This window comes from Gordionus sp. m RMFG-2023, chromosome 2 (genome assembly GCF_954871325.1).
Source record: "Gordionus sp. m RMFG-2023 chromosome 2, tfGorSpeb1-WG-v2, whole genome shotgun sequence".
Lineage (NCBI taxonomy): Eukaryota > Metazoa > Nematomorpha > Gordioida > Chordodea > Parachordodidae > Gordionus > Gordionus sp. m RMFG-2023.
In genome coordinates this window covers 5,714,450-5,780,821 of record NC_088776.1, presented here as the reverse complement: position 1 = coordinate 5,780,821, position 66,372 = coordinate 5,714,450, and the positions used below count along the sequence as shown (strand labels likewise).

The 66,372-nt window shown below is 26.0% G+C and overlaps 4 protein-coding genes across 5 annotated transcripts; 2 read left to right on the top strand and 2 right to left on the bottom strand.

The window, feature by feature from the left end:
- The first annotated feature begins 27,237 nt into the window (after positions 1-27,237).
- LOC135923712 (zinc finger CCCH domain-containing protein 3-like) lies at positions 27,238-33,637 on the top strand. The gene is made up of 6 exons (XM_065458618.1): positions 27,238-27,260; positions 27,320-27,441; positions 27,482-27,683; positions 32,592-32,794; positions 32,989-33,206; positions 33,518-33,637. The coding sequence occupies exons 3-6, from the start codon at positions 27,546-27,548 to the stop codon at positions 33,583-33,585; spliced, it is 627 nt and encodes a 208-aa protein (XP_065314690.1). The 5' UTR covers positions 27,238-27,260; positions 27,320-27,441; positions 27,482-27,545; the 3' UTR covers positions 33,586-33,637.
- A 76-nt stretch (positions 33,638-33,713) lies between these two features.
- Positions 33,714-42,001, bottom strand: LOC135923711 (MTOR-associated protein MEAK7-like). Its single transcript, XM_065458617.1, has 10 exons — positions 41,921-42,001; positions 41,727-41,870; positions 41,467-41,685; positions 41,282-41,426; positions 41,090-41,223; positions 38,673-38,859; positions 37,241-37,339; positions 36,457-36,575; positions 35,683-35,862; positions 33,714-34,605 (listed from the first exon to the last, which is right to left on the bottom strand). The coding sequence occupies exons 2-10, from the start codon at positions 41,865-41,867 to the stop codon at positions 34,468-34,470; spliced, it is 1,362 nt and encodes a 453-aa protein (XP_065314689.1). The 5' UTR covers positions 41,868-41,870; positions 41,921-42,001; the 3' UTR covers positions 33,714-34,467.
- A 7,561-nt stretch (positions 42,002-49,562) lies between these two features.
- LOC135923361 (tRNA-specific 2-thiouridylase MnmA-like) lies at positions 49,563-54,385 on the top strand. 2 transcript variants are annotated; one of them, XM_065458057.1, is made up of 7 exons: positions 49,563-49,691; positions 49,744-49,909; positions 49,961-50,166; positions 50,899-51,497; positions 52,530-52,694; positions 53,685-53,969; positions 54,088-54,385. In XM_065458057.1, the coding sequence occupies exons 1-7, from the start codon at positions 49,616-49,618 to the stop codon at positions 54,199-54,201; spliced, it is 1,611 nt and encodes a 536-aa protein (XP_065314129.1). In that variant the 5' UTR covers positions 49,563-49,615; the 3' UTR covers positions 54,202-54,385. The 2 variants fall into 2 exon arrangements, with proteins under 2 accessions (XP_065314129.1, XP_065314130.1); XM_065458058.1 differs by lacking the exon at positions 49,563-49,691 and having other exon boundaries at positions 49,788-49,901; positions 54,088-54,382.
- On the bottom strand, positions 54,288-58,953 carry LOC135924012 (probable serine/threonine-protein kinase DDB_G0283337). The gene is made up of 6 exons (XM_065459060.1): positions 57,906-58,953; positions 57,674-57,769; positions 56,607-56,890; positions 55,810-55,990; positions 54,555-55,215; positions 54,288-54,469 (listed from the first exon to the last, which is right to left on the bottom strand). Exons 1-6 carry the CDS (start codon positions 58,951-58,953, stop codon positions 54,406-54,408), a joined length of 2,334 nt encoding a protein of 777 aa, XP_065315132.1. The 3' UTR covers positions 54,288-54,405.
- Between the last annotated feature and the right edge of the window lie 7,419 nt (positions 58,954-66,372).

Below are 66,372 nucleotides of genomic sequence, written 5' to 3'. Positions count from 1 at the left end.
ATATAGCCCAAATTTTTGTATGTCGCATTCATTTAATTTACACAATTTATATTAACTTTACTTAATAGTTTCATTTAATTATTTAATAGTTTTTTTTTATATATAAAGAATAAATTTATTGTAGTTTTTCAGTTAAAATTTATTTTAAAAATATATTTTATTTAATAAAATTTTTAAATCTTTTTGTTTAATCTTGCTTTACTCCCTGCCAACCTTAACAAATATAAAAATCTGAGGCTATTTAAATTGATTAGATCTCAAATTAAAAAAATTATCAAATGAAAATATTGCTTAACAGTTATAACGGATTAATATTCTATATTTTATGTTGGCTAAATGTAGAATATAAGATATATTTTATTTAACCTAATAGAGTATGAAATATGTAAGTAATAAAATTTTAACTAATAACAATACAAATCACTGGAAATTGTTAATTTGTGAAATTGAATTACATAAATTAATAAATGAAGTGTGTTAAATGAAAAATGATATGTGATTCTTATTGACATTTTGATGAAAGGAAATGATTATTGAGGATATTTCTAATATTAATTTTCATGCTTCAATACCTCTCCACGAGGCTGGGAAAAAGCCTTCAATTTCCGAGCTTCGGACAGCCCGTAAATAATAATTGGGGATTTTTGTTTCAATATTTCCCTTTGTTACTTTTATTTCTTCCTTTTTCATTGTATACCACTCATCAGCACCATGAAGTTGCTGATTGTAACCACATTAAAAAATGTCAATATTTAATGCTTCATTAGTTCCAATTATTGTTCAAGAGTTTACTATAAAATCACAATATTTGGCAATTTCTCTATTAAAAAAAATGAAATAATCCTAAAAATTAATGTTTAGTAAGGGAGACTATGTTTATATTATTCATAAAAAATTAAAGGTAAAAAATGAACAACGCAAATTTTTCAAATAATTTAAATGTAATTTAAATCTTTGAAACTAATAATATAAAAAAAAATTAATTTTTCTATTAAAACGTGCATTGAATTTTCAGCATGATCCAACAGAAATGCTTTAATTAGGTCGGAAATCTCCAAAATAAATAAATATTCAGGCATCGCTAACGTAATTTTTATCCCACTTGGCAATTCTTGATGCTTTTGATAAGAAATTCCCTAAATTTATCACATTATTTAGGGAAAAAATTAAGCCAAATAAGTGGCCATTTTAATAAAGCCGTATATTTAAAACAAGCCACTACTATGGCTAATCATTAAAGTAATTGCATTTCTATTCATGGGATCTCATTTATGATCTTTGTTATTACCTAGTTTAATTTAGTGTTGTTAAACAGCGCCTTTTGAGCCGATATTTAGGAACGGCTATCTCAATATTTTGGCCAGAAAAATATTTTCTAAGCCTCGAGATTCAGCTAATAGATGTCCAAACCTTTGTTACTTCTAAAAACAAAATCTTCAGGCTTGCGTAATATTATTCTGGATGAAATATTGAGTTAGCCGTTTTTAAAAATCAGCTCAAAACGAGCCATTTAACAACACTAACTTTAATTGTGTTTCTTTAAAATTAATTCTTTTAAAATGTATACGCGTTATATCTTTATAATCGCTATATGTTTTATATATATATGACCTTTGATTTGAATTCGTTTTTTTAAATATAAAAATTAAAAAACTAAAAACTTAACATTTAAGATTTATGAAAAACACCATGGGCTTTTACCCTTTCGGGATGAGTGTTATTATGTTTTTTTTATATTTTATTAATTTTTCAAATGAGGAAATTACATAAATATCATGAAATTAATTGAAAATATATTGTAATATATATACATGTATATATTAAATGTATCCGATTCGTGCATATAAATCAGAGACCTGCAGAGGAATCATTTGCACGGCCCTGGCAGAATTTTTTTTCAAAAATTTTTTCGGCACAACCCGGCCCAGCTTTTTTTTAAACTAAAATTTTTAAACCCGGCCCGGACATATTTAAAAAAATTAAAATACGGCCCGATCCGTGTACCCGGGCCGGGCGGTGGGCCAATATCTGGCAAAACTTGTTGCATTTAAAACTTTCATATAATTTATATTTTTAAAAAAAGGGTGTACCATCTTCGTATTATCAATTCGTTTGATGAACTCGCGATTTTTGGTGTTCCTAGAAATATGGATTGATTTTTAAAAAAAGCTATCATTTGATGTGAAATAATTTTTTTTTACATGGTAATGTCCCTCCCTACCTCCTTCTCCTCCCTAGAGCCTTAAATTTAGCCCGAAGTAGAGCTTAGGTCTTGCTCGGACCTTAAAATTTTAAATTATTAAAGTGAAACGAGTTTGGACCCAATTAAGATAAATAAATTTGATCAGGCCGGGTTCGGGTTTAAAAAAAAATAAAAATTTCTAAGAAATAAGGATAGAAAATGATGTTTTCTCTGGTTTTTATCAAAATAAAATGACGAATTAATTAGTCTAAATGATAAAGCGATTAGTGCTAATTACTTTAGTTATTTTCATAAAAATGGTTTTAATCTATTTATTTTTTTTAATCAAAAAATTCGAACAGTGCTAGGGTCCTAATATTTAAAAGTATTTTTGCCTAGCAGGGCTTGAACCAAAAAATTGAATATGCAGGACACTACATCCCCCCGCCCCCATACCTAGACCCGGGGACCTAGATGAATAATTAATTTTAAATTCAATTGAAACACCTAATGGGTTTCATTTTAGGGAAAAGTGCTATCACAACCCTATCAAGCACTCAAAGAAATAAGAATACAAACAATAAAATAAATATTTCCGAGCTATCTATCGTATCTTCCAAGAAATTCAATATTTAAAAAAATGTAAGAAAATCAAAAAAAAAAATATCAAGAAAAATCGTCATAGATTTTAAGAGAAAAAAAAATATGAAGATCGGCAATAATTCTTAGCTTTCTGCTGAACATTTCAGTTTTTATTATTAATGAAAGAGAAATTGTAATAATTGAATTGAATAAATTGTGAGCGATTGTATTGAATAATTTAAGCAAGAATGATGATTTTTTTATCAACTAAGATCAAAAAAACTAAAGGTAAAAGTAATCATGATCATTTAAGTATATATACAAAATTAATATCAATTTAATATTAAAATAAAAATCATTGTATAATTTTCAAAACATCAATTTAGTATTAAATATAATATAATATATCGTTTTAAGCCTTAAGTCTTCTACAATACAAAATCCATTAATAAACATTGTTACTTGTATTTAACAATTATATGCGAAATAATATTCATAATTATAGGAAATTAATTTTATCATTTCTTTTATATTCGAGTTTAATAAATTCTGTTTATTTTGATCTTGGCAATTTTTACATTAAGAATATTTGAATATGCAATAAAGTGAAACGTTAATTTATTTAAATATATATGTTTCTCTCTACAAATAATTTTATTAAATTTGAATGGCAAAATGGTTAAAGTCTGATTCTAAATGTTTAAGCCGAATAGATATTATTGTATTCTGTGAAGGAATCTTGATTCGGAATCGTTATTTTTATCTGAAACATTAACCAATATATAGTTACAGTTTCAAATAACTGTTTCTGTCAACCTTTATTTTTTCAAGAATATACATTATTTATAGGAGATATAGTTATCAAATGATAGAGTTTTGCAATGTTTATAAATCTAAAAATATTCTTCAAAAATATACAACTTCATCTTAAAGAAGGGAAAATGAAAGATAACCTTGAATAAAAAAGCAATTTTTTTTTTCTTCTTTAAATATTTACGTTTACTCATAAAACAAACATGGAAAAATTCTTGGAATATGCTTTTGCCAATGCAAATATTTTCCTTTTTATTTTTAAATAATCACTATTTAAATTCATATAAACTCCTAATCATTCTTATATCAGAAGAAATAATTTAGATATTTATATAATTACCAATTTTTAAATCAATGTATTCGCTTAAAGGATTCAAATTGTTATTTTTCTTTTCGATCATTTTTTGCTATGTCACTTTGATATCAGGGGGGAAAAGTGAATGCAAACCAGGTGATAAAATAAATCTGATTAAAGATTACGGAAGAAATTACTCCATCAAATGGCAAGAGTATCCTAATGCCGAAAAGTATCTTGTGGAAGTTTATAGAATCAAAAAATCAAGCCCAAGAATAGTGCAAAATTATGTAATATTTATAAAAGTATTTTTTTTATTAGTAAGTTATGTTTTTGCAGACTGAGGCCAATGAAACTAAGATGAATATCAAAATACTTGGAAAAGGAAAATTTGAAGTGAACATTTTTCCATATAAAAAGGCTATAGGTTTATTGTTCCATGATTGCTATGGCAAAATATTTACTATAAGTATGTCCATTTAGATTTATATATAATCATTAAATTATGTATTTATATTATACGTCGAATATACAGAAAGGAAAAGAACAAGAAGCGAATAACTCAATTATTATTAGATGATATTAATTATTATTATAGAAGATTAAAATTATGTAGTTTTTTATTTTAATTATATAGTTTTAAATTATAATTATGTAGTTTTAAATTTTAATTATGTAGATTTAAATTTTAATTATATAGTTTTAAATTTTAATTATGTAGTTTTCAATTTTAAATAAATATATAGCATCAAATAAAATGTTGAATAAAAGCGTTTAAGTTATTATTGCCAAGTTAAAAAGAATATTTAGAAGAAAGTCATTTTTTTAGATAGAGGAATAACTTTTCTATATAAATTTAATTTAAATATTTCTTTAAGTCATGAAACAAATAGTTCACTCTTAGGATTTGTTTTAACTCAGATAGATATAAATGCTAAATCACTCAATACAAAAATAATTTAGGACGATGTAACGGAATTTTAAAAATCTATAAATAATATTGTTCTTTTTTTAGAGATATGCGTTACACTACAATATACTTGATTAATATTTCAAAATCCAAACATGAATTCCAGATCATTAGCTTTATACTTTTCTCCATTACCAATTTTTTATACCTTTTAAGAGCAATTGATATGTCATTTTATCTGACAATATTCTTAAAACACAATTCATTTATTATAACTAGCTTTAAAATTTAATGAGATAAAGGAGTTAAGCAGTAAAAAAAAGCATGAAATACGCATAATTATTGACATATTCCGAAATACTCCTACATGTTTGGCTCACTTTACGCTTAATGTGATATCATAGTTAGTTTTTGGTCCATAATTCGTTTTTTAATGACTGGCGAAATTAATTAAAGAATTTATTAAGGCACTAAATATTAATGTAAACCAGATAATTAAAACTTCTGTATTCTCTGTTATGTGATGATGCTAAATTTTGACAATTTTTTTAATTTTTACGCAATAATTCTTATCCTCCTCAAACCAAATACCAAAGAGAAATAAAGCAATAAAATTATTAATAAAGCCCTACATAATGATTTAGTATAAGTTTCAGAGTTAATATTACTTGGCTTACTTCGCACTTAGAGAGTGGCGTCATAGTTTCTTTCAGTTTTTTTTTATGGTTCTCATATTTGAGTTCCATTTCAGCACGATATCAAGTTTTTGGCAATTTTCTTTTTCATTATACTGTCTAACAAACGGAATAAATTAATATACAATTATGATCTGAACATTGATAAAATATACTGAGTAAATGCATTCAGTCACTTTATAATCTTAAGATTGAAAATCTTGTTACTAATATTTTTTCCTTTATAAAAGCTACTAAATTACTAGTTAAAGTCAGACATTAATAAAGCACAAAATATAGCCATATTTTAGAATTAGGGCCTTTTCAGCCAACTTTAACGGAGATCATATAAAAACACCGAAATTTTTCTTTATAAGAATCCCTATAGTAGGAACCCGGCAGAGGGCAGGACACAAAGGGGTTTGTCAATGTATTTTTTCCGGCCATATGTTAATTTTTCAACTTTAAATTATTTTTTTAAGGGCATTTCTTTAAATTTAAAAATTTGATTTTGCTGAAAATATATATCACCATATTTGGAATATCTACTCTATGAATTTCAGACAATTTTGCAATAAACTTTCGAACTTAATATAATTTATATTAAACACTCCTTAAGATTTTTACATTATAAATGATTCAAAAGTTAATGGCAAAATTGTCTACGATTCATAAGCTATTATTTCTAAACATACATGAATGCATTTTCCGGTAAAATTTTAAATTAAAAAAAAACGCGATAAAAATGATTGTTGAAAAAATAACACCTTGCAGGATGCATTGACGTATATACATAATTTTACTCGCGATTTTAAATGAATTAATAAAAATAAAAAAAATTATTCAAAATTGTTAAACATAATCTCACCTTTTTTTGCTAAACTATGAATATATCGGATGGTAAAAAAAAAATTTTTTTAGGACAACTGCCTAGATTTAACAAGAATCTGGTCCCAACGGCGACCAAATAAGATAAGTTTTAACTGTATTTAAAAAAATATTTAAAATTTCTGGGCTATTTAGTACATCTTTTGAGAAATTCAAATTAAAAAAAAAATTGTAATCAAAATTTTTATTAAGAAAAATCGTCTTATAAAAAATCAGCAAAAAATTCTTAGCTTTACACTTTATTGTGAAATAATTACTCATAATTTTTAGGAAATAATAATTTATTCATATCAGAGATAGTAAATTAAATATACTTTGTATTTTAAATTTGTAAATTAGATATATTTTTTGTATGTGTAAACATAAGTTTCTTTATTTATAGAACTTTGGTCATAAAATTTTTATTAAAAAAATATGTTTTTCTTCCCTTTACATAATAAATTCTGTTAAATTTGAATGTAACCATTTTAAACAGGGTTTTAAAATTCAAATCAAAGCGATATTATTATCAAATCCCGGAATCTTTATTTTTATTCACCGTAAACCGATATTCATTACAGATCGAATCCATGCAAATAATAAGTCTTCCAGGTCAACCTTTTATTTTTCACCAAGATATATTTTCAATAAAAGATGTAATTTATAACAAAAATATTCTAAGAAATATACAACTACATCTAAAGACGACAAAAGGGGGGGGGGGGGGGGGGTGATAACTTTAAATTAAAAAGTAACTTTTTTTTATTATTTCTTAAAACATTTACGTTTACTCATAAAACAAACATGAGGAGATTCTTAAAAACTAAATTGGCACTATGTTTGCCAAAATAAATATTTTCTATATTTTTATTTTAAATAATCAAAATATATATATAAATATATACTCTTAAAATAATTGTATTATATCCAATTTTTAAATCTATGTATTCATCTAAGGGATTCCATAAAATTTCTCTTTTCATTTTGCTCGCTGCTTTATGTTATGCCATTTTAATATCGGGAAAAAGGGAATGCAGACCAGGTAAAAAAAAATCGATTTGATTAAAGGTTACGGAAGAAAGTACTCCATCAAATGGCGAAAGTTTCCAAATTCTGAAAAATATTATGTGGCAGTCTATCAAATCAAAGAAAAATTAAAACCCTCGGCAATAATAAAATATTATGTAATAACCATTATAGTTATTTATTAATAGTAAAAATGTTATGTTTTGCAGACTATGGCCAATAAAACTCAAATGAATGTCAAAATACCTGAAGATGGAGAATTTGAAGTTCAGGTTTTCCCATATATACAGCGTATATTGTTCCTTAAATGCTACGGAAAAAACTTTACTATAAGTAATGTTTTTTTAGATATATATATATATAATCATTAAATATTTCCACGTATACCAGTAGTAGAATAACTCGATCATTTTATGGAAGATATTATTGGTTCCATTGTAGAAGATTTTCCTTTAACTAAAATTTTAATTATATTTTAAATTTGAAATATATGAAGCATCAAAATAAAATATTTAGAAAAGAAAGCGTCTAAAGTAATTAATAATTATTGGTTTTTATGGTTCACAACCCAAATTTTTTAATTTTTTTGACAATTTAGGTGTTATCTATATTATTTTTTTCAGCTGTTCGTTTTAAGAGACTTTGGCCTATTTTAAAAAATTTGCGAATTTATGGTCAAACTCGTAGAAAAATACCTTCACAAACAATATTTTTTTCACCAGCCCATGGTTAGGACCCAACTCTTATTACATAAAAATTAATTTTAAAAAATCCTGTTTAAAGGACATTTTTTTCCTAATTTTAAAGTCATTCACCAGATCATTTATATCGTAATTAAAATCAGTTCTGCACACCGATTATATATACTCTTATAACAATCACCAATTGTTTTATTTTTGCATTCGGCCTATACCTAGTTTAAAAATGATTTTAAAAAACCTTCTAGTTGATATATATGTGCACTATATAGCTAATCTTAAAAAGACATATTTTTCAGTCAAAAAATCTGATATTTCAAGTAATTTGAAGTCAGATGAAGTTAACATTTTTGTGATACGTGAACAGCAGGTTCGCAGTCAAAAGAGTAGACACACCAAACAATTAAGATCATAAATCTTAAGTATTTTATTACATATATCAAACATTAAGTTATCATAATAATACTTTTTAGTAAATCGTATAATTTAATTTTGTCAAATAATTTTTGACTGTCATCTATTTTTCAGACTAATAAATTACGTTCGGAATAAAGAAAATAAAATCTTATTGATTAAAAAATAAAATATAAAAAGTATTTTTGAATCTGGACCTGAAAGTTTAATTTTGCAAAGCTCTAAAATAATTAATAATTTTAAATCTAAGTAATTTCTAAAATAAAAAAAAATAGGTTTATGAATCGGTTGTGGGATTAATTGCTATTAACAACTTCTTGCCAATTAATTTAGTAACATATGAATCATTCATTCTATTATTGGATTCAATAGTCCAATTGTTGAATATTACTATAAACAAACTCATCGTAATTGATAAAATAAAATATGCTGCATCAGAAATAAGACACAGATAATTCAACAAGTAAAAAAAAATAAACTTATTTCGTTGATTTCAACAGACATAATCCCGGCTTAAAAATCTAAGGAATCATTTTACTAATTCTAGTAAGGGACAATGAAATCATTATTGGCAAAATATGTTCTTTGATGATTAGCAACTATGCTCTTCGCATATTTACTAGATACAAAAATATTCAATTGGTGGTTCGTTTACTAGTCTATAATTTGCATTGTAAAATATATTGTGTATTTAAATGTTTATGATATTTGCACTAAAATTATATATATTGTATAGATAAAGCATTTCATTTTTCTTTTACAAAATTTAGTGGAAAATTGACGTAGATTGTCAATGGAAATTTTTTCAAAACAAAAGGTCAAACAATAAATATTTGATATTTGTAGAAATATGAATATTTATTTATCAGATATAACCTTGCAATGCAATCCTCAACTTTTGCGTAACTCATTATTATCGTAGTAAAAAAAAAGGTCTTTATATCTCGACAGTTAATAATTGGATTTGATTTATGTGCGAAATTGTTGAAACTAGGAAAAATGGTTGTAAAGTTTAGATTCAAATATAAGAAAAAAAACGTAGGTATTAATATAAGTTGAAAATTGTAACTTCTAATACTACTTCAAAATGATAGCATGAAAAGAAAAAATTATTTGTGTTGATAAAATCCAAAATGAAAGTAGAAGCAAATTAAACACTTTATGAATTACTAGTAGATTGCCCGTCAAAAATGACGCGGAATGAGAATTTTCATCTTAATTTATGATAGTTGTTACCTCTTATTTGAAAATAATATCCAATTTTTATTCGTTTTACCCCCCCCCCCATTTCGGGCCAGGTTCAATCCATTAAAACTAAGTGTATTTACTATGGTTTGGTAAAAATAAATTTAAAGCTTTCACTTGACCAATATTATTTGTGATCTCTTATACCTAATTTTTAATATTTAAAAAAATTCCCAGGCAAAGTACAAAACCATAATAATTTTGAAAAATTCTTCCAAGCCCAATGAATATAATAATTTTGGTAGATGAGAACTGAAATAAAATATTTAAATAACATAATGAATTTAAAAATACAATCAAAATTAGATATTCATGGGCCTAGGTTTTTTGATCAGGCCGAACCCAGGCCTGCAAAATAATTTGTCTTAGGCCAATATCTGACCCATAGTTAATAATAATAAAAAATTCTCAAGCGTCCAAGCTCAATAATTTTGAAAAATTTTCCCGAAGACCAGCTAAATATAATTTATAAAAATATTTTCCAAGCCCAGCCCAACCCATAATAATTTTATAAAAAAAAAATTCGCAAGCATGGCCAACCCATAGTAATTTCAAACCTGGAAATAGGTAAATCTCTAAAAACCATATCTATTTTTTATTCTATTTTAACCCAGCTCACCCCTACTTCAGACCAAGGCCAACCCATTAAGACTAAGAGTGAATACTAATTTTTGAATAAAAATTTATTTAAATTTAACTTTTACCTGAGGGCCATATAAATAATCTATGTTAAATATTACATCTATGCCTAATATAAAAATAATTCCCAAGCCAGGTCAACATACTTGGGAAATTTTCTCAAACTCGCCAAAGATCATAATAATTTTGGTAGTTGAGAACTGAAATAAAATATATAAAAAGTCACAATGCATTTTAAAATACAATCAGAATATGAAAGTTGCATGGGCTTGGTTTTTGATCAGGCCTGGCCATGTCTTCAAAAGAAATTTTCGGCCAATTTCTAACCCATTTAAAATTAAAAAATTTCCAGGAATCTAAGACTATATTAATTGTGAAAAATATTTCCCAATCCCAGGAATACCCAAAATAATTAATTTTTTCCTTAGGTCCAGAAAAATAGGTCTGATGTAAGGGGTTTATAAGAATTAAATCTGTTTAATATGTACATATTTTCTATGCCATTTTATATTATTGGAAAAATATTTCAAAATTATCATCAAATGAAGGGGAAATATCTGATTTACCTATTATTCTACTGGTTAGCTCCTGGTATTTATATGAAATTCATGAATATATATTAAAGTATCATGCTGAAAATATGTTCATCCTAATTTAAATTTTAAACAAACAACAACCCTTCCAATTATTTATTACTTAGTTACAAAATATAAATTTAAGACTGTTGTTTTCTGGAAGTTCAATATTATATTCGGAGGAATAATAAGAATCAGGTTTATTTTATCAAAGAATCCCATGATATATTTTAATAAATTCATGAACCAAGTTTATTTTATTAAAGAATCAAATTTATTTTTCATTTACAAAAAAAATTTGTTTTTTATAAAATATTTAATTTAAATTATCACTGAAGGTAACAAAATGACCTTTCGAAATAAATTGTAACTTGTATAATGTCATTAACAGTTAGAATTTTTATAGTTCAATGTCATTAACAAAATAAGAAAAACAATTTAAAATTTGAATGTCATTACATTACCAAAACAAAAACAAAAAATTGTTTAAAAGGAGAATAAAAATAAACAATATGTTTTTTGGGAACTTGTAGTCCCACCTCCGTTTTTATATAATATTGTTTTATTTTATATTTGATATTTGATATGTTAATTTTAATATTATTTTATTTGAAAATATATATCATATAATATGTTTATTTGTTGATAAATAAAATATTAACAATTACAACAACTTAACAAAGTCATTGTTATTAAATTACAATAGAAAAAATAAAAAGATATTCTAAGTTAACAAATAATAGGAGGTTAAACTTTAATCATAGTCAAATTATATATAAGTAAAACAAAAAGCTTATACATTTAATCAAAAATATTATAATAAGTTATGAAAAACTACATTCTACAATTAAATTATGAAGTTATGAGAAAATATACAAAACTATGGAATGCATGTAGAAAGGCCAAATTTTCAGAAACGATAAGAGAGATGCAAATATTTATTTAATGCATAAAAATTACCTAATTAAAAGATATATAGTTGTATAAAATTCAATGTGGAATAAATCCTTCTTAAGGGTTTTAACACAAAACTCTCATCTAACAAGAATAAATTTATAGATTATAAAATACAAGTACAAATGAATAAAAATTTAGTTTAAAAGACTTTTTAATTTTGCACGTAAATTAAAATTACTAAATATATACTTCATTAACATATTTTATAAAAATAATGAAAAATTTTAGAATAACCACATATAAATTTAAATTTTTAAATAACACCTCATAAATTAGAATTTCTGATTAATCCCTCATCAAATATAGGAGAAAATTGTGCCACAATATAATGGTATAAAATTTTAAATTATACATAAATTCAAGAATTAAAATAGTATTTAAATAAATCTCTTCTCTTATTCTTCTTGAATTGGTACTTGACGCATTTAAAGTTCTAATGATCCCTAAATATTCAGGAATAGGAATAATACTAGGTGTGTATTCAGTGTATTTAAATATCTTGATCAGAAATATAAAAATATAATAAAATAGTAATTAAATTAAAAAATTTAACTTCCATTGCCTATTAGATATTTAAAATCCTTAAAAAAAACTTATTTAATATATGTATAGTATAGTATTAATATAAAATTGTGTAAGAATTTCTATAATATATCAGTTAGTTGTAGTATATATATGATGTATATAAGATGTAATGGTTTTATGGTAATGGAAGACGAATGAATGTTTGATATGATATGATTCTATGGTGATTTTTAATGGACAAATATTTTTTAAAAGAATATTAAAAATATAAGAATGCCTATTTAAATGTTTGAATTTTAAAATAGCTACAAACTTTGAATCGTATCTTCTATTTGGTTAATTTTGCCAGATTAAAAAAAAAAAATTTTTACCTGGGATTCGAACCTAAGTCGATTAGATTTATAAGCGATGCTATTGCCGATTAGACCACAGACACTTTTTAAAATTAACGATTTTTTAAATATATATTATAAATTGTGAAAGTGTGACTGTCACAATGTGACAAGGCTTTTATATATATTATAAATTTTTATGTTTAAAATTATTTATTTTGATTTTATTTATAATAATTTATTAATAAATGCAAAATAAACAAAGCGAATACCATAAATCATCAAATTGAATGGAAACAAAATCATTATTTAATCCCAATTTATTTCATAATAATTTAGTTCAAAAAAAAAAAATTATGCCAGTATTTAATTAATTTTTTCCTTGAATTCTTTACCAATATTTTAATAGTTTTTTTTGTTTAAAAAGCATAAAATAACATGTGATTATAAATTTGATAATATAGATAGCTAATGCATATATATATAGCAAAAGTTACAAAAATAAGCCCAAAATATGATAATATAGATGGATAATGCATATATAAAAAAATACAGAAATAAGCCCAAAATTGGCATTTAAAATATTTATTGGAAATAAAATAAACCCAAACCCTTACTCAAAAAATATTAATTATTAATTCAATTCTGAACCGATGATTTAAGAAGCAATTATGTAGACAGTATGGAAGGCGTAGGGAAGATTACCCAATTTATTATTATTATAATCGGTAAATAAAACGCGTATCGCTACACTGTATTCGAGATTTAATGTCACATTACCAAAATCAACTGAAGTTTCTCTTGTCTATAATGTAAAAATATAATAGTAATATGTAAGAAATTGTTGTTCAATTAGAACACAAGAAAAATGATATGGCTATGGAAATCTTAGCCATTAGAACCGAATTTTAAAATAAATATTACAGTGCTTATTTATATCTTGGCTAATCATGTCTTTTTAGTTCTTAGTCGAAAATCTCATATTTTTATAAAATGTTAATTCTTTTGTTTACGTTTTCTATAGTTATCTTTTGCTTAAGAGAACTCATGTCTATATGAGTAGGTGACAATTCAATGATGATGCCGGTAAAATTCTTTTCGATTTGACTAGAATCCCAAGTTACCGATATATTATATATTCCATTTCCTAAATGAATCACACACGCATTGTTGATCCTTGGAGCCAACTTGAAATCAACTGTTTTTTTAATAAAATTAATCTGAAAAAAAATAAATTATCACCTTAAAAAAAAGACATTTTATTTATTTCGACGATTTCGGGCAATAGTATTATTAATTATTTTGTTTCTAAAACAAACTGAAATGTTTGATTGAATAAAGATATACTTAGCAATTTTTAAAAAAATGTTTATAAATAAAATAGAATATATTTTTAATTTAGCAATTATAGTATAGGTATATACCACGTCTAATTCCTGGTGTGGATCTTCGATCTATAATGATATTTTTTTTTAAATTTATTTAAATATGTTGATTTAATAAATTTATCCTTAGATACTTTCTAAAAAATTTTATATAAGAAAGCTCATGGATAAAAGACAGTAGATCGTAAGGCTGAATTTTTACAGTGTACCTCTATATACATTTTTTTCAAAAATTGTTCTTGACTGCATTCTAAAAAAAAAATAAGGTTGCATTTCAGAGACCATAATGTAATGATAAAATTTTTTGATTGTGGATATATATGAAATAATTTGGAAAAAAATAGATTAAATAGAATGAATATAGGTATTACATCTGAATATTTGCCAAGCTGAAAAATCGGCAACATATATGAAAGGTGCGTAACCGATCAGGAGATATAAGAAATACGTTGTGTCTTTATCTAAGTCTTTTATAACTAATTCATTCTGTTCCTATTTCATTTTATTTTTGAAAAATATATACACTATATGTTATAAATAATTAAAGTTGTATTAGGGTTTCATAATTAAATTCTTTAATTAAAAAAAAACCATGGGTTCATTTTCGAACTTTGTGTAGATCTGATAAGGCGCATCCTTATTTCTAACACTGTTCAACTGGATGGCGTAATCTAAGATTGAATTATTGGTCATCAAAAATTTAGGAGCTTTAAATGTTATTTTTATATTATAAGTTCGTCTTTCATCTTTCGTTACGCTGATTCTGAAATTTCTTACACCATATATAGATCGATTTCGTAATTGACAGTTCGTGATTATGGGATTGAATCCTTCACCAATGAATAAAGCATAATGGGTGATTAGTAATCATTTTATTAGATATTGATAACTATAATTATGGACTTATTTTTAAAAATAAGATTATACAAGACATTTACCAGTTAAGGATGTGATGTTTAAATTCGCTATAGCGAACCATATCAAGCCTAAGAATACGTTGTAAAGAAAATTTTTTAACATCGAATGGAAGATTTAATAGTAAATTAGTTCTAAAATTTCAAGGTATATAAAAACTAATAGAAAAAAATAAAATAAAAGTTTTGAATAATATTTTTTCTAGTTACACGTATATATAATAATGCAAAAAAAATAAAATCAGTGAACTTTATTTTAAGCTTAATTAAAGGCAAAGTTAAAAAAAAAATACTATTTCGTTATATTATCTTTGGAAGTTTATATTAATAAAAATTGTCTATATATGCATTTATATTTTTTTATAGCTTAAAACATAATATTCCGAGATAAATATAACAATATTATAGGAAAAAATATAGTATCAGTGAGAAAAAAATATATAAATGGGGAGGGAATATTAAGTAAAAAGATTGCATTTTAAAACGCAAAAGGCGCGACATATTATTTCAGTCATAAATTAATTTAGATCGTCCTCGCAAAACTTATTTAAATTTTAATCGCTACTTAAATGAAGGCATCACATTCAAAAAAAGTTAAAAATAATTGAAACAATGCGCTTCTAGATGTAGGTGGCTTATGTTATAGACAATCTCAAGTCAAAAAATATTACTTACTAATAGTTCTAAAAAAATAATGTTTATATGATATTTTTCCCTTATGTTACTATTATCCTTCTTCTTACTTACATTATTTATATTTCAGCGAGAGGTTCATCTTGTAAATATTTTAAGGAACTTTAGTTTTAATATAATTTCAATCAATTTTTACTTTTATTTTATTTTAATATTACATAAAGCCGCTATGTATTCATCTATTATCAAGGTAGTTATGTTAGAAGACTGCCATATTTTGTCTGCTATATATTCTCTAAGATATCTATGACAATATATCTTAATATTTATATTAAGATACATCTGAAAAATATTTAAATTTTTAATATCAACTCTCTCTCAACAGTTATCACAAAATTATATTATGTCGATTTTTTTTTATCAAGTCTAAACTAAATGTGTTTTTTTATTCAGCATAATTATAAGTTTTTTTTAACAATAACAAATATAAAATTTATAATATGTTGCATATAATTACTTATAATAATTTAATTTATATGATGTGTAATATTAATAATATTAATAATTATTAGTGTAATATATGATTTATAATTGTAGGGAATAATATTTGTATCAAAAATACTCTTATCTTATTTCGTTGATAAATTTATTTCTTATTTAGAATCCACAACCAACCCCATTTAGTGAACAACTTTAAATTATAAATAAAATAACAACTCATTTAATAATTTTAAATGCTCATGCTTTTAAAGAAATTATCTCCATATAGATATTTGACTTAGTATACAATACAACAAATATTCCTAGCACCTAGCCAGGGGAATCATTTTTTTTACTAGTTATATTATCTTATGAAATAGTTAAAAATATAATAATTTAAAATATTGTGGATGCCAAGCTACACCTAGAATAACACGTTATCTCCCATACAATGATTCATGATGGGACCCATATTTTTCAGACACCAATATCTTACACGAGTATGAATGAGGGATGAGGTAATGATATATAATATTATGAAAAAATGGTGGGTGCCTCCTGTAATATTGGTATGTTGTCCACGACATTGGTCATCAAAGCCAAGTGTCAAAAGATATTTTCATTAAATTACTCGAGTTTAAATTTTATGCACTTGGATGGCCACTTTTTAAATTTTATAATATATATTTTGAAAAAAATTTATAACCCATTCATTCGTTTTTTTTCCTCTCTTCCAAATTGGCCTTTAATTTTGAGAATATTTTTTTAATTATATTTTTAGTTTAAAAAATGTTAAAATAAAATAAAATAAAAACTATTAATTAATAAATTAAATTAATAAAGTTCAGGCTTGGTCAGCATAACAATGTTATAAATTATTTTGAAAAAGAAAGTTCGAATTTATTTAACTTGATAAAATTTATAATATAATTATATTATTTTTAATAAAGTTCGCTATAAACTCAACCTGCTCAAATAAAAACATGTTGTTAATAACAAAAAAAAGATTAATAACAAATTAATTAAATTTTAAATAATAATATATTTATTTTTTTCATTTGGTGGTGGGGAGAATTATCAAATAGAAATGATCATAGATGTTTAAAAAAAAATACATTTTAAATGGTTATAGTCACTCTTTAAAATGGATCTAGATATCGATACGTAGCCTAAAAACGTGTCTAGATCCAGATAAGATTTTTTTTACATATGTACTAATTAGAGACAGAAACTTTTTAATAATACTTATGTAAGGTGTGCATAATTTAAAGATTCCTTTGTTTAACATTCAAATTTCATAGTGAGAGCTAAAATTTGAGTTGATATAACATCTATATACAAATATATAATTAAAATAATGTTTGCTAGATTCTAACAATTCATATAAAAATATATAAATAAAAGATTATAAATAATTGTTATATTTTAATAATATAATATTCTCAAAATTTTCATCAAGGCTTTTACGGTTATCTGTGAAGACATTCTTAGGCCTTCTAAAGTGGTTGTTGTATTTAATGAATGATAAATATATTGGTACAATCATTAAATATATTAAAATCCATTTGCCTAAACTTATATCATCTAAGGGATGCCCAAAAATGTAGATTTTAAATTATTTGATTTTATTTCTGATGGCATCTAGAAATATTGATCTAAAAATTATGATATATTTTTTAAAATTAATATAAATAAAATAAATTATAGTAGAAAATTTACCATGTTGTCCTCATCAATTACGTAAAATAAAAATTAAACTCTGTCATATTATTAAATGAATTTAATTCAAATATTATTATTTGTAATGTTAAAAAAATTTTTTAAATCATTTTCAAAATGTATCTAAAAATAGATACCGATACCACATTTGTATCTAGACACTTAAACAACTTTATAGATATATAATGAATATTATATTATTATAAGGGGGGGGTCAATAGGAACCGCATTATCCCTTTTAAAAAGTGAAGAACACATACACTTGGAGTATTAGACGCTTACACTACAATAACAATAATATTACTCAAATTTAAATAAATTATGTTTAATTTATTAGAACTACTAGTAGATTCAATAGGCGTGTTGGACCATTATCAAATCAGTTAATTATATATAAATTCAATCTTTTTGTTAATATATATATATGAAGATCCGTATTATTTCCTAGATAATATATTCGGTATTTAAATTGGAAAATGACGAAAATGAAACAAATATTTTATAAAACAATAGAAAAAAATTAAAATAATATTTAAAAAAAAATATGAAAAAACTCAATGCCACCAATAAAGGGAACATTGAAATTATTTTTTTAAAACTAGCTATTTTCTGATTCTTAAGATGGTATAACTATTTTATTTTCAATTTTCAAAAATCGCATAATTTAAACAAATATATTAAAATAAAACAAAATATTATAACTTATATAATAAAAAAAACAAAATATATATTAAAAGTTTTAAAAATTTTAAATATATATTATTATTTAAAAAAGGGAACATGTCTCACTCTATGGAAAAGTGAATTACCGGTAGCTTTGATATAATTGAGAGCCGAACATCCGTAGAGTGTTAATAATTTAGGTAGAAACACCGTTCGTGATTTTTATATTATACAACAAAATGAACTAACTTTTAGAGCTATATATTTAATGACGCTATCTAAGAATTGACTCCTTGGAGGAGTGAAGTCGAAATTTTAATAACCCTTATATAAAGAATTACATTTATTTTGAAAAAGACAAACAGATACTTCCAACCCCGGATTGTCTAAGGAATCATTTTACTAATTCTAGCATAAGTAAGGCAGCAAACTATCATTTGAAAGATTAGCAAATATCTTGGCACATCTACTAGGTCCAAAAATATTCAAATAGCAGAGTTAAGATCTTTTCTTAAAGATAAAATTGGAGCAACAAAATTTTCCATTTTTTGAGCTAAAATCTTACAATATAGAGCAAAACTGAGAAATTTGCTAGCTCAGGTGCGAGTAAGTAAAAATATATTTTATTATTATTAACTAACTTCTTTTTCTCTTTAAACACATGCTATATATATACTATATAAAATTATAATATATATGATTAAACAAAAAACAAAAAGTAAGGTTACGAAAAATAAAAAGTAATATAAGTTGAATTTGAATTCATAACAAAAAATAAAAATATTATTTGAATAAATATAATGAATGTACGTTATATAAATTAAAACATATTACTATTCAATAACCAATATTTTAATTTATTAATTCCTATAATGTAACAGTTACATTTGATTGAAATGTAATGAAATTAGTGTGCCCCTACTCCAAAGTTTGACAGTTCTTGTGCTAGATATTCCACCATCCCGACAAGTGATGAATCGCACAATCGCTTAATGTATGACTGAGTTGACAATCTGGTTTATAAATATTTCAATGCACATGAATGCTTGATTGTCTATAATTTGTATTGATTTATTGTATATTAAAAATTTTTTTAAATGATTGTGAAAATAGACTTAAATATTAATATTGTATTAATAATGAATTCCATTTTTCTTTTACAAAAATTTAGTGGAATTATCTAGACGTAGATTGTCAATGTAAATTTTTTGAAACAAAAGGTCAAACAATAAATATTTGAAATTTGTAGAAATATAAATATTTATTCTAAAAATATAACCATGCAATACTCAACTCCGTAACATTATCATAGTAAAGGTCTTAATATGTCAGTTAATTGGATAAGATTTACGTCCAAAATTGATGAAACTAGGAAAAAAACAAATTAAACACTTTTATGAATTATTTCTATGTTAAAAATTATTTATGATAATTTTATTTATGATAATTTATTAAATAAATGCAAAATAAACCCAGTGAATACCATAAATCATCAAATTGAATAGACACAAAATCTTTAATTAATCCCAATTTATTTTATAATAATTTAGGTGAAAAAAAAATTATGCCAGTATTTAATTCATTTTTTCCATGCATTCTTTACCAATATTTTAAAATAATTTTTTATTATAACACATGATTATAAAATATGATATAATGTATATATTTAGCAAAAGTTATAGAAATAAGCCCAGAATTAACATTGAAATATTTATTGGAAATAAAATAAAACCTAGCCACTAATTCAAAAAATCTTAAAAATATCGAATCCAATCCTGGACCGATGATTTAATGAAACATTTATGAAAACAGTATGGAAGGCATATGGAAGATCACGCAATTTACCATTATTATAATCGGTAAATAAAACGCGTATCGCTAAGCTGTATTCGAGATTTAATGTCACGTTACTAAGATCAACTGAAGTCTCTATTGGCTATAATAAGAAAATATAATAGTATTATGTAATAAAACAAAAAAAAATATTATGGTTATAAAAATCTTAGTGATTATAACCGAATATTAATATAAATATCTTTGTTACATCTTGACTAAACATGAATTTTTAGTTCTTAGTCCATAATCTATAAAATGTTAATTCTTTTATTTACGTTTTTTATTGTTATCTGTTGCGTAAGAGAACGCATGTCTATATGAGTATGTGACAATTCAATGATGATGCCGGTAAGATTCTTTTCGATTCGACTAGAATTCCAGGATACCTTCATATATCAATATTCCATTTCCTAAATCAATCACATATGCATTGTTGATCCTTGGAGCCAGCTTGAAATCCACTGTAAGAAGATAATTAAAATTAGTTTAAAAAAATTAATGCACTTTAAAAAAAAAGACATTTTATTTATTTCGTCAATTTCGGACAATAGTATTATTAATTATTTTTTTTCTAAAACAAACGAAAGGATTGATTGAATAAGGATATACTTAGCAATTTGAAAATATGTTTATACTTATAATTTAGCAATTATAGTATTATAAGTATATACCATGTCTAATTTCTGATCTTGATCTTCGATCTATAATCATTTTTTTTTAATTTATTTACATATGTTGATTTGTAAAAATGTATCCTTAAATTAAAATTTTATATAAGAGAAAGCTCATTACAAATATTGCTGTTAACTCTACTTTATAAAAGTTACGAACTAATAACAGCTTCTAGCGAATATCTGATACTTCTTTATCAAATATCAAAAGTACATTCATTTCGGGGACGAATTTGTTAACGTCTAATATTCGGTTCTGTGAATAATAACGGTTAACACTGATAAAGTTCACCTTTTAATATTCCTGATTATACGTTCCAACTGGAATTATTATTAATTTTGAACTAAGCATATTTTTTTTATGGTTCCTTTTTTTTCCTTTATAATACAGCTTTATTAGTAACGAGATGTCCCTTTTCGTAATACACTGCCCTTTTTCAAATCTATCGTAGACTGAGTTATTACAGTATTGCTCTATAAACATTTTTCTAAAATTGTTCATGAGTGCCTTCTAAAAAAAATTTGGTTATTGCATTTCAAATTTAGAGACCACAATGTAATGATGCAATTTTTTTTATTGTAAAATAAAAATTTTTTAAAAATGTATGAGTGAAATATATCTTTTTAATAAAAATAGATTAAATAGAATGAATTTAGGTATTACATCTGAATATTTGCCAAGCTGAAGAATCTGATATATATAAATAAGGCGGGTATCCGATTAAAAGATATACGAAATACCTTGTGTCTTTATCTAAGTCTCTTATAACTAATTCATTCTGTTCCTATTTCATTTTAAAATTAGAAAATATATAAACTATATAAAAGTTTTATAGATTTCATAATTAAATTTGGTTGTCTAACTTTGTGTAAATCTGATAAGGCGTATCCTTATTTCTAATACTGTTTAACTGGATGGCGTATTCTCTGATAGAATTATTAGTCATCAAAAATTTAGGACCTCTAAATGATATTTTTATATTATAAGTTTGTCTTTCACTCTTCTTTACGTTGATTCTAAGATTTCTTGCACCATAAATGGATCGATTTCGTAATTGACAGCGTGATTATGGGATTGAATCCTTCACCAATAAATAAAGTATAATACCTGATTAGTAATCATTATAGTAAATTTTGATAACAATAATTTTGAGTTTATTTTTAAAATAAATTTATTTTAAAAAAAAATAAGATTATTCAAGACATTTATTAGTTAAATATGTAATGTTTAAATTAGCGAAGCATATCAAGCAGCCTAAGAATACCTTGTAATAGCAATTTTTTAACATTAGTAGGATTAGTGGTTAATTAATATTATAATTACAGGGTATTATATCTATATAAAAAATTAGTAAAAACAAAAGATTAAAATAGTTTTGAATAATATTCTTTCTAGTTACACATATGTGTAATAATGCAAAAAAATTAAATCTAATGAACTGTATTTTAAGCATAATTAAGGGAGAACTAAAAACAATTTCGATATATTATCTTTGTAAGTTTATGTTAATAAAAACTGTCTGCATATGCATTTTATCGCTTAAAACATAATATTTCAAGATAAATTTAACAATATTATAGGAAAAGATAAAGTATCCATGAAGTAAAAAAAAATATAAATGGGGGAAGGGGAGAGGAAAAGGGGGGAGAGTAGGAGAGAGGTTATTATTGATGAATATCTCACTTTCCTCTTCGAAATTTAGGAAAGATTGGTACATCGGTGACTCGCTTATAGTCTTTCCTAAGTAAGCACAATATTTGTAGTGAAGAGATATCTAAGCTTCAATCTGCTTCTTGATCAGAGCGTTTCGCTTAAATAAGCGAGATTAATAATAAAAAAGGAAAGGCGTAAATTGAAAATTAGGCCTATAACCTTTTTGACTAAATAAAAGCAAAAAACGCATTTAATTCGCAAATCGGTTGATTTCCCTATATCAATTAGCTCACCTGAATGAGAGCAAATTTCATTTTAGGGAACATTTAATGACAAAATGAAGAAATCATATATAAAAACAAAATGAAGTAATTTTATAATAAAATGAAGAAATTTAATTAAAAAAAATTAAGAAATTTTATAAGAAAATGAAGAGATTTTATAACAAATATTTAATATTAAGTAAGAAAATTGTAGTTCTAAAACTAAATAGGCGACATATTATTCCAGTCATAATTCAATTTTGATCGTCCTTAAAACTTATTTATATTTTAACCTCTACTTTTATGGAGGTATCTTTTTAAAAAAAATTAAAAGTGTCTTATGTTATAGAAAAATCTCCAGTCAAAAACAAATATAATGTATTATGACATTTTCCCTTTATGTTACTATTCCCCTACTTCTTAGTTGCATTATTTGACCAATATCTCAACGAGAGAATTATCTTGTAAATATCTTATGGAACTTTAATTTTACCCAAAAATGAAATTCCTAATGGTAAAAGCTCGTAGCCTAAGCGCCTCCTGTTATAAACACTTTTTCTTATATTTAAATTGTAAAATTTTTAGACATGATTCTCCTTCCAATAGATATTCCTTATCAAAGACTTTTCCTTTCTGTACAAATACCCCCCCCCCCACACACTACATTCCATGTTACCTTTAAACACATGGCTTATCTCCAATCATTTATAACAGTCTATCTTCAAACCTTCAATTCTCTGATGACCACAAATTCAATTCAATACAGGTCGATTAGCCATTACCCCTCCAGAGTCATATTCATCTGGCGATATTAGTGTAATAACAAATTTCCATTCCTCATTATTTAGACAAAGCCACACTTGCACAAAACATCTGCAAGAGACAAACACATCAATTATTTTTAATATTCAAATAGATTCACTCATGCTAGCATCAAAAATCTATTTTAACACACGTGATTTATATTCCTTTATTTATACATCATTAATTTTGTCATTTCATTCATATATTTTGGGGGACAAATATACTTTTCTTTATTATCGTGCTTAGCATTCTTTTGTTTAAAAGTGATTATAATGATAGGGATATATTTGGTTTATTTTGTTACATTCTTTCCAATAAAATCATTAATTAAAGATAAATATAAAATATGGTAGTATTACTACTAATTATACAAAATTTTACTAAATAATATGACTTCCTAGTTTATTATTTTTATTTATTACTACGAAATTTTATAACATAAACTCAAGTATAACTGTGGGGTTTTGAATGTTTAAAAAAATTTCCTAAATAATATTTTAAAAATTTAACACCTGTTAAACCACATTCACAATTATACGATTAAAAATCAATAATTTATTTATTAAAAATAAATAAGTTTGTGTTTTTTATGAAAATATTAATCACCTATATATTTATTTTAAGCATATTGAACATCAAATTTTGTTATAAATATAATTATTTGATTTAATAAGTAAATATTTATTTTTGAATAAGTTTCAAAACGATTAAAAAACATAAATTTTGAAATTTTGTCTAGTATGTAAAACATATGAATTTGATTTTTCTCACTTAAATATCAATAATCTTTAATTGCTTGGATTATTCAAAATTTATACATTAACAAATATAGCTACTTATTCCTTGTATCTGCTATCAGACTCATATAGATACGGCTAATAAAACGGGTAGACATCATATATCTGATAGACCTGGCTAATATAATTTTTGCTTATTTTATCTAAAGATAAATATTTAAAAAAATTTGAAATAAATTCTGTGCTAATCATTGATTTCATTAAATTCTAATAGGTAATCTTTGGATTGGATCATTTTATTTTACACCATATTTAGTGAATGCTTGTTTTCATATTCACTATAGACTTTTTCACATAAATCTGCAATATTTTCCAATGAATGTATTCTAAGTAACGTTATATAATTAAGCTTCTTTTTAAAATATCTACTCTATTCTCAAAAATTTTCTTTGTTCTTCTTTGTAAGCACTTCCTTGAAAAAATTTTTATGGTGGTGGAGCTTGCTGGTTTTCTTCAAGGTTCTTTTATTGATATTCTTTGTAAAAGCCTAAATGGCAACTCTATTTTTTAATAAAAATAACATATTATTATATAAATAATATAATTTATTTAATAAAATTTGTAGAAAAGCCTTTATCATTTTTGCACAGGTTTGACATTTAGAATTTTAAGATTAGGACTTGATTCAAAGGAACTTATTACTATAATTTTTTCACTACTCTTTTACATTACTACCATTTGTTAAATTAAAAAATATTACATATAATTGGTAATTATTTTATCTATATTTATATATAAAATATATTCTTTGCTTATTTCAATTTGGTGTTGTTATTTATCTATTTTAATGTGAGTTTTTTAATTGCCAATATATTTAATATGGCTGAAGAAAACAAGAAAATTACATAATTCCACGAAAAAATAAGGTTATATATGTGTTAAAAGTCTCAAAAAGATAAAGTACAAGAAAAATAAGGTTCTATATGTGTTAAAAGTCTCAAAAAGATAAAGTAAAAGATATCTTGTATCTTAGATATAAGTATTCGCGGTACTGCACAACTCTGAGAGTGATCGCATCATTCTTTACATTGCAACTATTTTAAAAGAAGCGGTTCCATATTTAAAACGGTTCTATATTCTATTTTATTTAATATTAATATTTTTTATCTTTTTTTAATTTGAGAATCCAACATATTTCAACAATAATATTATATGCAAAATGATCTTCAAAAAAAAAAAATTTAATGAATAAAAAGATAAAATAATATTTATTTAAATTTTTTTTAAGAATAATTTTTGACAAAAAAAATGATGACATGTCAAAATTCAAAAAAAATTTACAAAAATATAAATAACGATGAATGGGCAGATATTATTTCTTAAAAAAATGTATATAGATAGCAACTGTAACCAATCTAAGGGCAGGCACTCACCCCTTGAAGAAATTAATTACTTAATTCACAAGGCATTGTTATCAGTCAACATTCCTCCCTTTAATACCATTTGGATGAGTATTTCTCATAATAAAGACCAAATGGTGTTGCTTTTACTTCTTAGTCTAAAGACCAATCTGGTAAGGGATTATAACTGAATATGCGTACTCTAAATCGAACACATAATATACAACAATTTCTACTGCTGAATCATCTAAAAGGAATAAGTCTGATTAGCATTCTACTTCTCGTTACATCGTTAGTTAGGGGACTTCGGCAAAGCGATCCTTTTTTTGATCATTACGCAAAAAACTAACAAAAATCATCAAAGCCTCCCAAAACACTTTATAACTATGAAAATTATTTTTAATTATATTTTCACATCTTTATGTCATTGTACCTCTTTTATTTATCTTATAATTTATATATTGGTTTGGTATAAATGAAACATAATTAAATAAAAAACTCACAAAAGGAACAATTAAATCAAGTGTAATTTTTTTCAAGAAGAGGCCAAGTGATCACATTTGCTCTACTCTGCATTATTAGAATCATATAAATATTTTTAATTCTTTATATTTGTCAGATGTTTAGTGTCAAATTTGACATCAACCAGATGCACATTAATCTTTAGAATGTATTCGTACTAAATACCGATAAGATAAGATGGAATATTCATATATAAAGAATAAATCTTTAAATAAATATAAATACATATCTACTAATGTGTCTAGTAGTGTCTATAAACATCATAATTTATACCGATTCACAAAAAGGCCAGATAATTATCCATATTTTAAAAAATCGAAAACAAATTTGCAATATATTAATGATAAAAAATGCAATAAACTAGAAAATGCTCAATCTTCATCACAAATTAACAATAAATATAAGAAAATCAACAGATTATTTAACCAAACAAATATCAATGATGTTAATCCCTTAGTCAAGCATAATATAAGACAAAAGATTTTAAAAAAATATAAAATTACCTATATAAGCCAAGCTTCATTAATTTCTCCTTTAATAATAAAAAATATACCAAATAAAATTTGGCAAAACAAATATCAAAATAACAGGTTTTTTATATATTGCATATTCATTTTTTAAAGATCTATTTCTATATAGAAAAAGAACATTGCCATATAAATTACATTCTTATAATCAGTACAAATATGCTGCAAGTTTATAGTATTTCATATAGTTTTTATTTATTGAATTTAGATATTACTTCCTATAAATTTTCAACACCAACTATTCCATTAAAAATTACCAAGTTTTTAATAATGTGGCTTCCTGCTAATATCTTATTCTTAGATCCATTATTAAAAAGAGTAAATATTATTTGAATAATCAAAAAAAGATACATGGGAAATATAAATTGTGTTATAAGCCAAAAATTGTAATATCAAATAATCAAAAGTATTGTTTATACTATAACAGATATGGCAAGTGTACTAAGTTGCCAAATTGCCCTTTTATCCATGATAGTACAAAGATTACTATATGTACTAGGTATAAAATACACTATGATTTATATAACTATTATTTTAAGATTTTTAAAGGGAAATTGTAATATTGAAAGATGCTTATTTTCACATAGAATATCTGCAGAAAAGATGCCTGTTTGTAAATATTTTTTGCAAGGCACTTGCAATAAAACATCATCTGTGTGCATTTATTCTCATGTTAAAGTTAATCCTGATGCGAAAATATGTTTATCTTTTGTTAAAGGAATGTGCAAATTGGGGGATAAGGTTATAATTTTAAATGATACATTGTTTCCTAAAGCCTTGCTTATAGTAACAGTGACAATGTTAAATGATGCGGGATGCATGGCTAAATTATTTCATAACTATAATTTAACATATATTTATAAGTTAATGTGTTATTTGTGATTGCTCTTTAAATAAGGTTAACATTGTCTGAACATTTTTAAGTTATTCAAAGCCAATAATTGACTGGTCACATCAAATAAATGTTTTTAAGACCATTGGAAATCTGGAGGGCCTGGCACTATCAGTTTTTTTAAAATTTTACAAGTTACCCCTGCCTCATTAATTTTGGCCTGCTATAGAAATTGGAAATTGTTTAATCTGCCCAGCCTGGCCCCTTAAATCTATGAAAACCTCATTGAATTTTTTATACAAATTTTACCATTATATTTTTAAATCTATATCCAATTTTTCCCCAATGTCTATTAAGGTTATACCACTTCTCAATAGGTATGTATTTCTTTCTACAACAATCATTTTATATATATCCATTGTGTTCAATATGTGTATTGTATATTTATAATATCATTAGCTTTTAAAATATAAAGAAATAAGTATATTGCAGTGGAGAACGTCAAGTTTACTTAAGCAATTGAAAAACATTCTATATTTTTTTTAGTCAAACCATATAAAAATATTAAGATAAATAAGCGTAATCATCATTGTTCTTTAGTAAAAATTTAATTGATATTTTCTGTGTTGAATCTATCAACTTTTCAGTTTGATTATCTTTGTTAAATTTAGTATTTCTACTTTCACAACCCAGAAAAAGGTACCAATCTAAAAATTATTTTATATAATTACCAGGATAACTATAAATCTGGTAAACAAACAAAATAAATACAACTTTATTTTATTCTCGTATTCACAAAATAAATCAATAATACTAAATCAATGTAATGCTACAGCTCCCCACTTATAAAATTTAAAATTTGACTCCCAATTTTTCTCAAATTTTATTTCATTTTTTTAAAAAAATAATTTTTGATAATTACCAGAGTTGTTAAAAGATACTGTTTTAAATGGATCTAGATATAGATACATTATCTAAAATATTATATAAATACAGATATTTTAATCAAAATTGATTTATCTCTGTCACTGATTATTTGGGGGGGGGGGGGGCTCTGACGATATTAAATATTCTGATCAGGCCAATATTTACCTTTTTTTCTAAAAAAAAAATTCTATTTAAGTTAACATTTTGTAGAAAGATAATTTGAACATTATCATTGTTTTTTGGTTATTTTATGATTCTTCTTTAATTAAATAGTATTTTGTTTTGTTTTTGCAACAAGAAATAGATTTTAAAAAATTTTAAACGAGTACCACCTCATAAACGTTTGCTGCCCATATTGTAAAATATTATTAACCTTCTGGATACAAGAACTAACAAAATATATTCAATCATTTGTGTTTGAAAATGCACCAAATATCGCCTTGTCTTTTGAGAGATAAAAAAAATTTCAAACATTATTTCGTTAGAATATTGAATTTTTATGACATTGGTAAAAAAAACTGATATTTACACTTACTCTCAGTCTAATACTAATATCTCCACGTTAATCTTGGAGATAATATGCTTGTTAAATTTTATTTCTTTATTTAATACAAAATACTTCTACTAATATTTAACATTAAATCATTTAGGAAATATAATTAATATTTTTTAATATAATTTTTTAATAAGTGAGAATTTTCTTAAAAAATGTAAAAAAAATTAATTTTTGTAATGAAAAATTCCTTTTAAAACAAAATCAAATAATTGACGCTTAATTTTTTAATAATTTTTGCTTTTTCTTTCACCAATCACAATATCTTATACTTTTGATTGGCGTTTTGTATAAATATATATATATATAATTATTTATAAAATACACACAGCGATGACAATTGGTTCAAACAAGATAATGATAAATAAATAAAATTGGTTAAAAATTTATTGATTGGCACCACAGTCCTAATCATCATTATTTATTTATGGCATTTCAAATTCACTAATATTTTGTGGGTCAAATATTATTTAGATAATTTGAACAGTATTTAAGTTGTCACAGTTAACAAGCTGGCCAATTATCGGAAACTCTATTTTACATTCATTAAAATATATTTAATTACTTGTTTAGAGAATATTTAATTCTAATTTAAATTTTTAACAATATAGGTAAATCAACAAAAAAAACACGATTCCCAACCTGACCTCCTTAGATTTTCCTTAATTTTTTTTACAAGAGTTTGTATATATTATAATTGGGCCTAAAACGAATTATTTGATATTCGATTCGTATTTTACGAATACGAATAACACAATTATTCGATTCGAAGTTTCGAATCGAATATGAATAATGAGGAAAATTATTCGAAATTATTTATATATAAATATTCGTAATTATTCGCAAATATTTTATTGCAAGTAAAATAAAAAGAAGTAATTAAATTTTCCTAGTGGATATCATTTCGTTTTATTTTATTTCCTATTATCAAATATCAAATCATAACAAGTTATATTTGCTGAAAAAGTTTAATGGAAGAAAAGGAAAAGCTTCAAAGTAAAATATAATAATTTTATTTTTATTGTTTCTCTTTAATCATTTTTGATGTTATGAACAAGTCAAAACATTTTTATAGAGTGTGCCTCTTTCCCATATTCTCGAGCTCCTTGGCAGATAAATAACTAAATTTTTTTGACTAGTTCTTATTATTTGATTAGGAAAATCCTTTTCCCATTTAGTAACCTTATTTTTGGCAAATTTTAAAGACAATCAATTCAGATAGTGCATTATAATATTTCTCCTCTATTACATTGTCATAATCACCTCTAAAAATTATATTAATAATTAAATAAAGGAAATTTATGCTACTAAAGTATTTTTAATAAATAAAATCTAAAATGAAATACTTTCTAAAATTTTGTTATATTTTATATGCAAAAATGACAATTAGTTTAGAGAATCCTTAAAAGTGTCATCTTTAAACATCTGTAAAAAATTTTTTGCAAAATATTTTATAAGCTTTAGAAAAATTTTCGAATCGAAACGAATAATGATTTTATTATTCGTACGAATACGAATAGCGCAATTATTCGATTCGTTTTTTTGTAGGCCTAATTATAATTAAGAAAAAAAAATTAGCCTCCAACTTCAAACTGCGATTGAGGTACGGGATCTCTAAATGGAGAAAAATATGGCATTTTGGGTGAAATGCTTTCCATTTGATTTTAAATATCTTTGGATATGATTAAGCTACAAGCGTTATTTAAATTTCTTTATATAGCCTATAATTTTTTATTATAATTTATTGAAGACAAAATTTAATTTTTATATATATTTTAAATTCAAATCATTTTCACAATATGAATAGTTTAACTTTAATTTAATTTTCCCTAAGTGGCATAAAAACATGAAACTTCTGATTCCGGGAATGGAATGGGTTTGACCTTTTGAGCAAGATATTTTTTCTATATTCATCATCTTTTACATGTGCGTAATTAATTCCAGTGATATATGCTTTATAAAAATTTAATGAATCTAAGGTGTTTAATATTTAATTCTCATATGGACGTATAAGATAGCTCTTTTTGCTAACCTTTTTTTGATATTTGCCATATGCTATTACTAAGTCATTCCGCTTTGGTTCCAACTTCAAGTTCACTATGGCTTAGATTATGAATTTTATTCTTATATTGATTACAACACCATCATAAAAATTTTGATTTTAAAAAAACCAATCATTAGTTTAGAAGAAAAAAAATGGTCTTAAATCTTCAAATTTATATAGTTTCTTTAAATTTAGAATATAATTCCTTATGATAGCATAAAATTAGTATTTTCTTTGATTGGTTATCTCTTTTAACCTTTTTTAATATTTAACGGTTCTTGCCAGGCATCATACGATTCCTTTAATCGGAATTATGAAATTCTCAAATTATCTATATAATAGTCTCGAAACACTTTATAATATTTGGATTGGATAAATCACCCTTTTTCTTGGCCAATTTTTTTTTGCTATCCTTGCCATGGATTCAGTTTTAGAAATAAAAGAGTCAATATCTAAATTTTTTCATTTCGTAAATGTGTTTCTAATTTATTTTTCAATTGCTTGATGATTTCGCATTTATCATTATTAAAATTATCTTCTGGAAAAAATTTTTATCGTTAATAATTTATTCTGGTTAATCATCCAAGGAACTACATTTCTTAGGCCTTCACCAGCGTATATGTTAATCCAAATTATGCGAATTTTAGGAATGAAATAAATATATTACATTCAATAGCCCCCCTCACTTTATTTTTTCTTTAAATCAGAGGCCTGCAGACACGTGCCGTGCCGTAATTTTTTTAATATATACGGGCCAGGCCTAATTTTTTTAATACCCGGGCCGGGCCTAATATTATATTTCCATTTATTATCTATAAAAATAAATATACTTATCTAAAATATTTAAAAGATTTTACCTTAGATACATTAACAATTATTTGTTACGAATTTTTACAATTGACGAATAATTAAAATGTGATATCTCCTAAACCCGAGCTCGGCTCAACTTAAAATTTGAGAGGGAAAAAAAAGGCCGATTTGATTTTGATTTTTTCCGGTTTTGTGACATTATATAACTTTAAAAGCCAAAGACGTGCCATATTTGAAATTAAATGGAGAGCATTTTGCCCAAAATGCCCCATTTTTTCGACATTTGGAGGCCCGTATCTCAGCCATTGTTTGCAGTTGGAGGCTAAAAAAAGTTTTCAGTTATAATACATACAAACTCCAGTATAAAAATTTTAGAAAAATCTGTGGTCAAGTTGAAATTCATGTTGTTTTGCGAGAAATTAATTCACCATATATTATTGATGTTGTTCTAATTATTTATAATTACATAATTCATTTATAAAGTGTTCCATGAAGCATGTATTAGAATGCTCCGAGTTCAACACCACCGGACAGTGCAAAAACAAAACGTGTTCTTTTAAACATGCCTTTAAAAGACGAAAAAATAATAAAAATAACGCGCAGTTTAGAACTAAAGGCTCGAAACCATGGGTGAAACTTTTGGATATTATGAATCGAAATCAAACTATAATTATGGACCCGGATAAGTTTAATACAACTTTATACAAGAATTTAACTCGAATTTCAAATACACATATATATTTTTTTATTAAAATTAAATTTATATTTTCTAAATCGTAACCGAACCTGTTATGAGGAAATTTCCGAGGACCGGAATGGAACCGAACCGTTATACTCGCCGGTTTGGCACCCTGTAAAATGTGGATAATAAACGTTGTAGCTATAAGACCCGAGCTCAATCGCTTTCCGATAGAATACGTAAACTCAGAAAGGATCTTTCGGCCCATACGTCATCCGAACACACCTCAAACGCGAAAAATAATATTCCCCGTGATAAGAAAACATTGGGAGTTCAAAAATTTCCCCATTTGCCCTCTATTATTAGATTAGCCGCAGAAATAGAAAATGATTCTACAGAAGATAATGCAATTTTTGAAAGTTTGTTTTTAATCTCTCTCTCATTATTTTTATTATTCAAAAAATTTTTCTTAGAGTGATCAGATCTGTAAATGTTACCGATAATTTATGGCACTTGTTAAAAATTTTATTACTAAATTTTAGTGTTGTTAAAAAGTCCGATTTATAATTTTAGCCAAAATAATATATTATAGGCCTGATTTTGCTTATAGATGGCAGATAAGGAGAACCTCTATTTGCCAACTCATGAGGCCCTACATAATATTATTTTGGCTAAAATCTTAATCGGGCCTTTTAACACTAATATATTAAATTTTTTTGTTGTATATAAGAATATGAAAATATCGACGTATTTCCTAGTTTTCTATTCTCGCAGAGTCAAACATATTCAGGAACATAAACATTAAAGTAAAATAACGCGATTTAATTATTTATACATTTTTTGAAATATAGGTAATAATTTTTTTTCTTATTATTAAAGATAATAATTTTTATTTATTATTATAATAATATTATACAAAATTATATTTATGAATAAATAAATGGAATTATATAAGTTGTCTGATTTTAATACATCACAAATGATCGCACCGTCTATAAAAATTTTAATTTTGAAAAAAATAATGTATATCAAATTTAGAAAGATTATTTTACTTTTTTTACAAAGTTACAACTATGATTTCTTTTCCTGGGGGGTGGGGGGAGGCAAGATTACTAAATTTATAATTGATTTTTATTGGTCATGATAAAGATTTATAATGAACTTTAAATCATCATATAGATGATTAACAAAAACATATAATATTCCTTATTTTCTTCCTATTCTTAAAAACTAATTGAGAGAACTATTGGGACATGTTTCATCAATTTCAAATATAATTTAGCAGATTAAAATTTTTAATATTTGGGGCGATCAATTGTGCTACAACAGTTATATAAATAATTTTTTCTTATATTAAATTTTATAATATATATATTTTTTTAAGATATGGAATGATATTTGATATATTATACGAGGCAAATAAATAATATTAATACATATTGGTCATTGTTACAACAATTCACGGTCTAATTTTAAACCGAATTTTAAAATTTAAATAAGTTTGAAATAAAAAAAAATTAAGTTTATCACAAAATTTATTTTAAGTCCTAATCTAATATGCTAAAAAAAACTATAATATAATCATGGAAGCATAATTGGATAATAAATTATAAATGTGAGTTTTTTTAAAAAATTTTAATATATCTAACAATTTATCTGCAAAAGTGACAACCCTTTATTCTATAACAAATTCCTAATTTCTGGTGTACTACTGTTAGGGTCATCCTCTCTCATCCCCTCACTGTGAGGCCCCTTATTGAGCAAAGTCAGCATGGCTGTAACATCTGGGTCCACGTCGAGAAGACTGAACCGTTTTTGCTATTATATTTTTTTTACATTAAAATGAAAATGTAATGGAACTCGACATAAAAAATGGCAATCTATCATGCTTGTTTTAGCGTGCTCTTTTATTCTACTTGGCCACCATTTTAGGTGTATTTTTTTTAAAGTTAAATTTTATTAATCAAATTAGCTACGTTTAGTAAAAGGAGAAAGATGGCTGCAGAATGAGGCAATTAAAGAAAAAATGGCAGTAATATTATTGTTATTTTTTAAATTCTAAGTAATGTCTTTGTGTATATGAGAATTTTTTGATGTGCCTATATCGGACTAAAGTCATATCATAGCCCACTAGCGTTTTGTGGTCATATTTTAAAAAATAATAAAATTATTCGGAATTAATATAATTAAGTAATCAGTAAATGATAAAAAATAATTTAATGTCTACATAAGAAGTCATAAGCAGGCATAACAAAAATTTTTTAATGTACATTTGATCAGTGGGGCGGAAGCCCTCTGAAATTTTTTTTTAATAATGTTATCTAAAAAAAGGTAATTTTGGATAATACTAACTAAAAAATAAGTAATGGATGTTAGCTAAAAAAACAAGGTAATTTTAAAAATGATTTAAATTTTTTTTGAGCCCCATGAGATTGTGGCTGACGCCCCTGCCATTTGATCACAATTAATTTTTAATTCTATTCACTGACATTTAAATTATTTCGGTAAAATATTTATAAATTTATTTTTATTATTAGTTTTATGGAATTTAGCAAATAAAGAAAAGATATTTATTTATTGTTAAGATATAAAGATAAACATAAAAATAACTATTTCTAAAGAATAAAATTAACAATTTATAAAAAAATGAGTTTTTAAAAAGTTATATTTACCAATACTCTAAGGGCTGAATGAATAAATAAGATTTAAAATAATTTATTAAGACAATTTTTAAAAGAAATACGTAAGTCGAGCCAAAGACAGGATGCTTTTACTAAGTTTTTGACATTAGTTCAAACACTCTGGTATGGTCTTGGCCGTAATCAAAAACTCAAAGGTGGCAGTCACGCCCACAAGTTTTCAACCTTCTTTTATTTCGAAAAATGTTTTATTTACCAAAAAGTGTTGTCTTTCCGAAGATTCGGGACCTACTCCCCAAACTTCTATTGATTCTATGTCGAAGTGCGATTTTTCCGATAGCATGGGGCTCTTATAAGTCAAACATTTTGTAGAGGTTCCGGTTTGCATATTAGAGTCTACGGAGACTCCGAAATAATTCAGTTGGCCACCAAATCCCTTAAATATTTGTTATAAAAAAAAATAAAATATAAAAAAAACCATCGGGCCTAATTTTTCAAGCCCGGCCCGGCCCAAAATTTTTTTAAAAAAAATTTACCGGCCCAGCCTGTTATTTAAATATAAAAAATAATTTTTATAATTACCAAAATAAAAGACATATGTCGTTTAATTTCAATAAATAAAATCAAATATTTTTATTTTACATAAAAAATTCAATATAAAAATTTAGATATATTTAAAAAAATTTCCAAGGTCAGACTTGGCCCGAATTTTTTTAAAAAATATTAGGCCCGGCCTGAACCCGATTATTTTAAATAGAATTAGGCTCGAACTCAGGCTGGGTACGAGCCGGGCCTAACTTTACAGATCTCTACTAAGTATATGCCAAGAATAACAGTTAAATAAAGAAAACAGTTAGACTTTTGTCTTGGAAAAATGAGTGATGTGCTCAATTTGAACAATTCCTAACCCGATACTTGCTCATACTCAAAAACTAATAAAATGACGTCAATTACTAACCTAAATTAATAGTTTTATATCACATAATGTGTATAGTAAATTATATATTTTTTTAAAAAAATAATAACTCACAAAACAATTGGGGAGAGTTTGTTGATTAATGTTAATGTAGACATAGTTGCCATTGTTACCGTCTGCATGGTATATTCTGATGTGGGGTTTCAGTGAGAATAAGTAGCTAGACTCGCTTCCTAATGTAAAAAAATATATAATTTAAGATATGTTTACTCCCAAATAAAGATAGCTGCACATTTTTAAATGAGTCGTGTTGTGTTATATATTAAAAATGTCATCGTATTTAAATTTTTATGTTATAAAGGTTTATCATAATTGTAATAATATTATCGCTTACAATATTATTGTAAATTAATAAACACTTATAAGGTCAATTGAATTAAATATTTATATTATCGTTTATCAAAATCTGAGATGGTAGGACCCGTAAAGTGATTTAATATGCAATGATATGCCGCTTGTCTAATTTTAAGTTTAAACAATAAATGGCTCGTTTTCACTTTGGGTGGAATTTTTTTAGGATCTTTTATCTTTGAAAATTCAGCTTTGACCGATTAGGGGAACAATTAATTGTTTGATTTTAGCCAAAAAATACTACACAAGCCTCGATATTTCGTTAATAGATGTCCAAACTTTTCTACCATCTATAAAAAAAATCTCCTGGGGCTTGTGCGATATTCTTTTGGCTGAAATATTTGGGTTAGCCATTTTTAAAATCGAGCCAAAGCTATTGATTGATTGATGAGAACACAAAAAAAAATCACTTTTACAAGTTAGGATAATTATTCATCAGAATAGAGAAAAAAAAACAAACAAACTAACGTATAAAAAAAAACATTACCCTGAAATTGTGATTTAGGAAATAGAGTCCTCGAAGCAAATCCCCCGAATACATTTCCATTCTTTTCTTGCACTATTAAAATGCATGGACCGGCATAAGCTTGAAGAAAAATATTATATCATAATTTCAGTTAATAAAATACGGACGGATTATTTTCAAACAGACATCTATATATCTTCCTCTAAACAGGCTGAAAAAAAAAGAAAGAAAGAGGCTATTATGATTTACCCACGTCTTTGTCTTATTATTTGTAACCAAAAAAAAAATATATATATATAAATATAAACAAGTTAATATTTATTTGAAAGTTTAAACTTAAAACAACACCAGAATAGTGATGTCATAATTCAAAGGGCTGAATAGCCTATGCTAAACAGAAACAAGTTCCAAAAAATAATCCAAGCTCGAATTAAATATCAAAAAACGAAAAAATAAAAAAAAAACAGCATTTAATTTATATTAGTTTTTTACATCAATTGCTCTTTTTAAAAATTATATAAATTATATATGACTTAAGATGTTCATTGCGAAAAAAAATAAATGTCTGTAGTTAGAAACACATGCTAGAATATCAGATTTTTGAAAAATGCTTTAACAAAAATAATACACTGACGCTAACACATATATATATATTGATAATAAGTTTAAATGGAAGAATGTTCCATAAGAGGAACTTTTTTTTGATTGGATAAAAATATATTTAAAATTAAACAAATATCTAAAACAGATATGGGTTTGGGGTTAATTAACGGTTTGGGAGATTTGGGTATAATTGGCAGCGAATTCGCTTGAATTGTTAATGCAGGGTTAGAGTTATTTTTAATCCTCATATGGAATGGTAATAGTAATGTTTATCTAAAGTTAGTTTCATAAAAACTTACCCAATTTTAGTATCTGGATTTAAAATTTTATTCTGGGAATAGGAGGTCTAGAAATTTTAAAAAATTATCTTTTAATTTAGGTTAGGCTAATTTCTTGGACGAGATTAGGGTAAAAGTTGGACAGATATAATCACTGGAGAAAAAATGGTTCTTTCAGTAAAATCACAAAATTAATTTGGGACAAAAAATTTTTTTGCAGTTTATACATAACAATTTTATTTTTCATAATTAATTTAAAAATTTAAATTCCCATATTTAAGGTAAGATAACTAACTCTTTTCTACGCTAATTGTCAAACTTCTAAAAAAAAATTTGAGTAGGTTTAAAAATGAATTTTAAAATTTTAGGGGTAGCGATAATCTGCATCAGGAATATAATAATAAAAAATAATTAAAGTTTAATAAATAATTTTTAAAAATAAAGTATCCAAAAATCGATTCGGCAAACAAAAAAAATCGTTTTTTTGAGGCTTGTTCATTCATGAATACATTAATAGTTTTTTTTAATTATATTTTCCTATTTTTTAAAAAAGAATTAATAATACTAAATACTTATATGCCTAATCAATCGAACAAAGCTCTCCCCATTTAATTTGGTTGAGTATAGCAATCGCCACACGTTTCTTAAATCCGAAGGACAATTATTATTTAGCACGATGAGTGACGATAAGTCCATAACTGTACCGAATTTTGACCAATCCAATTTTTCGCATAAAGGTATTATTGGTAAAGCAATTCTCTAAAAAAAAAATTTTTAAATAAACTTTTAATGAGTTATTATAAAAGGCCAGAAAAATCAAAATTTCGGCTAAAGCCCACCCAGTCTAGTGGCAAAAAAAATAAACTTTTTAGTTTAGGGCATGAAATTAACAAATATTATTACAAATTAAAGTATATTTTTTTTTACTAAATCTATGAATTAAATCGAATTTATTCAGCAATAAAACTCCGATAATATTATAATTTCCATCTAATTATTTTAATTATTACAAGATAAAGAAATATTAAAGCTAATATATATTGGAAGGGGGGAGGGGTGGTCTGAGTCTATATTTTATAAATTAAAATATACAAGTTGCCTAGGAGTTGAAATGGGCTCAGGCCATCATAGCAGAATATGAGATTTGATTCGTTTAAAATAAGTAAACAATCATTATTTTAAAAATCGAATAAAGATTCTCCTTAATTAATGATAAAAGAAAATAATTACTATCATTTTTCTATGTTACATATTCATCACTATTAAAACAAAATAGCAAACTTTAAGAAATGCATTAATATTGATACTTGTGGTGTCAGGCCAAATTTTAATCTTAGATTCCCCAAGTCATGTCTTGGTTTGTTTTTTTTAAACTTGGGCTAAATAGATTTTAACCTAGGACTATAGATATGCCATGTTAGGGTTTTTAGATATGCTCACCACCCATTCTCTGGGCAGACATAGGTAGACTTTCTAAAATATTAGAGTGACTGAAGAGTAAGTTAAAAAATATTTTTAAAACAATGGGAGGGTGATAGGTCAGTGAATTTTAAATATTTTTAGACCTAAATGAGCAGACCTGACTTATATTTATTTAAAATAATTTTTTAATATTTGTATATTTTATAAGTTTTATTAATATACATTAAAATAAATAAAGGTCAAGCCAGCCATTAAAATAATATATTTAAACATTGGGCAGGCAGGTTGGTAAGGCAAAATTTTATGGAAGGGGATGGTAATTTTTTACCATAGATAGTGTGCGGGTGGGTAAAAAAATTAAAGAGTGAATGGATTTGTTGGCCAAAACATGACCATTGTAGACATCCAACTAGAACATCCTATTTTAGTTACTACACATTACATAAATATTATTCATTATTTATATTTTTTTGATACAAATAAAACATTTACAAAAAATTTAAATAGCCTCTTTTTTAGGCTGTTTAGATGGCTAAATAGATGACTGTTTGAAATGAGAAGAACCAGGAAATAATCTAATAACAAAATTTTAAGCTGTTGGAAGAAGGTTCTGTGTATTTTTTTTTCCTATTTATTTTTTAGTAAATTTCATATATTATAAATAAAAAATAATATTTAACATAATTTTTATCACATTTGTCACCAATACTATTGGTGTTTATGATGAGGAATGAAATTTCTCGTATTAAGGAGATAATTAAGCGAAATAAATGGTGATCATAATGAAGCTCTCTATTTCAAGCAAGATGGCTATTCTTAAAAGTAGTGTTGTTAAATGACTCATTTTGAGCCGATTTTTAAATGACTAACTCAATATTTTAGCCAGAAAAATATGGCCTAAGCCTATAGATTTCTCTAATAAATGTCCAAACCTTTGTTCCTTCTACAAACAAAGTCTTCAGGCTTGCCTAATAATATTCTAGATGAAATATTGAGTTAGCCGTTTTTAAAAATCAGCTCAAAACGAGCCGTTTAACAACACTACTTAAAAGTATTGCATTGGTATTCATGGTTCCATTAGCGCAATACAGGTAAGCTGGTCTCATGCCTTTGTTATTTCCTAACTTAATCCAATTATTTTTTATATATATGAGCTATATCTTTATAATTGTGATTTGATTTTTATATGACCTTTGTTTTAAATTCTTTTTTTTAAATATAATTTTTTTTTTTAAATATATTGATAATTTGCTATTGAAAGTAATATTGGTGCATTTCCAAATTTAAAATATTGATTGACATTTACATTTTTAATTTAGGAAATTTCATTTCTTTTTTGGTCAATATTTATTGAAAAATATTGTTGTAAACTTTTGTAGCAAAAATTGTATTTAAAAAAAAGAATACTGACTAGTTTGAATGTATGAAAGTTCATATTTTTAAAAAGCTTAATTGTAAATACTTATTTCATCACACTTTAAGTTTTAATATAAATAAAATAGATTAATGATTAATATAAGATTTAAGAACTAGCAATATGAAAATAAAAAATATATCTTTTACTAACTTCTTCAGCTGGAGTTATGGGAAAAACATTATGAAAGACCCTATTTATTATAGAAGATGTCATAATGGAATTTTGTAACCAGCGTTCAATATCATCTTCGGTATATTCTTTATTAGGCAAGGTTCCTTCATTTGCTAGAAGGAAAAAGGTTTTCAAAATAATTATAAATTTCTTGTTGGTGAATAAATTTACCTGCATGATTAGGCCAAAATAATTCTGCCAATAGATGGAAAGCTAATCTTTGATCAGAATCTGTGTTAATTTTTATATTCCAGGTGGCTAAATTAACAGATTTTTTAATAATTGAAAAATATGCATCTATAAAAGCTTGTGTAAACTGTAAAATCTTTAGATATGATAATATATTATTAAATTACACCAATCATTTCCAATGGTGTTGCAGCTTTATTTTCTGTGGCTAATTTCAAAACCAAATGAGCTCTTTGAACTACATTACCTTTCAAAATATGTGCCAATGAAACCATAAAAATCTCTGTAGAAAGATTTTTTTGGTCATTCAAGAGTGTATTTAAATTACAAATTTGGGTATATAATCGATCTGAGATGTAATTGGGCAAATATAGTTCAACCAACTCCTAAATACTCAAGCATATATTATGTATATATAAAATTTTACTTTAAATTTATTAAGTGGTATTTCATTAGATTTCTCACTCTTCAATTTATCACACAACTTTATAATATTATCCTTCTCACCTGCACTAAAAACCTTTTGGGAATCTATAAAAGCGCCATGTTTACCGATGTTATTACCCATTTACTAATTTAATAAAAATTTTGAAGGTGTTTAAAAAGGGTTAATTTATATACCTTTGGGGATATTTTTAATCTTATTTCAATTGCCAATCAATTACCTTTTGATTCATTCACTCATAAATTAAAGATTAAAATATTAGATGGTTAATCATTTATACCTTAAAAATTAATTTATATATATATATTATACAAAGTTCAAGCTATATTATTTTATAATAATACATAATAAACATTGACGTTATAATATTGTGTTTATTATTTTAATGTAAATTATTATTTTAGAATTATAAAAATAAATCATATAACTAACAAAAAGTAATTTAACTATACATAAATAACGGAAACGTTGTGAACAATACCAATGTGTAAAAATTTTCTATGGTGAGGGGGGGGAGAGGGATTATTTTATTGGAGCATTAAAAATTTATTAGAACCAATCATGATATAAAATTTATTATAACAAATAATATTAAATTTAAAGGGACCACGAGGTCACCTTTATCCTAGAGCTGGCTACGAGATAATTATCGTCGTCCTTGTAGTGTTGTTAAAAGTCAGGGTTGAAAAATTGACTCCGACCCAATCCGACTTGGGCCTGTTAAGCCGAAACGCTAGCGGCAGCCTGGTGGAGCTTGCTGGGTCAACAAATAGATCGAAAATTAAACCAGTTTATTTTAATCTGGGTTTCCAATTATTGATACTAGAAAGATGTTCTAAATCCTCTGGGTCTAGCTAGTAACAAATTGGCACTGACATTCAATTTTGGTCGGCGAGTAAAAAAGAAAATAACTTTGTTTTAATCCTAGTTAAAAGTTTTTGATACTAGAAAGATGTTTAAAATCTAGTAATAAATTGACATTGCATATATCTTACTTCAGGAAAAAAATATGATATTAAAAATATGTTCCAAAACCTTTGGGTCTAGAAGTAAATTGGCACTGCAAATATATTTTACACCACGAGTAAAAGATAAATATGAAAATCCTTTAAACATTTGTTTTAAATCTAGTTAAAATATTTTGATTGTAGAAATATGTTCTAAAACCTTTGGGTCTAGTAATAAATTAGCACTGCCATTAATTTTACTCGGCGAATAATTAATATGAAAATTTTTAAAAATATGTCTTAGGCGTAGTTAAAAGTTCTTGATACTATGAAGATGTTTTAAAATATTTGGGCTCATAAAGAAATTTCTAGTGCCAATATTTTTTAACCCATGCGTAATAGAAATATGAAAAAATTATATATTTATGCTTTGAGCGTAGTAAAAGGTTCATGATATTGAAAAGAAGTTCTAAAACCATTGGGGCTAGTATTCAATTCACATTGCCATTCTATTTTATTCCACTAGGAAAATTAAAATATAAAAATTTTAAAAAATTTTGTTATGAGCCTAGTTATAAAAAAATTTTAGACTAGATTATTTTGAAACCTTTGCTTACATATTGATATTGCATATATTTTTTATAATTCCATGCGTTAAATGTTGAAATATTAAAGAAATAGATATTAAAGTTTTGAGCCCAGTAGAAAGTTTTGGTCTGGTAATAAGTTGTGACTGCCATTCTATTTTAATCCAAGTGGCCAATAAAAATTGGAAACATTTTTTCAAACTTTGTTTTAATTAGCCTGGTAAAAAGTTTTTGATATTAGAAATAAGCTCGAAAACCTGGTATCTAGTACAAATTAATATTGCTATTATTTTTTATTTTTTTAGCATGAGGTTAGTTTAAAATTTTTGGTATTAAATGAGTTGTATACCATTTGAAACTCTTTTGGGGGATTGGTAGTGGAAAAGAAAATATTGGAGAAGTTGCAGTGGGTCCCATTTTAAAATTTAAGAAACTTGGATTATAAATATATCCTGATATTGTTATTAAATTGTCCAACTATATGCTAAAAAATTTTTGAAATATTTAACTATTATAAATTTTTATATCAAATTTGAAAATGTTTGTAAGACAAATAATTTTAACAAATTTTGAACTATAATAATTTTTGATTACAACCATTTTTGATAAGTTTAACAAACGTTTATGATGTCCAAATATTTTTTGAATCATGATAGGTAAAGCGAATGTTAGTGGAACTTGTTAAACGCCACGATACTTTCTACCACAAATTAAATTATAATTAAAATTTATATATTATCTTTGGTAATTGTGTAGCTTATGAGATATAATTAAAATTACAAAAAATCAATAATACTTTGTCCTAACTGTTTATAAAATTTTCTAAATTTTATTATTTAAATTTTTTGTTAAAATTTTATTGTAATTCAATAATAAATTTAAATATTTCATTATCAGGCTAGTTTTGACTCATTTTTTATTTTTTTTATTGCAAGCTTGAACATTTTACATCATTATAATTGGTATATAAATATAGATCGACAAATATTTATTTTTGTTTATTTTATTTTTTTATCTAAAATGGATCTCACAACTTCTAAAAGCATAATAATGGTGCTTGAAAAATATTTACACGATGACCAAGTCATGTTAACGCAGCTCCCATCTAAAAAACCCTTATAACTCATGAAATACTCTAGAATCAATTAATTCAGCACATTATAATTTACCTAAAAATTTTAAGCTATTAAAAGATTGAGATAAATCGAAAGAATTATTTTAAGTAATAACATTTTAAAATTGCTGGTCTGTTCAATGAAGAGTTAAAAATAGTTATTATAATTTTTTATAAAAAAGGGGAAGGGGAGTTAATGAATATATATTTTTTTAATTCCTGATTAGTAGCATCTCTTAAGATCGTAATGTTTTTAAAATTTTGTCTGATAATATTCTTAAGCACGAATATTATGCTTTTGGCAGTTGTAGGATGTATATTAGATAAAAAAAAAAATTATAATTTATAAATATTAGTCGATCTCAAAAGATCAAGCTGAAAACTTTTTACTGGGCTCAAAACTTATATATGTTATATATACATTGAGCATCTAGTTAAAAATAATGACGTTAGAAATTTCTGCCTAAAAAAGAGAGATAGGCGTTTTTAAAAAACGATTCATTTACGATGCGAAAAATGATAAATTTTAAGCATTTTTTAATTTCCTTTAAGAGATAATTGTTAATGCAAAATTAACTAGAAAAAACTTTCGTTTATTTGCGCTAAAGTTCAAAATTAATGATATTTATTGGCTTAAAGATTATATCATCCACTTAATTTATTTATCTAAATTCACTTTTGGGAAACTATATTTGCATTTTGCAATATACATGATTTTATATGTACCATAAATGTTCTTATCGGTACAATATGAATTGTATTATTTAGATTTTATTATGCTATATATGTAACAATTTTATATCTTAAATTATGGTTTTAATCATGCTATTCCTATAATAAAAAGATTTTTAAAAAATACCAGTTGTATTAAAAATCTATAAAAAATAAAAATATTATTTGAACATGATATATAGTTATACTTTAGAACTAGTTTTTTTATATATGTTCACAGAAAATATTTATTCGAAAACTTTAAAGGAAAGCATTTAAGCCTATTTTTATAAAAGAATATTAAAAATATATTTTTTAAAAAATATTAATTTATCTACTCCCACCCCATTCCACCCCACCCTTATTTTCTCCTTTTAATTTTTTTTTATAATATAAAACATAGTTTATAAATTTTTCGGTAAGTAGGAACTTTGTGAGCCATTATTTTTTGCTATATATATTTTTTAAATAATTTTTATGTAAAAATATTTTTAAAAAAACATATAGGAAAAGGAATGATTAAAAATTACAAAAAATAATTATAGCAAAATAAAATTAAATAAGACAAAAATAGTTTTTAATAAAAGAAATATATTTTGGAGTATTATTTGGGGAGATTATTAACCTCCCTCCTTTTTTTATGCTCCAGAATACTCCAAAATAAATGGTCTGAAAGCATTGGAGAATTAGAAATAACTAAATCCCCAAATAGATGTCTATGTCTAGTATCTATTTTAATTTTAATTTGCCTTCTTAAAAAAAATTTTTTTTTATGTATCCACATCATCTAATTATCTGAATTCGTTGAGCTTGATTATAAATAAAACGATGCATTTTTTTAAATTTCTGTCATTTCTTAAAATGTATGAAGCCTTCAGATCAAACTTCCTTTCAATTAGCAATCCAATTATTAGAAATTTTTTGTATTGATTTAAAAAAAATGCATAGTGTGTTTCGCCAATTCTTTGATGTTGCTTCATTAAAAAGAATTAAATCAGTTGAGAAATAAAATTAAATCAGTTATTGAACGGTTAAACCATTTAAAATCGTTGATGTTGATATGACCGATTAATACTAACCTTTAAATTGTTTTTTTTATGTTGATATAAATTGATTTTTTTATAAATTGTGTAGATTGATTTTTTTTATATAAATTTTTATATATTAATATGAAAATTGTGATATAAACCTGATTTTTTAGTTTGATAAAAAATGTAAAATTTTAAAATAAATTATATAAAATTAAATTTGTATTTGATTTATTCTAAATTAAATAAAATAATCTCGTTACATTTAAATATTTTTAGAAAACTTTAGTTGAAATATTTGTTGACCGAAAGAAAAATGAAATATTTGTCCATTAAAAGTAAAGCAATGTTTGGAATAAATATAATAAAAAAGAAAAAAAATCCAAGTAGATGGATTAAAAGATATGTTATGGACATTGAATTTAATGGATATTTCAATACTCAAATATGTTATGGGTTAATTATAGCAAGCTTCAATTTTCTTACACCAGATTGTTAACGTTAGTATAATTTTTTTTTAATCAATAGTCAATAGACAAATGAGAGGATTAGTGGAATTTAAATTTATAAAAGCAATTATGTGCATGCAATATCGTTATATATGGTTTTGTGCAAATTTATTTAAATATTTTAGAGAAAAAGTCAAATATATTGCAGAAAAATATCTGCAACTGAAAATATGCAATACAAAACTATCTTTGCAAGATTTGAAATAATTTGTATATAAATGCAATTTATTAAACGGTTGCATAAGAATCAATTTAATTTTAAATTCATTTTAATTTCATTAATTTTTTATTTAAATGCCCTCTTTTCCACTAAGCAAGATCTGGTAACCCTGGATATGAGGCCTTTTCTTGAGAAAAGCCAAGATTAAAATTTTAAAAATAAATTCACTTGTTAAATTTTATTTCAAATGTTTATAAAAATTATTTATTAAAATATAAAATACGTAAGTTAAAATAATTTTAAAAAAAGTTATAGAGCTAAAAAATATGTGATTGCGCGGAGTGTGCAGAAGTGATTTGCACCGAGCCAATTTTTTAGTCCAGTCCGAATCATTTTTAAAAAATAGGCCAGACTCTACCTGATCCGAAATTATCTTTTAAAATAGGCTTCTGCTCGTACTAAGTACGCGCCGCAACGGGATTTTACAGATCTCAATAATGTATAACATATAATATGAAATTCGTTATCAGATTTAAGGCCAAAAAAAATCTAGCCAGGGCTATTTGTATATGAATTTATAAAATAGTGATAGCCCAAACACATACCCAATACCTTTATGATTTTGCTTAAATATTTTATATATTTTTCTCAAGATTGATTCTAGTAAAAGTAAATTTTTGCCCCAGCAAGTCCAAAACCTGGGAGTAGGTTAATTGATTTAATATGTTTCTTATAGGATAATTTATAAAAATTATTTCATTATTTTCATAGACAATGTTAAATATATGTAAAATTTTTATAAATAATCTGATGCAATATAGAATTAATTTAAATGGGTAATCGTTGCCGATAAATATTTTTTCATGATCTAAAATTTTGTCAGTACCAATTTACTACCGAGATGTTTTAGAAGATCTTTTTTAAATCAAAAATTTTTAACTAGGCTTAAATAAAAAAATTTTAGTAATTTTTTTTGGAGTAAAATATAAAGACAGTGCCAATTTATACCCAATGGTTTTACCGAAGGTTTTTGAACATTGTTCTACTGCCGAAAACTTTTAACTAGGTAAAAAGTTTTATAAATTTTCATAATTATTTCCTCGTGGACAAAAATTGGATGTCAATGCCAATTTATTACTAGAATCTGAGGTTTTAAAACATCTTTTTAGTATCAAAAACCTTTAACTATTAAAACAAAATTTAAAAAAAATTTAATATTTTTTATTCTAATAAGGTTGAAAGTATAATTGCAGTGCCAATTTATTTCTAGACTCAATGGTTTTAGAACTTCTTAGAATCAAAAACTTTATACTAGGCTTAAGCAATATTTTCAAAAAATTTTATAATTTTTTAACCTCATGGAGTAAAATATAAGTGCCAATTTATTAGAAGACCCAATGGTTTTTCTAGTGTCAAAATTTTTTAACTAGACTTAAACAATGTTTAAAAAAAAATTATTCTTTTTCTCGTGTAATAAAATATAATGGCAGTGCCAATTTATTACTTGAGCTGAAAACTTTGGAACACCTCTAATATCGAAAATCTAAAGACTTGTAATTAATTATTCTTCAAAATTTAACAAAAATAAAGATTATTCTTGTGTACAGTAGAAGGGATATTTTTATTAGTGAGCACGATTGGCAAATACGTCGACTTTTTGAAAAATTATAAATAAACAAAAAATATTTGTAATATAGAATATAAAATTCTTTCATTTTACATATTTCCAATTTAAAATTATCAATTGGTAGAAAATGCCTAATAAGTTTTATATAAGGTAAAACATTTAAAAAATTTTAATTACCACTTATAATTATTTCATATGAAATTTTAAATACTATACCTATATCAAGTTATTTCATTAGAAGCGCCACTAGAGTTGGGGGAAGGGAAGCTAGAGCTCGAGCTCCTGAAAAATGTAAAGAACATTTTGGATTTTTTTTATACCAATAAAAAAAAGGTAAGTAAAAATGGTAATATAATGTTAGATAGATTTTAAAAAAAGTTAAATTTCAAAATTTTAAAAATATTTTGAGATCCCTGAGATCCAACATGAGTGCGGGGTAGGGATAAAAACTGTTCGCAACCATCTTTTTTTGAGGGAGGAGGGGGTAGGATAAATTTATTGGGGGGGGGGGGTTATCTATTAAATTTTTAGATGAAATAGGACCAATTATATTACTGTAAAAATTGCTACATTTATAATTGACCTGCTATAATACAATGGTATTGCTGATCAATCTATATAAGGCAATAACAATCAAATCATAAACATTATTTATTTTATAAATAAAACTCTAAAATATTGTAATATAAAAAAGTTATTTAGATCATATACTCATTTAAAAAACCCCGCATATATAATAAATGCATTATATAGCATATTGTTTGGCAGGGGTTTAATATCTAAATAACTCTTTAATATTTTAATAATATTTTGATAGTTAGTAGCAGAGCTAAAATAATTTAAGTTACTTTTTTTATAATTAATGAAAAATGTACCATTATAATTAAAAAGGTGTAATTAATAATGCGAAGGGAAAAATTTTTCAAAGGGGTGTGAATAGGTTTTGAGAGGGGTTTGCATCTTGTGAAAATTCTGTCATATAGACACTGCCTGAATTATTATAAAATAAAGATTAAGATTAAAGTTAACCCTCACCTTAACCCTAAAAATAAATTAAAATTGTTATTTAATAAGATAAATCATTTATATTAATAACATGTCAAATATGACAGGTTTGTGATCATAAATTAATGAATAGAATTAGATCAGCGGGTGAATATCTATAGCACCTATCAGCTGAACGATGAAATGAAAAAAATCATAGCGTGCGCTTTATCTGGAGGTATCGACAGTTTTGTGGCTTCATATTTACTAAAAAGAGAAGGTTTATTAAATATTATACTCATTGTTTGGACATTCCATAAAAATATTTCAAGGTTTACATATAATTGGAGTATTTATGAAGAATTGGGATGTTGAAGAGGAACAAGGTGTATGCTCCAATAAACATGATTTATATGATGTTGAAAAGATTTGTAATAATCTAAATATAGAATTTTATCAAGTCAATTTCGTGAAAGAATATTGGAACAATGTATTTTTGTAAAAAGATGATAAATTTCATTAAAAACCACTTTTCATATTTGTCTGTAGGCCTGCTTTAGATGATTACAAACAAGGGTATTATACTCCAAATCCTGATATATTATGTAATTCTGAAATCAAATTTGGATGCTTTTTGAATTATTGTATAAATGTTTTAAAAGTCGATGCAGTAGCAACAGGCCATTATGCATCAAATAGTTGGGACATTAAAAAAGTTCTTTCTAGGCAATATGATTCAAATTTACATATACTTGGTATTAAATAATGTGAAGTTTTTATTTATTATAATATTATATAACTGGATTTGCCATACAATTTTATTAGATATTTGTACTATTTTTACCAAAATTGATAATTAATCTTCATAAATAGAAAATAATTTAGCCTACATTTTATGGATCTTTAAAAAAATACAAGTTCTTGACTGATAAAAAAGAGAGAAGTGCCATTAATTTTTTTTCTCCTATTTCATTTTACTTTTATAAATTTCATAAATGATAAATAAATAAAATATGATTAAATTAATGATTTATATCTTTAACTTTTTTCAGTAAATATAAAAGTTGGCATAACCATGGGGGCAGAAAATAATTTTCCCCCCAAAAAATCCTCATTTTTTAAGATATTAAAAATTACAAAATAAATAAAATTGGAGAAAAAATTCCCTATAAATATATCCACAAAATAAAAATCCTCAAATAAAATATTTACAAATTTTGAGAAAATCAATTACGGGTAATTATTTTCTAAGAATTATTATTGTGGATTTTTTTTCCCAGTGAATTATTTTCCTAGATTCAGTCAAATGCCTTCAAAAATAGGTCTTATAGAATTTACTGTGAATAAAATCACCCAACAGCAAAATAAATTAAATTATTATTGTTTTGTATTGATCAGTAGTGTGTTTAAATTGATGCATTTTTTGTTATATTTTGATCAAATATATCTAACATAATTGATTATTTGTATATTTTAAAAAAAATTAGAAAGACCACGTCTGATTGCCGCTCGGGATATAATAAAAGATCAAACCTTTTTCTTGTCCAACATAACTGAGAAAGCTCTTAGCAAATGCATTTTCCCATTATCCAACCTAACTAAAGATAATGTTAGAGCCATTGCCAAAAAGACTGCCTTAGCTCCTCTATTCTCTAAAAAAGCGGAAAGTATGGGCATGTGTTTTGTGGGTAAAAGGACAAAATTTGATCAATTTTTAGCTCAATATTATTATGATTTTCATCCAGTTTACGATAAATATACAGGCGATAAAAAAATAAATAACCAAAATAATCATACTAAATCTATGACAAATATGAAAGATGATACGATATTTAAGGATGGTGATGAGAATTCTATAAACGATTTTGAGTTTAAAATCAATGAGAAGTATCAAGCTTTTGAGGCTAAAGAAACAGATTGCATAAGCTCAAATTTTCAAAATAATAAGCCTCAAATGGAAAATGATTATATTCTGAAAGGAGATCTATCGGATAAGAGAGAATATTACAAAACTGTTTTAATAGACATAGATTCAAATTTACAAGTCGGTTATATGAAATATAACAGAGATTTGGATAATAAAGAAGTAAATGCTTTTAAATATGATTTTATTTTTTCAAAATAAAAATTGTTCATATTTTTTTTTATATAGATAAATTGATTTTTCTAGAAAAAAAAGAATAAATATTACATACCCCGATCTTGCATTTTTTAAATAATGTCTTTTCAAAATGGCGGATAATTTTTTTTTAAATCTTAGATTAGTGTTATTAATTTTTAAAACATTTTTTTCTTTCCAGCAGAAAAGGCCCCAATGCCTACAGGCGTAACAGATATTTTTTTATAAGGTCCCTTTTAAAAACTAAAAATAATTTGATTATGGGGGCTCTGACACCAATGGTATAGATTACAAAGGTGGTTCTTGGTCGGCTTCACATTGGGATTATAGTTCCAGAGCGGCAAAAAAAATTTAAAACCTATAAAAAATATCCAATAAAATTACGTCCATATAGAAAACCTAAAATGGTTAGAGAATAGCGTTCGATCAGTTTAAAAATTGCGAAATCAGGGTCACGTAGTATTTTTTGGTTAAAATTTTGAGCTAGCCATAATCGAACCGTTTAATAACAACTAGTAGAGAATGCGAAACAAAAAAAAATTAACATCTATTTTTTTTGTCAAGAGTGCCAGTAAAATGGTGCTCCAAAAAAAAACTAGAGTCGGCCCTGAACTTATTAATAAATTTTAAACCACGCTTATCATACTTTAGTTATCTCCTAGCCAAGCTATTTTAAAAGGGTGTCAGCAAAATTGCACCGTTAACACGTTGGCACGAATAATGTTACTAAATTACCTAACTTGGAATTCCAAAATTGCTTCACACAGTTTTTTAAACAATAATTTTATTTTTATCTCAATCCTTAAAATGAGTGCGGCTCGAACTAGAGGCTGAAGGCTTAGTTAGGTAATTTTAAACAACTACTCACGACTCATCAACAGTGTCATGTTTTATCGCAACTACAAAAAATCATTCCTGCCAGGAACACTCAGTTCTTAAAATTTTTTTAGTAAACTATCAATCATTTATTAAATTGCTAATAATTTATATTAAATTCAGTCCGACCAGGAGAGCACAAATTTCGTTACCATAGGTCAGAGGATCGAAAGGCGGAGAATGATTTACGCGAACGAATCAAAATCGCGTTCTTGCCATACAAAACAAAATAAGAATGTTAGGTATTACGTCGTAAGAAAAGATTTGGCTGAAAATATCATATACGTGGTAAACAAGCTTAATTATATTATTTAATCTTTTTCGGTTAAAAAGTTGGCAATATAAATTTTTTTAGAGGGATTTTATTAATTAACGATTAGATTAGTTTGTATCTTTTTATTTGCTGAATTTTTTTTAATAGTTATTTTATTTTTTCAACATGAATTTTTTTAAATTTTAATAATCTTTTTTTAGTAGTATGAGAATAATGGCTTAACATTTATTTAAAAATAATATAAATTTTTTTTGTACCTAAACGTCATTTCAAATATGGTTCTATAGTTGACCATTGAGAAAGTATCTTATTTGTTTTATGAATTATAAAAAGTTATGCAAGCTAAGTAAGAAAAACCATTGGGGGAAAGGTATCCAAGTTTAAATTTCTTATGTTATAACAATATTGATGACAAATCTGAAAATAGTTTATTCAAGTTATATCTACCACAATATTGATAATACAAATCTGCAAGGCATCTTTTCAATTGATCAAAATATATGTTTGTAAAATTTAAAAAAAAATCAAATTTTTTGAAATGTCTAACCCGACTCATTGTTTATTTTTCATCTCCAATATAATTTATCAAAATAACTCATTTTATAAAAAAAATGTGTAAAAATTAACAATCAATAAGTTTCCTATAATAAAATATCATTTCAACAGAAAAATTTGTTTTTTTAAAAAAATGAATAAATAAAAATTAACCAAACATATAACAAATAAATAACCAATGCTAATTATGAATGCCGCCCAATCGAAAATTTTCGAACATTCTAAATCGCGAAAAATTTTGGAATATTTCTTATGGTCTCCAAAAAATATTGATAAATGTCAGAGAAGGGTTAAGATATTAGTCAATGGAAAAATAAACGTAGTTTTGGAAGGTTGGATTAATCGGATTCTATTTATGGTCTGAACTGAAACGTTTCACTTTCCCTGAGAAATTATTATTTATATCTCAATTTTATACAAACGAATGTTAAAACAACAACCAACACTAGTCCTCCTATTGGAACCACCCGTCACTCTACTCAACGATGTTTACAACCCTCGCTCCTCATTGGATAAATGGCTCTATCGAATCATACATGACCAAACCCGGTATTATGGATTGCTTTTTCAGGCATGTTAACATCGAAGGTTGGTTTCCTTGCCGTGTAAATATAGATTTATCGTCTCCAAATGTAAAATTAAACGATTATTACGATCGCTTAAAAAATGATACGACCCCAGAACACATGCTGGTTGAATTGAAGTACCCAAGTCGAGCCATCACGCCTGGACAAGTAAATATTATTATATTGTCACTCATTATTTTATCTTCCATATTTCGATTTTTTTTGCTAACCCTAATTTTAATACAATTCTATTTTTTTTGTTAAAATAATGTATTTCATAACAAAGTACGCCGTGTTTTATAAAGACTCCGTTTGCTTGGGAAACGCTAGAATCAGTCGCGCCTTACCTAAAGCAGCAACATATCAAAATCTAACTCAGAATTTAAATAATATTATTTAGTAAATAAAATGTTAAATAGCAAAACTACTAGTCAAATCGTTGTATATTTATATTTTTTATTATAGGGAAATGTATATAGACGACGATTAAATTAAGAATTATATAAATAAATATATCTATATATAAAATTTAAATATATTTATGATTGCATTGTATAATTTGTTTATTTATTAACAAATATAATTTCGTGACTGCAGCGATTCATTAATTTTCTAGTGATGAGTCTGAGCCATTCTTTAATGGCTTAATTCTATTGTATTTTTTGTTTCTTTAATAATTTTTTTTTTAAATAAAATAAATAATGGAATATGCTAAATTTATCTCGTTTTTGTAAAATCAATATACATTCATACCTAGGTTTTGGGGGAATTAAGTTGTCTTCAGAATCGTCTGTGATAGTTATAAAATTCGGACCTTTCTTACTTTCCGCAGGCAAAATTACAAATTTTCTGTAGCCCCTTCTCGGCAAGGGAACGGGTTTATCAAATACCCTGGGTTTTGAACGCGAATCCAGCTTATATATAATATTTTTACTTTCATCGTCGATCGAAAAATCGGTAGCATCCGATATGACGGTATCTTTATCCTCGTGGTGGTCAGAATCGACAAAATTATTATGGCGTCTTTTGGTAGCTTTGGTTTTATCGTTTCTTCGGTTGTTTTTGTTACCTACATTTATATGACTGTCATCGCTAGACGAAATTTGAATGAAACCGGGTGTAGGCAGCTCTATCTTACTACAACTAGTCTCTTTGTGGGTTACAATAGAATTATATTCATCATCATTATCGGTGAGAAAATGGTTTGTATCATATTCGGATTTTTCCATGTTATTATCGACGCAAAAGCTATCTTGGTTATAGGTCTCTTGCCTCTCCTGTGTATCGGGAAACTGGGAATATATGTAGGAAACTTGTTTGTTATTGTTGGAGATTTTGATCTTGAATTTGTTGCCGTACATCCCCTGAATATTCTTGGTTGATTTTAAATACACGGCTTCCATCTTACTTTCGCCTAAAAATAAATTTTTTTTACTTATTTATATCATATAAAAACTAATACAATTTTATTTTAATATTCGTAAGGGACCCTATAAAATTTTCAGGAGTAGATTTCTTAAATCGGTCCTAACAAATATTATAAACCCTGTAAAAGTTGTTTATAAGGACAGTTATATTATAATAATCATGGAAAATGATCATCTATGGCAAGCGATTTCCTTAGGAACGTTTTTAACAATTTTTCTATATTTCGAGATAGTAAGGATAATAATAGGTAGAATTAATTTTTTTTGCATAATAAAATATTTTTAAAAAAATACTTGTACCCATTGCCCATCATTTAATCGTAATAAAAATATTTTTTGTTTTCTTATTAATGATTAGATGGCGTCTGAGCGTTCTTACCGTGTGCAAGTTCTTTTTAAGGCTATGTCCAAAATGGTTTAAAAAAATTTGAAAAGTTTTAAAACTTTCAGAAGTTTAAAAATTTAATTGAAATCATGCTAAAAAAATTAGTATCGTATCTTTTTACAAAATAAATTTTAAAAAAATGCTTTAAACGTGCCTAAGAAAATGGCCTTGAAAAAAATATATGATTTTCACCAACTTTCAACTCCTTCGTAATATTTCGACGAATTGGGTCTAACTACAAAGCTATCCAACATGGTATTATCTAACTCTTCGTCATTTTCTAATCCAGTGTCGCTGCCGCTGGCAGAACCGTCGACCTGAGCTTCCAAATCTAAGAATTTCAAAATTTGCTTTTTGGATACGCATTTATTTTGGCGCTTTTTTGCGATTGGAAATCAGATATTTTTTTATTTTAAAAAAAATAATAAATTAAATTTGATATAAAATAATAATATATATAAGGATTTTAAATTGACTTTTTTATTATTTGAAAAGATCATTAACGCATTTTATTTGGTGTTGGGAAATATTAAAATAAATACAACTTGTTTTTTTTAATAAATTTTTTTAAATCCTATTAATAAAGAATAACCCAGTCAAATTTATTGTAATTGTCAGATTTAATAATCTATTTTAAATCTCAAAATTAACAATGAGAACAATTGATCTTAGAATTAAAATGAAAATTCGAAAACAGGTATCTTTTTGAGTAATACAAAAACAAAGCAAAAAAAAATAGGATTTTTTATTTTCCCAGCCTAACCTACGGTAGGAACGAGAGTCATTAACGAGGCTAAGATTATACACTCAAGTTTGGAAAGCTTTATGTCTAGCTCTATTCCCCAACTTTTTCAAAATTTGTAAAGTTCTAGGTCTGAACTCGACTTCACAACTTTCACTAGTTTTAAATGTCATAAAACTTCAAATAAATATTTATATATGTTTTTTTTTACAAAAAGCATAGCAAATGTGTACTATAAAAAATTATATTACCTTATTCGATTTTCGCTTATTCTTTTTAACTTCGAGAAACGAATCTTCGAGATCATTATCACTTCCGGGATTATTGACTATATTATCATCGTCATCTGATTTATGAGTAACCTTTTCGCGGATAAAATGATCACTATCGCTTCCGAAATCATTGACTATGTTATCATCGTCACGCGATTTATGAGTTCCCTTTTCGCGGGTAAATTGGTCACTTTCATTCTCATTTTGAGATTCGTATTCATTCTTCTTATTGGAGGAGAGAGTCGCTAATATTCGTTTTTTATCTGATTCAGATAATTTAAAGAAATATTTGTTAAATCAAAATACCGATATAGGCTAAACACCGTATCACATAGTTTTAAAAAATTTGTTTGGTAATTAATAAAAGAATTAAGACTCTACTTTGTAAATATGTAGATTATTATTCAAAATAAATTTAACTGCTTTTAATTATTTTTTCAAAAAAAGTATATTTTATTTTGATAGTTTGTTATATTATATGTTATTTTATAGTTAAATATTAATTATTATGTGATAAAGTACTTTTTAGTCAATCCAATATAGCCTTATCAATAATTTATTTATAAATTCCATAAAAAAACTGATGTTTAATGTAATAAAATGTATATGCGTTCAATTAATAATTTTAACACGATGGTTATTTTCTTTTATTGGACATATAAATATAAAATTTAATTTAAATCAAAATAATCGTTATAAATACAGTGTTGTGATGATTTAATGAAACATATTGACGATTAAATTAAAACCCATTCATATAAACTTATAATCTTGCGAAAATAATTAAAACAACAAAAGGAATAATAAGAGAAATTTCAATAATGCATTGTTTATATTTAAATTATTTTTGCAAAGATTATAATTTTATATGTTATGGGTTTTAATTTAATCCAATATGTTTCATTAAATCATCACAACACTGTATTTCTTTATAAAACTTAATTTAAATCAAAATAAATAAATAAAATCTTTTTTTGTTGATTTTATATATAAAAAAAATCATAATATTTGCCAACCCCAATCAACCAATAAATATAAAATATTACCAGCGAACGGTGTGCTATGCTTTTTAGGCATGAAGTCAGGTGAGAGTTTAATTTTGTGAGAATTGTTCGGTGTTTTCAAGATTGTAATATTATTTTCTTAATAAAAAATATATTAATTATTATATCATTTTTAAAAAAATCAAAAAAAAAAATATAATATATTCTTTACCGGATGCAAAGTTTTTTAGTTTATGGATGATCGGTCGGGGTAGCTTAGATTTAAAATATTTACCGTCCCGCGTTTCAATATTCTCGGTAGCCCTTTGAAAATATGACGGACTTTTATCTAGTTTATTGTCATCGTTTTTCATTTTTTGGTTATTATTATCATAATCGATGTTAAGATTTTGGAATATGCTCGCGTCTTCGTCCAGGCCCAAGTCAAAAGAGGAGTATAATACGTTATCCTTTTGGATAATTTTAGCGCTCGCGGGTAGCGTAGCGCCTTTAGACGCCTTCACACCACTCTCTCCCTTTGTTTCTAAGTTTTTAACGATAGGTTTTACCTTATCCAGATCATTCTCAATTTGTTGGTTGAGCTCTTCTTTAACGTGATAATTATCTCTATCGTTCCCTAATCCCAAATCGAAACAACTGCCATACACTTTTTCTTCGTTTATGACTTGAGCATCAACCGCCGAAAATTCGTGTCTGTCTAGTGTTGAATCAATGCCCATCAGATCGAAATTAGATGATATATCTAATTTATTCCCGCTAACGTTATTACTTCCCATCTCATTTTTTTTATCCACTCCAATCATGTCTGACCCTACCTTGTCGATGTCGACATCCGTAGAGAAGTAGGTATTTTTTGAGATGTGTGCGCACATGGTAATGTCTTCTTCGGATATATCCTCATCCAAAATATCAAATTTACTCTCGATTTCTGTATCTTTGTTAATTTTTGATTGATCATTGTTAATATTCGTACCGTTCTTAGGTTTAGATAGGGGCAAGTGGTTATTTGATTCAAAATTTTCATCGAAGCTAAAATTCAGATCGAAATTCGAATTAAGATGAGGAAAAGTGTCGTGATTGGGATTTTCTATTTTGTCGCTCTTGGCAAGAATTTGCGCATCGTTCGATTCCAGATTTAGACCCATTAGATCATCTTCACATTCGTCGGCGAATAAATCGGAGCTCACGTCGAGAGGTTTATCATTATGATTTGTTGGATATTTATCGGCTAACAAATCATTGATACTATCATTATTTTTGTCGTCAAATAACTCGTTTGGATTATTCACATTGCTAGGAATACTTCTATCACCACGATTCATAATATCAACATCATTCTTTATTCTATCGATATAAGCGTCTGCCAATTTATCAGAACTTCGATGCTCAGGATCTGTAAACCCGCCATTTTTAATGATATTCAAGGGAGGAGAATGTTCTAAATCAAAGTGGCAGGGGGTAGTGTAATCCATATCGGCATCTCGCTTGACGTCTCCCTTATAAGGAGGAGCTAGTTCTAAATCGAAGTGGCATAATGTAATATAATCCATATCGCCATTGACGTTTCCGTTGGTAGGAGGAGACAGTTCTAAATCGAAGTGGCATGAGGCAGCGTAATTTGAATCGTGATTGAACTTAACATTTTGGGTAGTAAATATGGGCGATTTGTTTAACGATTCTGAAAAAAAAAAATTTTTTTATGAAATATTTATTTATTTTATCATTAATATGATCAAAACTTTAACTGATGATCTTAAAAAAACACCTTATACATATAATAATTTATTCTAACTTTAATAAAACTTCCCTAATTTGGGAACTTACAAAGGGCCTTTTTTCTAATTGGTTTGAACTCCGAGACCTTACTTACCTGCCCTTTAAGATTTATAGAGCTTACAAATTGAGCAGAGCAATTTATAGTTGTGTTTTTCTTTCAAAAAAATAACAGGTTATTTAAATTGGAATGCTATATATTTTTTATTTTTAAATATATGGAAATTTTTTTTTTTAAAAACACATACTTATTTTGCGTTTGTTTTTAAAAAGGATAATTTACCAATTGTATTATGAAAATTTATCGTAAAAACGCTAAGGCTTCAATTTATAAGCGTTATCTCATGGGAAGAAAATTACGTCTACCCCATTTTGCGTTTTTTTTAAAAGAAAAATTACCAATTGCGTTATGAAATTTACGGTAAAAAAGCTAAGGCTTCAATTTATAAGTGTTACTAGGGGAAGAAAATTACTTCCATCCCATTCCCCCACACTGGTTTTTTTTTAAAATAAATAGAATTGAAAAACCGTAATCTTTCTTCTTTGTGAAATAAGCCGGGGGTGTTAAATCAAAAATGGGAGAAGACTCGAAATCTTGTTCGTTTAAATCGTTCTCGTGGTATCCGGTATTCGCGTTATGGAAATCGTTAACGTTCGCGAGAAATTTTTCCGTATGATTTTTCATAATCGAGTTCGCTGGATAAACAGATACTTCACCTGTTGCTATATATTTTAAAAAATATAGAATTATTACGAGGAAACTGGAACTTCCGGTGATAGAAAAATGACCGATTTTTAATAGAAAACAGAACATGTTTTTTTAAAAAAGAATTATTAACAGAAAGTGTTCTATATATGATATAATAAAAAACAAGAAATGAAGCGAAAAGTGAGTCAAAGAACGCAACACTTATAAAGAACCACAACGTAACAAAGGGCACTTCAGGGCCCCTGACCTATTATCTTATCGTCATTTTTTTTAAAACAATTTCTGGTCATGTGATTATTTTATTTTTTTATTTCATCATTTCCTTTTAAAAAAATCTTTCCAAAAATAACCTGGCAAAATTGCCGTTTCTTCATCTTCGTCCGAATCGAACCGCAGCAAATCCTTGTATTCGGACAAATTATCTTTAAATCTATTTGCTACCTCGCATTTCTGCACTTTCGGAAAAATGTTAATGGTCGGTCCTTTCGAATCTAAGCTGCCAGCATTTCCAAGCGCTTCCGGTGTTTTCGAAATATCGCCGTCGCGATTCGCGTCGTTACAACGACTGGAGTGGCGGGATTCGGGCTCAAGACGATTGTCGCAAGTTCTGCCAATGACCTCGAGTATGGTTTTATCAACGCGGGCATTATAATCTAAGGCATTACCCTCGTCATTACAGGAGTCAGATATTGAATAGTCGTTATGGTGATCAGGAATATCGATATTAAGCTTTTTGTATTATTTTTTTTTTACAACAAAAAAAATGATTGGAATTGAAATAACGAATCAGCAACCACTTAGTTATTTACCCCTCAAAAAACCCCCATTTTAATCCTACGTATAAAATATCAAAAAACGAAACTGATTCTAAGTTTTTTTTGTTGGACAGGAATATCTTAACGCATCGCTCTGCCCTGCATTCACATTTAGTGCCAATTCCCGGCGGAACGGTTTAGGAAGTAAATCAAATTCGGACTTATATCCTACAATGACATATAATACTTACTTAGATTGAGATCTATTTATTTAAAATGAGTATCAATACAAATCAGCTGGTGACACGCGATTTTAATTTTTCCTCCATGTAAACAATTTACATTAAAATTTTTATAAAAAAAATTACGTGAAGAAACCAAAATGGCGTGCTATGCCAATTTATAAGTAAAAATGTTTCAAAGATGCATTGATGAAAGAATCGTCAGTCAGGATAACCCTGTCATTCACAGTGAGCGCGAATTCGCGGGCGAAATATACAAAATACGATATAAATATAATAATTTTACATTCATTTTTGTTTATATTATATGTCATTGATACTCTACCTAAGATACGTGAAGATAAAATCTTCCATCCCCTCGTTCATGCACATTTATTTTTGGTCTAGTTAGGTTAGGATATAAAAAAATCTATATTGGGAGAAGGGGGCCTCCATCTTATTTAAATTAAATATAGTAACCACATGTTAGCCAGATTGGAGTGTAGTGTTCTAAAAAAAATGGCTTTCCCAGAAAATTGTTTGAAGTAAACTTCAAAAATATAGAAAAAACATTAAATTTCGGTTTGTACTTGATTATCCATTTCTTCATCGTTAGCCATTTCTAAAAAAAAAATATTATAAATGATTGTGGGAAAAAAAAATGGAAGAATTCATGATCGATTTCATAAAAATGAGTTAAATAGTAATATTTATAATTAAACGTTACTTATTTAATTAGTTCCCTATTTTGGTAAGAATAAAGCTTTTGTCCAAAGATTTAGGGAGCAAAAAAAAACTCTAAAGCGGATGGTGGAAATTGTCTACCGGGTTTTTAGCCCGCTTTTTATTTTTAAACGACCCTTAAATTTTTTTTATGAAAGGATAAAAACATAAATTTTATCAGATTTAAAAACATTTTCAAAATTAAGGATTTGTTGGTATGGGGTAAGGGGGAAAGAAGACTACCGTTGAAACAAAAGTAATTGGCTTTGGGGGTGGTTATGGTAAGCATCTCGCAGGAAAACCTTCATAGGATTGTTCGGTTGGTTTACGGTTATGGGTACACCAATGGGATTGGAATTATCGGGGCGCCGAAATTTAAGTTTATTTAGCTATTTTTAACTTACCCTTGATGCTTCCGAAGGTTAGAGGTTCGGTTGGAGGAAGCTATTGGATTAATGCAGGAATTGTTCCAAACAAGCAATTTGAGAAATCGCACCGGGAACTTTTCAAGTGTAGATCCACTCGCACCCTCTAACCTAAACTATGATGCGCTGTATACGACGCAGAACGGAGAAAATCTGCCCTAATATTATTCCGCGCAGCCTTCCAACAATTTATTAATACCAATCAATACTTACAAAGCTAACTTCTGACTAAAAGTTGTTTAAAATATCGATTAAACAGTTTTATTTAAAAAAAAATTGACCCATGGCCTCGATATTTGGTCCAAAAAGGGCCAAACCTCTCTACCATCTATATGAGAAAATTTCAAGGCTTAAAAAAAAGGCGTAAATTGAAGTTGTTAGTGTCAATGTCATATCAAAAAAAAAGAGAGTGGAAATAAAGAAAAAGTAATATTTTAAAAAAAAATTTCCAATGGAGGATAGCTAACTAAATGCAAAACTAAATAAGCAAATTCCTTGATATGCTTATATGAGGTGTTGCATATAGTATCCAATTATCATCATTTACATTATCTTTTATCAAGAAACCTTTTCAACGATGGCAGTTGAACGGCAATTAACAGAGGAAATGTGATAGTAAATGAAATATTCTTGATTATTTACGTAATCATGAATGCGGAAAATTATTATGCTCAAACGAGATTGTATATCAGATTAATATATAAATAAATAAATATTTAACATTATATTTAATATTATTATGGTAATGACATGTAAAAAAAAAAATAATATAAGAATAAATGAAATAAAGGGAATTTTTAACAGTATTAAAAAGACTAAATTTTTCTTTTTATTTGTTAAAAAATAGGGTGATATATAAATCTATATTTTTTTAAAAAAAAAGAATGAAAATAAATTAAATAAACAATTAAAAAATGAAAGAAAAAAATAAGTTTTAAAAAAAGGGAGGGGGGGGGGAAACAAAGGTTCTCATTGAGATCCGAGGAAACTAAGATAGTTGCCTAGAAACACGGCGTGACTTGATTGTAACATTTTAAAAGAGGACCCATGATCACCATTAATTTGAGAATTTTTTTTTACCCAAAATAAAATCTTTTAAAAAAATGAAAGCTTAGGGGACCTAGGGAACCCATTGATAGAAATAACTATTGGGATAAAGTGAAAAATCAGAAAAGTCGTGGTACTTTCTAATTTTTGACTTTTCAGCTGTAATAAACGGATCAATGTTTGGGTTAGAGGAGAAAATTGGGAGGCACAAATGAAATTCCAAATAAATGTTTGTGAACCCATCTGGTCTTTTCCCATCAGACGGCGATAAGTGGATAGGTTCCAGAAGGTAAGAGTAAAAATAGGCAAAGACCTACTAAAATAAGTGTACCTAAAGATCTCCAATAAAATTCATGAAGGAAAACTCCACCTAATAGTGCTTTCCCCCCTTACAGGAAGATTCTGGTTATGCAAATGGCCTGACCTGAAAATATTTACTTGAAGAGCATGTTATAAATTTCCATAATCCTTTACAATTTTAATTTTTATACGTAAAAAAAGGAGATAATAAATTGGCACCCCAGTTCGTATGTTTTTATGAAATAGGTCCTTTGTCGCATTATATTAAAACTTTATTATTAATTCTGAAAAATTTCTTAAATTCGTTTTCAATAGGAATAATTATAATAGGTGATTCAGAAGTGAAAAGATGCTTGAAAATATGGTATTGATGAATTTTTTTTTTACTGTTCATTGGTTCCTTTGTTTGAATGATAGGTGATATAATATATTATCAAAAGATAATGGCGTATAAATATTTTCTTCTAAGATGAGATTAATAAAGACTAAACAATATAGAAATAGAATTTATGAAAAGGGATGCCTAAAAAAGTAAATAGTAGATAAAAACTTGGAAGGAGAAGGAAAGAAAGTATACGTAAGTAATGTTGTTAAACGGCTCTTGAGCCGATTTTTAAAAACGGCTATGATTTTGCACATAGGTGGCACAAAGGGTTGAACATCTCTATTAACGAAATCTCGAGGCATAGATATTATTTTTCTGGCTAAAATATTGAGTTAGCCGTTTTTAAAAATCGGCTCAAAACGAGCTGTTTAATAACACTATACGTAAGCATGGATTCAATGGAAGAGATAAAACTTAGATAGTTGGATCGAATGGCGGTAGCAAGTCTTTGCCGTAAGAAAAGGGATTCCTTAGGTTGATAGGTCTTTTCGCGAATTCGTCTACTCAATTCTTTAAGCATTGAGCTTTGTTGCCGAAGGTGGTGAGTGGAGCAGGCAATGGGTATAAATGAGTAAGAAGGATCTACGGACTGCATTTAGTGGGTTTAGTGAATGCCATTTTAGAAGACGACTCTTTTGCTATTTTTTAATTTTATAGTAATTGATTTTTATAAAGTGGGGGGGGGGGGAGTATATGTATCTTGCGCTATGTTTTATGAAAATTTTTTTTATATTCAATTAAACATTGCTAGTAGCAATCAAACTTTCATGATGCAATATTAATTACAGCTCTCTCATATGATCAATATAATACCTGAAATTAATTTCTAATTTTCTATCCGTAAATCTAAATAACAAGTATTTTAAAAAAAATGGATAGTATGAAAGTAAATATAAATTAATAATTATATTTTAATTTACTAATTAATGGGTTAAATCTTTTATTGCATTCATATTAAAAATAATTATTGTAAGTTTTGTTATATTTTATTTTATAGATTAAGTTTATGTTGTGTCTGTTGATGTATAATTGACATTTATAGACGTTTTTAAATTTATTTCGAATAAGATAACATTTATTATTCTTTGTTCTTGATCATATGATCATATAATCGACTGATATATATTAGTGAATAAAAGATTTTGTTGGTTTTGGAGTGGTATTTTAAACAATACACTTATATATATAATATTAAACAATATACATTACTTATTTTTAGGATAGTTTATGATGCTTATTTGATGAATGTTTCGGTTATACATTTTTATAATAGTTTATTTATTTGTATTTTTTTAAATATTTTAATATTATCGCGAAAAAAATAAATTGCATTATTTTAGATTATTAGTTTATAGTTTATTCAGTGCTACTAATTGAGTGAAAATAGTGAAAAAAAAATTTTTGCTTCCAAAATTTTTGTCATATATGAAGATATATGATATGAGATGATATTGGAAATTGAAAAATTACAGACATTCATTCATTATTACTTGAAAATTTTCGGGAAGTTGCAAAAGATAGTCCTATTCCAATCCGCTGGCATCATCCCAGTAAACCATATCTTATTAAACAAAGGCAGTAAGAACCGAGAGATCGCTAAGGGAGCTTCTTTCAGATGTTCTCCTGTAATGTTATCCGTGTGGATGGGATTAAGGTAGGCCTCCTAGAATCAAAGACTCCCATATAGTGATTCAGCCATAACGCCATCTGTTCGTCGGGGTCAGTAATTAACTTATTATTATCCAGCCTTATAGTTGGAAGTGTCTTGAACACTTTGGCTTTACAAAAGTAATTTAGTTTCTTGTAGACGTCAAAAGTTCTATTCTCCTTCATATCCCTGTCTATCTGAAAAGCTTTTTTAGCAATAAAAATCCTTCTATCTCTCCTTAGGAGTCTATGAATTGAAGTCCATAAATGACCATCGCGCTCTCCTTGTAGCTTGAGTTGAGCTATCATGCGAATGGTGTTATCAATTAGCCATTCCTGTCTTGGTGGAGAATTGTTGATGTTAGGGAGATGATTGCAGGCATCAAACAAGTTGTTTTTGAAAGACGCCCAACATTCTTCAACAGACTGAGACTCCGATGATGATAAGAAAGTTGCCTCCCTATCATTTAAGATTAGATCGAGCTGTAGTTTGACTGCAAGACGTTGCACGGTGTGTTGCGTTCCTTTTCCAGGAAAGGTGTCTAGGCTGAGGTTGAAGGGAAGGACGCCGAGAGTTTCCCCATAAATTTCTCACAGTAATACTGGCTCTGATTAAGTTATGATCAGAAATATTAATATTAGGCATTGCTTTTACATCGATGAACCAGCTATGAATGTTCGAGATGATAAAATGGATCTGAGATTTGGTATTATTTCTTCTGAAGGTTAGGGTGTTATATTCGCTGTGTGAAAAGA

Coding starts and splice junctions, on each gene's coding strand:
- LOC135923712 (XM_065458618.1), top strand. CDS start 27,546: ATGCCTGTTTGTAAATATTTTTTGCAAGGCACTTGCAATAAAACATCA. Junction 32,795..32,988: donor ATAATTATGGACCCGGATAA/GTTTAATACAAC, acceptor TAAACGTTGTAG/CTATAAGACCCGAGCTCAAT. Junction 33,207..33,517: donor AGATAATGCAATTTTTGAAA/GTTTGTTTTTAA, acceptor GTTGTATATAAG/AATATGAAAATATCGACGTA.
- LOC135923711 (XM_065458617.1), bottom strand. CDS start 41,867: ATGGGTAATAACATCGGTAAACATGGCGCTTTTATAGATTCCCAAAAG. Junction 41,686..41,726: donor TACCACTTAATAAATTTAAA/GTAAAATTTTAT, acceptor TTGAGTATTTAG/GAGTTGGTTGAACTATATTT. Junction 34,606..35,682: donor CGGAAAGACAACACTTTTTG/GTAAATAAAACA, acceptor AAAATATAATAG/CAAAAACGGTTCAGTCTTCT.
- LOC135923361 (XM_065458057.1), top strand. CDS start 49,616: ATGAAAAAAATCATAGCGTGCGCTTTATCTGGAGGTATCGACAGTTTT. Junction 49,692..49,743: donor ATATTTACTAAAAAGAGAAG/GTTTATTAAATA, acceptor AAATATTTCAAG/GTTTACATATAATTGGAGTA. Junction 50,167..50,898: donor TTCAAATTTACATATACTTG/GTATTAAATAAT, acceptor AAAAAAAATTAG/AAAGACCACGTCTGATTGCC.
- LOC135924012 (XM_065459060.1), bottom strand. CDS start 58,953: ATGAATCGTGGTGATAGAAGTATTCCTAGCAATGTGAATAATCCAAAC. Junction 55,216..55,809: donor ATATTACGAAGGAGTTGAAA/GTTGGTGAAAAT, acceptor ATTTATTTTTAG/GCGAAAGTAAGATGGAAGCC. Junction 54,470..54,554: donor TTAATTCCCCCAAAACCTAG/GTATGAATGTAT, acceptor AAATTATTAAAG/AAACAAAAAATACAATAGAA.